The sequence below is a fragment of the Amblyomma americanum genome, chromosome 3, assembly GCF_052857255.1.
Source record: "Amblyomma americanum isolate KBUSLIRL-KWMA chromosome 3, ASM5285725v1, whole genome shotgun sequence".
Classification (NCBI taxonomy): domain Eukaryota; kingdom Metazoa; phylum Arthropoda; class Arachnida; order Ixodida; family Ixodidae; genus Amblyomma; species Amblyomma americanum.
In genome coordinates this window covers 120,320,283-120,381,230 of record NC_135499.1, presented here as the reverse complement: position 1 = coordinate 120,381,230, position 60,948 = coordinate 120,320,283, and the positions used below count along the sequence as shown (strand labels likewise).

At 46.0% G+C, this 60,948-nt stretch overlaps 1 protein-coding gene, 1 non-coding gene and 1 pseudogene across 2 annotated transcripts; 2 read left to right on the top strand and 1 right to left on the bottom strand.

Moving 5' to 3' along the window:
* Window positions 1–733: 733 nt before the first annotated feature.
* Window positions 734–36,340, bottom strand: LOC144124057 (uncharacterized). Its single transcript, XM_077656728.1, has 2 exons — window positions 36,269–36,340; window positions 734–1,471 (listed from the first exon to the last, which is right to left on the bottom strand). Exons 1-2 carry the CDS (start codon window positions 36,338–36,340, stop codon window positions 734–736), a joined length of 810 nt encoding a protein of 269 aa, XP_077512854.1.
* Window positions 34,116–34,187, top strand: TRNAM-CAU (transfer RNA methionine (anticodon CAU)). Its single transcript has one exon. It is a non-coding gene; the product is annotated as a tRNA-Met (tRNA).
* A 9,775-nt stretch (window positions 36,341–46,115) lies between the features above and the next one.
* LOC144124056 (uncharacterized) lies at window positions 46,116–47,172 on the top strand (annotated as a pseudogene).
* Window positions 47,173–60,948: the final 13,776 nt, after the last annotated feature.

The following is a 60,948-nucleotide window of genomic DNA, read 5'->3' as shown; positions in this document are numbered from 1 at the left end:
CGCGCGATACATTTTATTTCGCCGTATCGCGAAACTCCGATCCGCAATCCTGCTTTGCCGTCTTGAAAAACTACCACCTAAGTTGCAGCCTGAATTTGTGAACTCTAGACACTTCGCCCAAGCCACCACTTTCTTTACACTCTCATGTAAGATTACTACAGCCTTTGACGAGTGCCGGAGGGGCCAGACGATAATGAGTGCCAGAGGGCGATAGCTATAGCAGCCAATAATGGTTTACTGTTTCCCGGCAGCTTTTCGGGTTAGATATTGAAAGCGTTCATGTATCCTTCTACAGTTCAGAATAAATAACTTCGAGATATAACATAGAAAATGGGGAGAAATTAGGTGGCGCTAAGAAACATCAAGACAAGCAGCATATTACGTGTGTACGTGTCGCAACATTCTGTATGCATACTGCATTTGTTTCCACAAATACCGCATTCACAATCAAAACACTCGATCATCCGCTTGTCCTCGTGTGGCACATCCATGGATCTCACACAACTTTATCAGGTGACAGCGACGACTTTGGTTTCGATGCCTGCTACAACAACCGCAACTCCTGATCCAGGCGTTGTCTACTCCTCACCTTTGAAAGAGCTTTCGAATCTGTCGAAATGGCCGAGTATCCAGCCGTGCAACAAAATAATTAACCACGCTATGCATGTTCTTTCACTTATGTGGCTTTTCGCCACAATGCATCTGGTCGTCTTGGCCCCAAAGTCGGAACTTGTCAAGTCGACAGCACCCCACGTTTCACTGACTCCGGTACCACAGCTTCTTCAAAATCGCCGTACTTGCTGATTGCCCGCAACAATACCTCTTCTAGGTTCCGCAGTTCTTCGGCCGAGGGCGCTAGCTGCCGCAAGCTCCTGCGCCTTCGCCTACCCTGGATGGCCGCAGACGTGGCCCCGTTGACGAGGAAGAACGTGTTGGTCATGAGCGACGCTGTGATGGGCAGCAGGAAAGCGGAAACCGCCAGCGGAGCCATGATGAGAATCAACAAGGGAAAAACGATGTCGTACTCGTGCTTGTAGTCGTGCTTACCGCCGTAGTAGTCGTACGAGTCGTAGTCACCGACAAAGTCGTCGTAGCGCCTCCGACCTTGGCGATGACGATGGTGATAGTGGTGACCACCCTTGCCGTCCTTCCGTTTATCCGTGGCTGTAGCGGGAGGCCAGTAGCTGTGGTACGGCGGGTAATCGAAGTCACCGCCATCGTAGTCTGGGGCGGCTGCATCACTTCGGCGACTTTCTTCGGCACGGGCTGACCGTAAAGGAAGCGGCGGGGAGCCCGGGTCGAGTCGGCGACCACGGCGATAATGTCTGTCCGCAGCCCGGTGAGACAGGCCACGGCCGGTTCCCACTACGCCAGCGTTGACCGGAGGTGGCTCGGAGGACGTCTGGTCTGCCCCGTCACAGTGCAGCGCCAGGAGAGTGAACACAAGGAGACCAGTCCAGGTCAGCGAGTCCTGCTTATGGTTTAAAGGGGCGAGACATAACAAAAAACGTGTTAAGAAAGGTTCAGTATCAGTAAGCATTTTCAAGAGACACAACCCAAAAAGTTATATGACATTATATCACTTAACCGTGTGGAAAGCGCGGACGATGGGGTCATTGCTATAAGGATGCCAGAAATCCTGACCGAAAATTATGCAAGGAAGAACTAGAGTTGGTGCGTAATACATGGCACGCTTATATGCAAGAAGCCTGGCTAGCCTTGTCACCAAATCGAGAATACGCTGAATAGGTGAGTGTGGCAGAGCCTCGGTCGACCAGCACGTGTAGGCGGAAAATCAACCTTAGAATACAAGAATGCCCGCAGTAGTGACAGTAAAAATTATCATCACACTTTCCCCTCTCTGTTGTAACGTAGAAGTGGAAATGACAACTGTATAGCGCATGCTCCCGTCTCTAAATAAGCCCTCGTCCGCTTCCATAGCATAGCCCAACAGCATCACATAACCGCGAAAAAGACACATCTTCGAAAGTGCATACTTCCCGGTCCACGCATCCCTTACGATTCGCACTCCCCAGTCCACATGTTTCTTATGGTTCTTCCATAGCATAGCCCAACAGCATCACATAACCGAGAAAAAAACACATCTTCCAAAGTTCATACTTTCCGGTCCACGCATCCCTCATGATTCGCACTCCCCAGTCCACATGTTTCTTATGGTTCACACTCTCCAACTTAGTCTCCCCGCACCGTTCACACTCCTCTGCCCACACGTTATTTATGGCCCACACTCTCTAATCCAGTCGTCTCTCATGGTTCAAACTTCCATGTTTACACATCCTATGTGGCTCACACTAGCTGATCCACGCATCCCTAAGGGTCACGCTTTAGTCCACGCGTCTGCTATGGTTCACACAGCTTGTGCACACTCCCTTGTTCACGCTCTCTGCTCCACGAGTCCTTAATGACTCACACTCCCAGATCTACATGTCACTAATAGTTCACTATCCTGGGTACGCACATCCCTTATGGTTCACACTCACTGGTCCGCACGTACCTAGATTCAGTTCACTCTACCGCGCCCACATGCTCCTTATGGTCCCCACCCAGGCCACCACGTCCCTTATGATTAACGCTGTCTAATGCACACAACATTTGTCGTTCACACACCCCGGTACACCATTCAATTGCAGTTCACATTCTCCTGTCCACGCCTCCCTTATAGTTATTGCCTGTCTGAGCAATATGTGAACACTAGTTTTGATTTGCAACACACGACGCCGTGTGCCTTACAGGAAGCTTCTTATACACCCTTTAGCTGCTGTATGATTTTTAAATGCAATACACCTTTAGCTGCATTGCAAGAACACCTATGCCCAAGGCCAGTGGAGGACGTTCTCTAAACATTTCTTTGGCAGTTACGGCGCCAAAGTTTCAAAACTTTTACACCTCACTCACTGGTGGCTCCAACCGCCTGCAGCCACCAGCAAGAAACGGCGCCGAAATATCTTTCTCTCTTTATCCAGAAGGTCTACATAGTCTTCATGACCTTCGGTTACCTCGATCATATTACCGAAGTCCAGAATCATCATTTGCTAGCACTCGCATTGACGAGCCACGGAACTAGATAAAATTAATTACCTGATGGTATCCAACGTGGAGTCTGCCATTTATGTTACGATGATCTAACACCGTGCAGCCTACAAAGTGTCCATCAGATATCGCAGCAAAATGATATAAGTGGAGATCTCCTTGTTCGTCTCTAATTGGCGCACTGCAAAAAGAGTACACTAGAACGCGTTCACCGTCACCGTCATCATCAGCCTGACGACACCCAGTGCAGGGCAAAAGCCTGTCCCATGTGTCTCCAATTACCCTCGTCTTTTGCCAGCTGCAGCCAACCTATGCCTGCGAACTTATTAATTTCACCAACCCCTGCTACGCTTGCCTTCTCTTGGAATTCACTCCGTTACCCTTAAGGACCAGTGTTGTTTTGCCTTCTCATCACATTCCCTGCCCAAGCCCATTTCTTCCTCTTCATTTCGACTAAGATGTCATTAACCCGCGTTTGTTCCCTCACCCACTCTGTCCGCTTCCGGTCTCTTAACGTTACACCTATCATTTTTCTTTCCATGGCTCGCTGTGTTGTCCTTAGCTTAAGCTGAACCACGTTCGTTAGCCTCCACGTTTCTGCCCCGTAGGTGAGTACCGGCAAGATAACGCTGTTGTACACTTTTCTCTTGAGGGATATCATGATCTGAGAGAAGCAGCCATATGCGCTCCACCCCATTATTATCCTTCTAGTTATTTCCCTCTCATGATCTGGATCCGCTGTCACTGCCTGCCCTAAGTAGTTCTTTACTACTTCCAGCACCTCGCTTCCAATTGTGAACTTGCTTCCCTTGCTAGACTGTTAAACATGACTTTGGTTTTCTGCATGCTAATTTTTAGACCCACAGTTTTGCTCGGCCTGTCTAAATCATTGATCATGCTTTGCAATTCATCGCGTGAGTGACTCAGCAAGGCAATGTTATCTGCGAATCGCAGATTATTTACGAATTCTCCATTAATTCTTATACCCAACTTTTCCCAATGCAGGTCTCTTAACGTTACACCTATCATTTTTCTTTCCATGGCTCGCTGTGTTGTCCTTAGCTTAAGCTGAACCACTTTCGTTAGCCTCCACGTTTCTGCCCCGTAGGTGAGTACCGGCAAGATAACGCTGTTGTACACTTTTCTCTTGAGGGATATCATGATCTGAGAGAAGCAGCCATATGCGCTCCACCCCATTATTATCCTTCTAGTTATTTCCCTCTCATGATCTGGATCCGCTGTCACTGCCTGCCCTAAGTAGTTCTTTACTACTTCCAGCACCTCGCTTCCAATTGTGAACTTGCTTCCCTTGCTAGACTGTTAAACATGACTTTGGTTTTCTGCATGCTAATTTTTAGACCCACAGTTTTGCTCGGCCTGTCTAAATCAGTGATCATGCTTTGCAATTCATCGCGTGAGTGACTCAGCAAGGCAATGTTATCTGCGAATCGCAGATTATTTACGAATTCTCCATTAATTCTTATACCCAACTTTTCCCAATGCAGGCCTCGAAATACCTCCTGTAGACAGGCGGTGAATAGCATTGGCGAGATCATATCTCCTCGCCTGACGCCCTTCCTTATTGGAATTTTATTGCTGACTTTATGGAGTACTATGGTAGCTTTGCAGTTGCTATATATATCTTCCAGTATTTTGACATAAGGCTCTTCTACCCCCTGATTACGCAGTGCCTGTATGACTGGTGAGGTTTCCACTGAGTCGAATGCTTTCTCGTAATCAATGAAAGCTATATATAGAGGTTGGTTATATTCTGCGCATTTCTCTATCACCTGATTGATAGTGTGAATATGATCTATTGTGGAATATCCTTTACGAAAGCCTGCCTGATCATTTGGTTGATTAAAGTCTAACGTTGCCCTGACTCTATTAGCGATTACCTTAGTAAATACTTTGTAGGCAACGGATAGTAAGCTGATCGGCCTGTAATTTTTCAAGTCCTTGGCGTCTCCTTTCTTATGAATTAAGATAATGCTCGTGTTTTTCCAAGATTCTGGTACAGCCGACGTCGTAAGGCATTGCGTATACAGGGCGGCTAGTTTTTCTAGCACAATTTCCCCTCCGTCCTTCAAAAGATCTGCTGTTACCTGATTTTCACCAGCTGCTTTTCCTCTTTGCATTGCTCCTAAGGCTTTCTTTACTTCCTCTTTCGTAACTGGCGGGATGACGCATTGCTGTGGACTGCTGCCTCTCTCATTAACGCTCTGATTACATTCACTACTGTAAAGATTTTTGCAGAACTCTTCAGATACTTTAACTACCTAATCCATATTGCTGATGACATTGCCCTCCTTGTCTCTTAACGCAAGCATCTGATTTTTACCACTGTCTAGTTTCCTCTTCACCGCTTTCAGGCTACCTCCTTTCTTTACAGCATGCTCGATTCTCTCCATATTGAACTTCCTTATGTCGGCTACCTTGCGCTTATTTATTGATAGCTCTGTTAGTTCTATCCTGTCTGTAGGGTTAGACGCCCTCATTCTTTGGCGTTTTTTAATCAGATCTTTCGTCTCCTGAGATAACTTGCCGGTATCCTGTCGAATCGTCCTACCGCCTACTTCTTCTGCGCACTCCGAAATGATAGCTATCAGATTATCGTTCATTGTATGGAAATTAAGATCGTCTTCATCAATTAAGGCTGAATATCTGTTCTGCAGCGATATCCTGATTTTCTCTAATTTCCCTCTTATCGCTGACTAGGTAATGGGTTTCTTCACTAGCTTGTTTCATTCCGTGCTCAATTCTAAGCTAATTTGAGACTTTACCATTCTGTGGTCACTACAGCGCACATTTCCGAGGACGTCCACATCCTGAACGATGCCAGGCTTAGCGCATAGTAGGAAGTCGATTTCATTCTTACTCTCACCACTGGGGCTCTTCCAGGTCCACTTCCTGTTCTCTCGTTTGTAGAAGTTATTCATGATCCGTAAATTATTTCTATCTGCGAATTCTACTAATAACTCTCTCTTGCTATTCCTAGAACCTGTCCGATTGTCGCCTACCGCCTGCTCGCCAGCCTACTTCTTTCCCACCTCGCGACGTGTTCTCAGGGCCCTAATTCATAAGCTCTTTCATAGGCGCATTTTCAATGACGCTGCGCTACTCAGTACGTATCTGGGTGACACCACAAGTTCGGTAAGGTTGCCGTTACACTCTACATACCCTGAACGGAAGAGGCTCCGGTGCCTTCTTCTGCAGCCTCGACGAGACACCCCAAATTCAAAAATAAGAAAAAGAAAGGCGCCCCTCTCGCTGCATTTATTAAATAAACGTCCACGGCGTCGTTGCATGACGGCTGCTTCCCGTGTGCCCCACTGATCTCGTCACCGCCCGTATTGTGTGCGCTTAGCGTGCACCGTTGGCTCGTATACGTGCATTCAATTTTTGGCGAAGCGCGTCGAGCGCCTCCGAGCGGCCGTCGCGGTTTCTTTTCTTAGGCAGCCAACCGTGTGCGTGCGACCGTCAGGCGCGACGCGCCATGCTTTTCGAAGCAAGCGACAGAGGGGGGCGTGCGCCCCCACTTGCCACGGTCACACACCGGTGAATCCGTACTTCCGACGGAAGACGACTGCTGCCGCCACCGTTGTGCCCCGTCGCCAGTAGCTCCTGGCCGGGGTAACCTGGTACAGTCGACTGTCAAGTCACGTAGCGCAGACGGTATTAGCTGCACGACCGAGATGACAGGACTGGCAGGAAGAACCAAAGAGAAAATGACGCTAGCCATACAGCGCAAGACTGTGAAATGGGGCTCGGGTGAGACCCCAGTTTTGTGCGAAGGGTTCACCCTCCCGCTCTCTGACTAGTAGCTCAATACTACTATTAGAATGGAACTCTGCAGCTTCTCCCTCAAATTTTCAGCAATTATCCAAGATTTGTGCGCTGATTTTGTAATTCGTTTGTCTTAAAAAATAAAGTAGTAATAATGTAGGCTTAAAATCTCCTTCTTATTTTTTTTCCTCAAACTACTGCACATTGCGCCTCGTTTTCTGCACGGTAAATAGACCCCGTTTTCTTTCTCTCTGTTTTTTTATTTCATTCATAAAAACCCCACATCGAAGGTTGTGAGGTCTGGGATGAAATCTGTCAATAAAACACAAGCCACTATATGTGATCAAAACAGACAAGCGCACAAGACGTGGGCGAATGAAGGGACTTTAGACGCTTTCTGCCTGCCAGTAGCTGGTTTGCCTAAGTGTGCGGTGTGTCATGTTTTAAATAAGCTTCCCCCAGGGCAAAAGATTGGATCCGACCCTAGGTGAGTATCATGCAATACTTTGTTACTCAGGTTCCGTTGTTGGCATAGAAACACGTAGACCTATTGTGTAATGTAAGCAGTGAAGAAGTAAGGCTAAATATTGTAAGTAAAATTTGTACGAAGCAAAAGGGATGCAGGTAAGACTTCGCAGTTTAGGTATTCCAGCAATCTTCGGAGGACAATGACAGTCGTTGGATTAATACTGGCACGCGGCACGTTACTAACTTATAATACTGAAGTTGTAAGCAAATAGGTCAGGTTATTTCAATAATGAAGAGCGCACTTTAAAGACGCCACATATCTCGAGTCCTCCTTATTTGCCTCTAAAACCAAACACGTGAAAAATTATGGCTGTCATACTCGGCCTAAGAATATTTGACCAATGCCTTGGCGGATTCTGAAGATTTAAAATAAAAGTAACAACTGATTCTATCGCCCCTGCGGCACATTTGTTATGAGACGCATATTTAAAATTGGTATTTCTCAAGAACAGAAAAAAAAATACTGTGAAGCCGCCTAAATAAATGTCAGCTACAACTTCTCCCAAACTACTGGCCGCTCTGTGCACATTGTTAAGTTAAATAACCGAAATCAATTTACGAACAATCTTTAAAGTTACTTTAGAAATTTAATCTGTTACATCTTAGCGATATGATTTTAACCCCGGATAATGAATACAGATTGTTTTGATGGTACAATAAGCCGCACCATACTTTTCCTTAACTATAAGCCCTAGGACTCCTCTGAACAACTCTCGCCTTAGGTGAACATTATCTAACAGGTTTCTAGCTGTACATCTCCGGGAAACATTTTTGCAAACCCAATTTGTTACAAAACTTGATCGGTTGCTTTTCTTTACTAATCGCATTTTGCATGGAAATGACAACATTACTTTCACTGACAATTAAATTAGACAATTTTGTCACCACTTCCTTAAAGATGCATAAGAATGGTCATTATGAAGTTCTCACAATTAGGTAAATAATAATGCTACAAGATTAGAGTTAATGCTGTTATGAGCAGTGATTTTTTTTCTACATACTCCTTACTCCTGCCAGACGCCGCTCTACATTTCTAGCCGCACACAAAAATTCCTTATCGGCTGGCCGTCCGACAACATCGCCATGAACCCATTTCTGCTTTTTACGCATGTCAGTAACAAATATGGCTCTATTCGAACCAGTGATCGTTGCCTCGTCCAGCTGATGTGCCCTCACATTGTGTGTACTTTATGTTCGCGCATTCGGAATGTTTTTGTTGATCTTCTCATGCTTTGCGGAGATGTCGCGTATAACCCTGGGCCTGGTAATACAGCAGAGCTGCTCCAACAGTTACTTGAAGGGCAAAAAGCTATTCATAACCGCTTTGATGGCATAGAAGCAAAGTTAAAGCAGGTAGATGAATACGTGTCAACTATAAAGGAATTAGGCAGTAAAATTACTGACATGGAAAGCACTATTCAGAGCCCGGAAAAAAAACTGGTCGATCTTGAAGACAGGAGTCGCCGCAACAATGTTATCATATATGGCATGACTGAAATGGTCGATGAGACTTCTGAATCACTTTCGGAGGCAGTAGTAAACTTATTTCAAGAAAAATTAGGTGTAGAGGTGTCTTCGATAGAGAAAATTCACCGATTAGGGCGCAAACAAACAAACAAATCGCGACCAGTAATCATTAAACTAATCGACCACCGTGAAAAAATAAACATATTCAAGAATTGCCACAAGTTGAAAGGAAGGAGCATTTCTGTATCTAACGACTTTTCCACTTCCACAAGAACTATTCGAAAGTACCTCTGGGATAGTACAGCTGAGGAGAGAAAAGAAGGAAAGAAAGTAAATCTAGTATACGATAAGATTAAAATAAACGACGAAGTGTTTCAGTGGGACAGCACTCTGAAGAAAAGAGTTCCTATAATCGAAGAACGCCGCAGTTCAAAGCGGTCACCATGAATAGATGATTGCTCTAATAAGACCTTCCGTTGTATCAAGGTCAATTCCCGAAGCATTTTGAATAAAGTAACTGACATAGAGAGCATTGTCCTGGCACATAATCCTCACGTTGTAGTCGTGACAGAAACGTGGCTGCATCCTGATATTTATGATTGTGAAATAACACCTTGTGGTTATAACATTTTCCGGAGCGACAGAGATGGCCGTGGTGGTGGCGTTGCCATAATATACAAAGAGTCCCTTCGGATCTCAAGGTTGCCAAACATAGAGGGGTTAGAAAGTGTTATACTCAAAGTATTCCTTGAGGAATGTCATCTAATTATTGGAGGATTCTACCGTCCCCCGAATTTGAATAACATATTTCTAGAAAAGCTTAATGAATTCCTATGCCGAAGTGAAATCCGCTCAGCCAATTTGTTATTGACGGGTGATTTCAACTTTCCGTCAATAAATTGGTTGCCCGATACTCCGGTGGCTCTCACTGGTGCCTCCCAACTATTTCTCGACGTAGTGTTCTTTCATAACTTGACACAACTAGTCACTGAGCCCACCCGTGTACAAAACGACTCTCAATCAGTTCTGGACCTGTTTCTTGTTTTTGACAACCTGCTACGCCGAACACCACGTGTGTCTGTCTAAGAGAGAATATCAGACCATAAAATGTCAAGTTTATCTTTGCAGTTGCGCCCTATATCAAAGCTTCAGAAGAGAGAGACAACTATCCCGATCTTCTCACGTGCAAGTGATGTCGATATCTTAGATGCACTAGACACTTCATTTTCTTCCTTTTCCTGTTTGCACGAAACACAGAGTACCTCTGTTGAGCACATGTGGTGCTTCTTCAAAAACTTAGTTCACGGATGTATAAGCGATTTTGTGCCAAGAAAACGGAAAATTTTGCGCACTAGCAATCCTTGGATGACAAAAGATATTGCGCGTCTGGGACGTAAGCTTAAGAAAGCGAGACAACAACACTCAGAGCATCCTTCATCGGCCACTGCAGATAAGATTTCCATGCTACGCCTGTCGTTGCGGAACGCTATCAATACAGCCAAACACCAATTCCACACTGTACGTATGAAAAATTTCCTTTTTTCTTCTCCAAGCATGTTCTGGCATCATCTCGCGCCACGCAAGAAATTGATTCTTGGACTTTCTGCAGATAGTGCGGGTATGCACGACAAGTTAGAAACAGCGCAGGCGCTCAACCAGTACTTCAGCTCGATATTCACTCACGATGACGGCTGCAAGCCACATTTTTCTTCCTTTGATGATCTGGCACCAATCAGTGGCATTTGCATAACTGAGGAAGGTGTGCTAGCTCTTCTGCTTAATTTGGACACAAAGAAGTCGCCAGGGATTGACGAAATACCTAACGCCTTTCTGGTACGGTACGCTGAATGGTCCGCCAAATATTTAACTTTAATATTTAGGAAATCACTAAACTGCTCTGAATTGCCAAGTGACTGGAAACACGCAAAAATCACCCCGATTCCCTAAGACCAACACAAATCAGCACCTTCTTCCTACCGGCCAATTTCTCTTTTGTGCACTTCAGTAAAATTGCTTGAACACATCATCTGTAAACACTTGACTAACTTTCTCGAGAAGAACCACGTCCTTGATAATCGCCAGCACGGGTTCCGTCGCGGTCTCTCCACAGTAACACAGCTTATTGCAACTGTCCACGATTTAGCGGCAGCACTAGATAGGCATAATCAAGTTGATATTGCTTTTCTTGATTTCGAGAAAGCATTCGATCGTGTGTCTTATCAAAAATTACTGCAGAAGTTAAAACCTATACTGAAACACGAGTGCCTACTCTCATGGATCGAAGCCTATCTTTCGCATAGACGTCAAAGTGTGGTGGTTGATGGTGTCCTCTCTGATGCTGTCCCAGTAGAATCCGGTATTCCGCAGGGCTCAGTCTTGGGTCCCCTTTTCTTTCTAGTATTTTTTAATGACATAGTTCACAACGTACATGTTAAAATACGGCTTTTCGCAGACGATTGCATACTATATCAAGAAATATCTAGCCCTGAAGATCAACTCCTTTTAAGCGATTCACTGTCTGCAGTAGAAAAATGGTGCTCCACGTGGCAAATGACTTTGAATTCCAACAAGACAGTAGCGATGACTGTGACACGTAAAAAGAATCCTTTTAGTTTTACATACCGCTTAGCCAATGAGCCCCTCTTAGTTGTCAACGCTTTTAAATACTTAGGAATTCAGATAGTCTCAGACCTTCGATGGAACGAGCACATATCGTATATAGAAAAAAAAAGCTCTAAGACAACTGCACTACTTGAGAAGAACGCTAGCACAATCCACAAAAGAAATAAAGCTTTTAGCTTACAAAACATTTGTTCGGCCAATGTTGGAATATGCTGCGGCAGTGTGGGATCCCTGGACCGAAAGTAACAAACTTAAAATAGAAAATGTCCAACGCAAAGCTGCTAGATTTATCTTTAATTGTTACAGTTGCGTTTTCATGCAAAACTAATGTATTTAAGTATTCGTTCTTTCCCCATACTATCATTAAGTGGAATGGTTTACCTGCTGATGTTGTCAATTGCGAATTGGTGAATTTATTTTTACAAGCTCTGAAGGTTGTATAGGGCTCTTATGTATCCTTGTTTTGGGCCAAGTCCGATGCCTTCGTTTGCTGCCAGGATCGATGTCATCATATGTTCTATGTCTTTGTAATCGATTTTATGTTGTATGTACTGGTTTTTTCTCTGTTCGCTATCTGATTCTTTTGCAATGTACTTGTCATATTTATCAATATGTTTGTACCCCACTCCTGCCTAAGGCCTGTAACACAAGCTGGCAGTATTTACTAAATAAATAAATAAATAAATAAATAAATAAATAAATAAATAAATAAATAAATAAATAAATAAATAAATAAATAAATAAATAAATAAATAAATAAATAAATAAACAGTCCCAGACAAAGCATATTCGTATAATATAACGACGCGAAAGACGACAATGCAAATTCAAAGCAACTCGAACAGTCGTCATTACGCGAAATACCAACTTTTAGTTTTCTACTGACGTGTATGATGTTTAATGCGTTAGAATTAGAGGGGTCTGTGTAGGCGGAAATGGAGACCACCGTCTGTCAGTAGCCAGTGGCAGGTGGACCATATGTCGGGCAACGAATTTAGTGCATTGGGTCAGCTATAACGAACCATAGTATGCCACCTCCAATATAACAAACTTTTGTGTCTATACCTCGGATGCAACAAACTCAGTGTGTTGAGATCAGATATAACGCCACCTCGGATACAACAAACTTTAGTGTGTCAGTCTCGGATATAACGAACGCATGGCAACTAAAGTGTTGAAACGATGCACCGAGGATCGCCTAAGAGATTCTATATGAAGGATCACAATAGCTGAAAATTACAACATAAACGCATTCAAAGAACACCGGAGAGGTCGTAACACAACAAATCATATTTGAAAGATGCACAAGACGATAGAAGCTGAAATGAAAATGACACTCTTACTGGGGACAAAATTTGTCTACATGACCAATGTTGCAGGACAGGTTGCCAAGCTCACTAGTCTCAGTGACAATATTTACTGTGTTCGCTAGACAAAATGAAAAGCATGTCCATTGCTGTGTGAAAAGAGCTAAATTCATCTGAAGCCAACAAATCACCGCTAGTCGAAGAGCACTCTCTGTAAAAGCCAGCAATTCGCTTTGCACACAATTGAGCCCACCAGTGTAAAAAGTCTGTAGAAGGCGACTTTGGAGATGGAATTTAATATATTTCCACACAGGATTCAGACCTTGATAATTAGTGGTGCACTCGCCAATTTGATATCATGCCGGGTGTTTCACCTAAGATTTTCCCCAATTTTCCAAAATATACTATGTGAGTCAGAAGGTGGCTTTTTTCGGCATAGCATCGTCAGCGGTGTAGCGCATCAGAATACAGCTAAGAGGTGCTTACTGGTAGGCTGTTTGAGTAATAATGAATCGTTAGTCCATCACTGTTAGTGTTAATCTGTTAACTATAAGTGTTAAATATTACTGTTAATTTGGTTATTAACTGACAAGTGTGTACCCCATCGCAAGTAATATCCAAACAGCTTTGAGAATTTGTAAAACGCAGTTATCATCAGCGCTGTGGCCGAATATAGATGCGCTTTTGAAAACATTCCAGGCAAAACAACCCCTGCAAAGTATGGTTTGATTTGGTTTGGTTTATGGGGGTTTAACGTCCCAAAGCGACTCAGTCTATGAAGGACTCCGTAGTGAAGGGCTACGGGAATTTCGACCACCTGGGGTTCTTTAACGTGCACTGTGCAAAGTATGTAATTCGTCGAAATAGCTAACGTCTGTTGGACCAAAGCGCCTAGGGCAACGGCGTTCTCGAAGTTCAAGAACTTTATGGATATTACTTACAGTGAGCCACACGCCTCTCAATAAATAAGGACACTAAGAGTAATAGTTAAAAAGGTTACAATTCAATATCAGTTAACCAACCTGCTAGTTATGACTTCTCAGTTGTATTCTGATGCGCTACACCGTTGTCAGTGTAATGCCAACAAGAGCGCTCTTCTAACGCAAAAAGCCTATTTTTTAAAGTTGCTGAATATCTCAGGTGAAACAATCGGTATATCTATTCTAGGCTGCCTGCAAAGGTGGCAATGCAACCAAGTTTTTACACTAATACTGCATTCAGTGATGTTTTGACTGCGTGTATATTTAGCGTCTGGAGAGGTTGCGCTACAAACCGAGGTCCTCTCGCCCTGGGGTAGAGCCGCATTTGTCGAAATAATAATGGGCGCTAACATGAAGTTAGTCTTATCTACCAAAATGCTGGATTTGGTTAGAATGAATATGGAGCTGCTTGCTAAGCAAATATTTGATTTGATAAAAAATACCAGTTAAAAGGCACTGGTACCTGCCATAAGAGTTCTTCTGACGCTTAATTCATTCATTTATTCTACTTTTTATTCATCTTGTTCACCCCTTCAGTATCTTCAGCAATTGCAAAATCGCACACTAAAACTAACTGACTTTGAGTTGTCAAGGGCAAGTGCGGTTTCTATTTAAGCTTCCTGAAAAAAAAAATGCCTTATATCTACCTCTTTCACCGGAGGCCTAATTTATAAGGCATGGTAATCTGGAGCACCAACTGATGTTAACGTAACTATTTCTACCTTATTATAATTATTTAACTCTAGATAACCTGGATCATCCTTTGTACCTCACTCGAACCACAGCCCATAGCTCCCACTCGGCGCTCATCAACGACGAATTTGGCTGTCGTGCCTGCAGTGCGAGCGGTGCAATATAATGCGCCATTTCGAGACCTAACTCTGTCCGGGCCGGTGCATCGCTCCGTAGCTCCGACAAACAATTTCTCTTTAAAGTAGAATTAATTATATAAAATAAAGAGTACATTTTGTCGACCATTGCGACTTTCTCACTCTATAAAAAGAGTCTTCACACTGCTGCTACACAAAAACGTTGTAAAACGGCATCTGTTTTGTACATTTTTAAATAGATATCTAACCATATTTTTTTAATTCTCAATAGATGCATACATTTTTAAAGTGGCAGCAGTTTATGGGACATCTTCCGCCCTTGGAAATGCTTGCCCCCTTTACGCGACCACTTCACCACCCTGTGCACATGCCTCGTGCTGCCTTCGTCGCCGCCTCAAAACGCTTCGAAACAGCTCTCGAGCGCTGCCCGCAGCCTAAAAATGTGAGCCCAAAAAGAAGAGGCAAGTTGCACACAAGAACTACGTACTAGGAATGCTTCCCGCTAACGCACTGCCTGAAAACGTTCGCAACTGTATGCCCGTACGTTACTGTAGACAACTGATGACGTTTACGCTCGCTCTCACTGAATGTCGCCATTTAGGCAACAAGGGCAAGTACTTATTATGTGACCAAGTTTGTTCTATGCTCTTCTAAATTAGGAAGTAGCAAATCTACATAACAATTACCAATGATTATGTTGCTTACTTTCTGTCGTCACTGTAACCTAACTTGGAACCTCAATTTATGTTAAAATATTTTATTAAAAATTTTGACGTAGCATTTGTGGCCTCCTTGGGCCCCAGCTACAAATCCCGTTGTATGCACATTGTTTTTGTGCAGTTTAGTATTGATTTCTGTCATGTCTTTCATATGAGTGCAGTGTCTCTTCAAGCAGACAAGTGGATCCATACTTCACTTTTTCCTCATCATTGTGTGTCCGGCTTTCTTTACTTCTCCAGTAAGGGGATTTTTTTTTTCCGGAGCTACTTATTCTACATTAAAACCATAGTGGTACATATCAAAATAAAATTTCCCAAGTACCTTAAATATTTTAATGAAACACCTACTCGCTATGATGTATTACCCTTCAGCTGCGTATATCTGACTTCTATCAATGTCTAAATCTGGCATCCATCAGGCTTCCTCGATCTTCACTACATTGTTCTTCAGCATATTGCTTTCCATCCACTTTCTGGTTTATTTTGGCAGTTTTAGGTAGTCTGCGGCATTTGGGGGGAGGAAAGATCTATTACCCAAGCGCTTAAAAAAGTCACTGTTCCAGTCAGTAGTTTACTCAAGAATAAGCTATGGTGTCCCTATTTGGGGAACGCCAGCAAGCTCTAATTACTACAAATTTAATGTATTACAAAAGCAAATATAAAGCATACTAGAAGATAATTAAGGAAATAAGCAGTCTTTGAAAACGCAACCATTATTTGTAAATACCTTACGTTAAAGGCTGAACAAGTGTGCTGCTTTAAATTTTTCCTGTGGATTCATAAATACAGACTACTTATTTTGGCCGCACACAGTTCAAATTTATGCATCATTCTAAACCCAAACGAAAAATTCCGCAAGTCAGAACTAGCTACGAAAGACAATCATTAGCTTTTCTAATAACTAACGCTTTGAACAGAAAAGATGCAGATAGACCTTTATAATGTTCTCTGAACTTTTCAGAAGTACTGTAGAGAGTTTCTTGTGTATAGCAGTATTAAATTTCCACTACACTAATTATTCCAGAAAATATAACATACGTTCTCTCTTGCCTCGCTCTTAACTGTCATTTCCTGCAAACTATGATTTGATCTACTGTGTCTTTGCTGCGCCTGGTGGTTGCGCCTTATGGTGCATAAAATGCTGATTCAAAACTGGCGTGTGGTGCATGCATTGGTTTAATGTTGTTGACACGTACGCAATGTGTAATTCAATTATTGTTTTATTTTGTGCCTTTCATCCTAGCGTATAGAAAGTAAAAATGTTTTTAATGACATGTTTTTATGACAGTAGCTAGTCTTCTTTGTACTAATTCCCATTGCCTGATCCTAAGACGACTGCCTGACCAAACTTTGTTATGCTATTTTTGTTTTATGTATATTGTGCAAGGGAGCCGGGGCCCTTTTCAAATGCTCTGTCGCCTTTAGGCTTGGCGCCCTCTTGGACTGTCTAAGCAAGAAAGAAAGAAAGAAGAAAAGAAAGAGAGAAAGAAAGAAAAAAGTTAGAAAGAAAGAAAGGAAGGAAGAAAGAGAGAAAGAAGGAAAGAAAGAAAGAAAGAAAGAAAGAGAGAAAAAAGAAAGAAAGGAAGAAAGAAGAAAAGAAAGAAAGGAAGGAAGAAAGAAAGAAAGAAAGAAAGAAGGAAAGAAAGAAAGAAAGGACGAAAGAAAGAAAGAAAGAAAGAAAGAAAGAAAGAAAGAAAGAAAGAAAGAAAGAAAGAAAGAAAGAAAGAAAGAAAGAAAGAAAGAAAGAAAGAAAGGAGAATCTACATTATACCAATGTTCTTGGCTTAAAGCAATACATCTGCTCTCTAGCGAGACCCTGAATGAATGCATAGTTCCCTTTTGTAGCAATTTTTCCTGTGCTTCTTCCTAACGACTGTTTTTGTCTCTGCCAGAATTTAGGATCATGCTGCAATTCACTAGCCGCTGCCGACCACAGCGGCCGCGTTTCGATGAAGGCGAAACGGAAAGGCACTTATGTGCTGTGCGGTGTCAGTGCGCATTAAAGATCGCCAGGTGGTCGAAATTATTCCAGAGCCCTCCACTGCGGCACCTCTCTCTCTGTCTTACCTCTTTCACTCCCACCTTCTTCCCTTCCTTCACAGCGCGGTTGAGGTGTCCACCGAGAAGTGAGACTTTTACTGCGCCATTTCTCTTCCTCAAAAAGCACTACTAGTGATGGCTGTTTTATGCTTAGCTTCCATTTTCGGTTCCTTTATTGCAGACTTTTTGCTCTTGCCGGTTCAGATGAGCACTGCATTCATGATTCTGCAGGTTTATTCTTCCTGCAAGATCCTCCGTGTTCGATATTTAGCATGCATGTATATGTTTCGCCCGTCCTAACTTCCTGACATCTAATTTAAACCGTGACAGCACTTCTAACAGCGCTCAATAGATGAGGTTTTTCTGTTGTTAAACCTCACACGGTTCAGTTCCCATTGGTGGCATATTCAGTTTGGAATTCTCTCAATGCTGCACCGCCCCGCTATTCTTAACACATTGGTCATTTGCTTCCGACTGAAGCGGAGCATTAATTGAAAGCTCCGTACGTAATCTGGCACCCAAGTGTTGTACCAAAGCGGATAAGTCCAATTCTGGACAGGAAGCAGTCTGTCAAACATATCACCCTTCCTCGCGGAGTTGATTCCTGAGCAACACGGCCTCATTAGTACTCATAATTGTTCACCGGATGGTTCGAGAACCTCACGCGACCGAGCATAACCCAGACACCACTGAAAAGGCGTCCCTTTAATCCGGGAACAGTCCTTATCTACAGCGCTTGCGTCGTGAATGAAGCATCGTAGGTACTTGACGACAGTATTTGAGTCGTTTGTTGGCCTTCCGCAACAGCACATCAATAGTACCCTCCCTCGTTTTGTCAGTAGCGTAAAGAGAGACCGGGAAGGACCTCGATCCCGTAACGCATGACACGCTCGGCTGAACGACGTCACCGCACACACAAATAAAGACGTTCTCTCCCCGAGTGCTCACTCTACTAAAGTGGACCTTACGACCATGGCTTACCAGCCAGCGGAAAAGAGCAGCCTTTCGTCGCAGAAAATCCAGCCTCATTTATCCCAGCAAAAGTGCACTGTATAAATGTCGCTTTTGAATTCTGTAGCACCTTTATGCTATTACGGTCATAAGCTGTGCTGGCTACTTGCTCAAAACTGGAAGGAAATTGCGGCTCATATAAATGCCGTCCAGCCATAAATTCACTCATTTATCAGCAAAAAAAAAGAACTTACACGTGCGTCAAGAGTAACTTACATCCCCGCGGCACTGCGACAGCAACAAATACTGCTTCGCCTACGAGTTCCTTACTCACCGTTACGAGTCCTATCCTCCGATGTCTCATGGCGGCGGAGCTGCAGGCCACCCGCTGCCTGTCCTACTGCTTGTGGAACGCAACTATAAAAACAGCTTCAGCCAGGCACTCTGTGTACCAGCCACGAGACGGCGAACAGCCGCAGCTACCACATGTAAGATCTTGCCTTGGCTTTCCTGCGACGTTCCAGCCTCCGAGCGCGACACACAAGAAAGCGGGCCATTCCGCCACTCCGCATCTTTATAGCGTTGCGAATTCATCTCCACACCCTCTCCGCGGTAAAGATGCACCTCTGCCAAACAATAAGCCGCATCCAGATGAGCGCACGCGGTACGCATGGTGCCCGCCGAGCGAGAACCAAAAGCCGAGGCAGAACGCCCAGGAGAGAAGGCAGTGGATTGGCGAGGGATGGGGGGTAGACGAGGCATCGCACAGCGTCAAGACCTCGGCAAACATACTCCTGTACACGAGGAAGAGCGGACAAACCGACGACGGCACCCTCCTCTGTCTCTTCAGACAGACCGCCCTCCGCGTAACGGGGCTACCGTGCACGCGACAAACCAAATCAAGATGCCACGTGCACGCCTGCTGAGCTCTGCAATCACGGACCGAAACCAGAGCATCAACAAAGGCACGAGTGACAGAAAGAAGACACGAAGGGAAGCAGCGGCGGAGTGGTTCAAAAGTGAAAGTCCCCTTCATTCGAGATTTTTTCAGGCATCGTGGCCGCCTTGCCGAGTCCGCATGAGCAGGGCACGGAAGGCGCACCCAAGCGTGACTTTGAGGGCTGCATGAGACCAGGTGGCTCTGCCGCAGTGCACTATACGTCGCTCGCCTTGCCGCCGCATAGGTGCCAGCGGACCGTGGCAGCCAGCTTTGTCCTGTACCGGTAGCGACAATGGCGTCGCAATCGTGGGATGTACGGTGGCAGAGGGAGGGGCGCTGGCAGCAGCTCGAGGAGGCCTCGGAGTGCACTCTTCCCAGAACACACAAATCATCATACGACGTCACGCAACTGGCTTGGCCGACGCACTAGATCGAACTTCTCGGGTTTCAGAACGTTTGACATCATTCCGGATTTATTTTACCCACGGATTACAATTGATTGTAGCCCGAGGTCTCTCACTGGGTTGTTGCCCCTCAAGACACATCAATGTGATAACCACGAACTAGCCTGATAATTTTCAAGGTTTATGGGTCTTTAATGTCCCAAAGCGACTCAGGCTATGAGGGACGCCGTAGTGAAGTTCTCCAGAAATTAGGCCACCTGTGGTTCTTTAACGTGCACTGACATCGCACTATGCAAGGGCCTCTAGAATTTTGCCTCCATCGAAATTCAACGGAAGCGACCGGGATCGAACGCGCGTCTTTCGGGCCAGCAGCCGAGCGCCATAACCACTATGCCGCTGCGGCGGCGCCTAATAAGTTTCAGGGTAAAAATTTTTTTGCACACGACGCAAAAATATAATTTCGGAGCGTACCGAAAAGGAACAAAAATAAAATGCCGAAAGATAACGCTCATTAACTGAAAAAATATCAGTTAGTTATCACCAATAAAGTAACGCCAGAAGAGATAACAAAGTCAGCAAAAGCGTTATTATCACTTTATTTTGCAAAATCTGAATAATAATTGGTTTTTTGGGGAAAGGAAATGGCGCAGTATCTGTCTCATATATCGTTGGACACCTGAACCGCGCCGTAAGGGAAGGGTAAAGGAGGGAGTGAAAGAAGAAAGGAAGAAATAGGTGCCGTAGTGTAGTTCTCCGGAATAATTTAGACCACCTGCGGATCTTTAACGTGCACTGACATCGCACAACACATGGGCGCCTTAGCGTTTTGCCTCCATAAAAACGCAGCCGCCGCGGTCTGGTTCGAACCTGGGAGCTCCGGATCAGTAGCCGAGCGCCCTAACCACTGAGCCACCGCGGCGGGTCGAAATCTGAAACTAAGATCAAATTAAACCGATGGTGAGAAAAAGATGATTACAATGCTACCATGAAAGACGTTGCGAATTTCAGGGGTATAGCTGGTGGCTTATCTCCGCCTCACTATGTTTTTACTGATGAATGACGCTGTTAAGCATGCAGCTGGCAATGAAACTCACCGCAATCTTGTGAATCTGTCGACTTCCAAGTGCGCATCCGAACGAGTTGACGCTCAAATGTCCGAGCGGCACCACAATCACGGTTCGTTTGTTGACTTTGGCGGCTACAGCTTGCGCGCGCTCACTTGTTTATCTTGTTTATCCCCCCCCCCCCCCCCCCCCCCTGCCATGGTTAGGAAAAATATTTTGTTGTAATACAAAAATAACGTCTAATGTAAAAAAAAATATTACTACCTAAAGGACAACGCACAGCGCTGCCATACTGCTGAGTTGCCGTCGAGGAAGCTTGAAGCTTGCCCCTTGCGCAACACACACTCAGTTAATATATGCGTTTTAATGCGATCCCGGATAACTGGTTCATCTTTTTGAATTTCATCTTCAGGCTACTCATTCATCTGTAAAATTCATCAATAATCAAAACATTCTAAACAGCGCACGTATAGCCCGTTCCCATTTTCAGTCACCTATCTCCCAGTTTTCGATTTGTTGTTAATTTAAATCACTGAAACGGCATCTCGTTTCTTTCTTTGCGTTCTTACTTGAAAATCCTTTTTGAGCACCTGTCAGTAGCCGCCTGTTTCATGGCCAATCTCTCGCAGTGGGTACGCGCCATTAACTTAATGAGGACAAGAACTGATTCATGCAGAATATTTGTATAGCTTTCAATGTTCGAAATGCATTACATACCTAAGCTTGCAAATCGAATGCTAATAAATTTGCAATGTTCGATTAGTATTGTATATTTTCGAATCTTTCCACATTCCTAGAAACACTATGATGCATCTCTTGCACATCCGGAATGGTTACACCAAGACCATAGCAAGCAATCCTTAAGGCCTCGCAAGGGGGTATGGCCATTGCGTAAGCTATTTTAGTACCCAAGGTTGCGTCTTTTGTCGTGTTGATACAAATATTCCTAGTCTGAGACTGGTCGCTTCAGAACGGAAACATGATGGTATCGTTGTGAGCTTCAACTACACCTGGAGCTCTGTGGAAGTACACCAGCTTATGACCTATGCCGTCCAAAGGTTCGGCTCAAATGTAAAGATAGATTTCTCCACAGAGTCCGATCTAACAAAGAGCGGACTCTGGCGCAAGGCAACGGATTCCCTTTGGCATCGAACACTGCTCTCTAGTGAAGCAGGCTGGACCAATACGGTAAGTGCAGGGGACGAGTTGGAGATATAAGACTGGAAGGAGAGCCCGTATTGGCCAGAGCCGAAAGGACGTGCCACGAAAGGTTATTTAACGGGGACAGTTGAACAGCATACGGCAGCGCTGCTCAACAGCAACTACAAGAGACTTTTCTCAGGGGCGGCATCGCCCTATATTGGCCGGCCCGGGCGTCTCCTCGCAATGATTCTTGCTCTCGACAGTTCCGTGAAACGTCCCTTATCTCTCCGCAGCTGTAGCTATGCCTTCCGGAAGACCCCCGCCATCGGCACTCCTCTCCTGGTGGGACGCGTTAAGAGCCTGCGGAGTCGGTCGCGGGAATCGGGGCTTCTATCTCGAGAACGCTGATTAAACAGCCGTAGCGCTCACCGGACGTGCTAGCATCCAACCGCACGGGTGAAGGAAGGCACGGAAATCATTTCTACGCTCACTACGGCGCACTAGGAAAGGCATTCCTGATGTCAGCGGCAAGGTCGGCCAGGCTTCTGATGTACCCTGCTGACTTGCATGAAGCTGGGAGTGTGCTGCAGACGGGTACACAAACGTGAATAAAACGCCGTCATTATGACGCAAATTCAGCCATGGTTCCCATGCGAAGCTATTGCTGACGTACAAAGCTCTGAAGTGCATGTGAGCAACGAGCGCGTTCAGTTGCGGCGAGCCGTCCTAGTTAATGGCTTGGCTGATTACAGTAAAATGGGCGAGGTAACAGCCGAAATTCGTTTAACCACTGAACTCAGATGCTGGTGACACTGACTGCGGGTTACGGCGGAAACTTGGGCTCATTGCAAATGGTCTTTTGCATTCAAACGGTCATTTTCAAGTAGGTCGAGTCCTTTTTGATAACTCTCCTTTCGTGTACAATTCGCTCTGTCCTTCTAGAGAGCCAGGTCCTTAGTGCATGTGTTTTGCTTTGTGTTTTTTTTTCTAAGGCACAAGACGTTATGAACTAGCTGCCGGGTCTACTTAGCACAGATGAAGGGTCTGCAACTAGCACCGACTCATCTGTCTCTTCCTTAACATGATTAGCACGATGAAGCCACGCATGACCACCACTGCCACTGATCAGAAAGAAACAGGTGCATTACCGTACGAAGTACTGGGTGGAGGAGCACGGACTGTTGGGCTAGTTGGTGCATTGCAAACACGTACAAGCGCACAAAAGCACACGATGCGCTCGTGGTGTCTCAGTCTCTTTCTTCGTGTGTTTGTGTTTTTGTGCGTTTGTACATGGTTACTGGGTGGAGTCAAGAATGAGAGGAAGTTTATACAGGGTTTTTTATTTATTTATTTATTTATGCACAGCGCCACAGTGGCATTAGAGTGTGTGTGTGTGTGTGGGGGGGGGGGGGGGGGGGGGTTGTAGGTTGTACAAAGCAAAAAAAAATATTACAAGGGAAGTCACAATGACAATGCAAGCACTTCATTGTCAGTAATATTAACAAGAAACGAAGATAAAGCATTCCATTCTCAGGCAGGGTGAGGAAAAAACGACATCTTGAACAAATCGGTTCTTGATCTGAATTCGCGCACTTTATGGTTATGATCAACCCGCTCGGATTTCTAGTGTGGATGAGAAATGTACTTCGCTCCGGGAATAGCAATCCTGTTGTAATATATATTATGAGAAAATTTAAGCCTTAGCTTTCTCCTTCTTACTTCAAAGGGCTCCCATTCTAATTCCTGTTTTATGCCATACACACTAATGTATTTACTGTAATTCCCAGAAGCATAGCGGGCTGCTAAGTTCTGGACTCTTTCTAATTTTTGTCTGTCGTTCTTTGTAGGCGGGTCCCTTACAGTACAAGCATATTAAAGCGCAGACCTAATATGCGTTTTAAATAGTAAATTCCTAGAGTCTTGCGGAAACATTCTCGTGTTACGGCGCAAAAAAAAAACCAACATTTTGCAAGCTTCCCCAGCAACATAATCAACATGACGATGCCAACATAGTTTTGAGGTGATATACACACCTAAATACTTATATTCGAGAACAGTTTCCAGTAAGTTTCAACCTCAGACTTTACACAAATTTTAAATATAGGTTTTTTGAGTTAGAAGACCGCCTTGTTCGGCATCGCATTGTGAACGGTGTAGTAGTACACCAGAAGACAGATAAGACGTGCTGACTAGCGGGCTGTACTGATTGGTTAATTTTTCAACTATTACTTTTAGGCTCCTTAATTATTGAGAGAAGTGCAGCCCACCGTAGTTAATATCTAAGTCAGTTTCTAGAATTTCGAAGACGCAGTTGCCCTAGGCGCTGAGGCCCAATAAATTCTGACGATTTCGACGAGTTACATGCACTGAGAGGTTCCCTCGTCTGCAAGCTTCTCGAAAGTGCGTGTATTTTGGCGCTATGCTGTCAGAATTCGTTGGACCACAGCGCCGAAGTTAACCGGGTTTTCGAACTTCTAAAAACTGATATGGATATTTCTTACGATGGGCTACACGCTCGTGAATAATTAGAGCGCCTAAAAGTGCTAGTTAAAAAGTTTAATTATTCAGTGTTAGTAAACCAGCCTGCTAGTTAACACGTCTTATTTGTATTCTGATATACTACACCGCCGAAAGTGATATGCCGAAAAAAGCGCTCTTCTAAATCAAAAAGCCTATTTTGAAAAATTGTGTAAACATTTAGGCGAAGCTCCCTGTATAATCTGCATCTCGTTCCGCGTTGCGGTTATAGCCGCCGGTTCGAATTCGGTGGCACAAGTTGGCCTCCCTCGGAGGGTGCCTCAGAGCAGGCAGCTTTGTACAGGGTCATTTACTCTTAGGTGAACACACGAGCACCTGACAGCGCTCAGCGGATCGCCAGACGACGCGAAGCAACACTTTGAGGCACCTGCGCCACTTTGATTCGATGCGCGGCCGCGTCGGACGCACTGGCGTGCTCACTTTGTGGACGACTTTTGAAATTCTAAAAACGGGTACAGCTTTTACTAACGTTCGGCTAAAAATCCTCAATTGCAACCAGGCGATTAACTGTGGTTGTTAGAAAGTTAACTATAACGCAGCCTCAATCACTTCGCCAAAAAAACTCCGGATAGTCCCAGTATAGCATTTTTTTTTGGTCTTCCCACAGTTCCAGTAGACAGAAACTTGCTGACCCACCTTTTCAGAGACGCGCGATGCGGCGGTCAGCGATGAAACATCGCACAGAACTCCTTCCGCACGAAGCGCATTGAAGTGTATGCGCACTGCACGGCCATGGCCTTCTCTTCATTAGTGTCCGGTCACATTTCCCGCTCATAAGTTCTCCTACTTAAGAAAAGAAAGCAAGACTGAAAGCATAGACTCAGCAGCTGCCGTCGATGGCGAACCGACGAAGGCTGACTACACCTGAAAAGATTTATTGTGAAAGGCAAAAGAAAGTCTTTAAATTTAGTGCAGTTATGACCAAGCTAACTTTTCTATGTTCACTGATAAAGCAGTTGAAAGAGCGTCTTCAAACCGCCCGCAAAATATTCACCGGTCGCCGCAGACGATGCGAATATACGACTTCTGAACGAATCAGGCATGTCGCCCCAAGAAAATATGGTACAAAACAATCTTTTGACCAAATGCCATTTCTATGCGAAATTCGAGCTCGAAACGTTCACTCGCGTTAGTTGAGAGAAGCATGCTACGGCGCACTATAATTGCAGAACAGTCTGTATATCGAAAAAACTGAGGAAATAAGGTATTTCTGGGTCGCTCCATAATTTGGCACTAGAATTTTCTCCCGAAACGAAATATCATAAATGTATTTTTTAGTTATTTTACTCGTTCAAATTAAGAAAACATGAAAACGTTCTCGTTTACTACGTGAAGTGGTGAGAAACACGGTTGAAGTCGCGTTCGCCTATTGAGCCCCAGGGTATTTCTTTTTTTTCATTTCGCGCACTTGCCATAAAGGCATAATTTGGGTTCGCTGCGTACAAATTAAAGAAAATCATCTAAAACGTTTTCATGCAGGAACCGGAGAAGGCTCCTTTTCTCATTTTTGTCGGTCAGCCGCTTGGAGAAACCCTTCTCACTTGTTGTCATTAGTCCCACTTCCTGTAAAATCCGTGCCGCCCGTGTGGGACACCTCGGGCAGGTGATCGGTCGTGCGTCTACTTCAGAGCCTCATCGGCACGTGACCGACGTGGTATGCACCGGCCAGGCCCTGATCCTTCTGAGGGATGCCTCCTCCAATCTCGAGGGAGGGGGAAGTGCAATTCTAAACCGTGGCTAAAGTTCGCTGGGTCACTTTGCATATATCTCGAAAAGCTACCTATCTTCCAAAATCGAGAGACTGGCTTCGCTGAAACTTCCTATATCGTCGCCTACCTTTTTTGTTGCAAGTCGGCGCACGGGGACGGGGCGCCGACGACACCGACGTCAAGGCGAAATCATGGTGAGATAAGCTATTAAATCTAGAGCTGTGAAAAAATTCCTCCCAAACAGTAAGCCCGCCTAAAGAAGGTCATTTTTTGTTTGAAAATGTGAAATATCCACTGAATGATTTTCTGCAGGTATGCAGACTATAATGAAAAAGCTACACATTGGTTGATAAATTTTAACATGCTTCACACAACTGGAGAAAATAGGCACTCATTGGAACAGGGAATCGTACTTTCCAAGCTTTAATTAATGCTAGAAACACAGAATAAAATAACATGAGATCGACATATGTGACAATGTCAAAACGCGTGCTGTCAACCTCACTGTTTTGAAAATGCGTGCCTCAATTCATTCGCTACAGGCCATGCAAAAAGTAGGAAAGGAACACTTCTTGCAACATGAATAATGGTGCCGACTTCGTCTGAAAGAATTGAACCACCGCTAGGCATAGCACACTCTTAGAAAAAGCTGCCATTTGTTAATACGCAAAATTCTTTACAAAGCTTAGATCAGAAAGAGTTACGAGAGCAAGCTTTACACTCTAAACACGCATAAGCCTAAATGGAAGCAAAACGAGAGTAAGCTGCCCTCTACTTAAATTTACTCCTTCCTGTTTAATGTGTACGGAATGACCGAGGTCCCAGTCCCGGAATATTTAGGAACATCCTTTCGAGAAAAGGCGGAGTACTTGAACCACAATTAGCTCGCGTTAAATTGATGGACAGTTTTTTGCGACGCAGACAGAACATGCCAATAAAAAAAAACGAAGGGATGGCACAATGTGGCTACTTACAAATGAGCCAGACTAAACTGCGTAACAGAGAACACAGAATAACGCATGAACTTTCCAATCCCAATTAGGAAAAGGTACTGTGCATCGCGGACAGTATTCACAGATATGTTCAACATTCTTGAAAAAAATTATCAACATTGAAATATTTACGGTATTATTACGGAAATATTGAAGGCAATGGTCAAGCCTTCCGATGTGTAGGAAAACCTTTCCTTAGATTGAATCCATTTCTCGCATCTAGCAGTTAAGAAAGGCAAAGAAAACCAATGGGAATCGCTTTTGACGGCAGCAAAAACGTTAAGAGCGAAAAAATTCAAGCCTGCGCTCACCGACCTCCAGTTTTCTTGTATACATGTTGGACGGAGTATCGTTTGCTGGCTGTGCGGATTTTGTTCTACCCGTAAAAGAAGCTTTCACGAACATGCATATGCAATGCGTGTGCAGGGAACCGTGTGCCAAAGCGTCGGCTGAGTGGTGACCACAGTCCGTTCGACCTGGAATTTCTGGCAAGCTATCGTCCTGCAAACACAACAGTGGCTAGCCTCCGACGTGCGTGCTTGCCACAGACTTTTAGCACGGCTAATCGCGGTCCGTCGCTGCCGCCATTGTTGTAGCTGTTCATTTCAGCACACTTATATAGCGCTGCAACTTGAAAATTGGTTTTTGAGCAATGGAAATGGCGCACTGACTGTCTCACATATCTCGGAGGACACCCGAACCGCGCCATGAGGGAAGGGATACAGGCGGGAGTGAAAGAAGAAAGGAAGAAAGGGGTTCCGAAGTGGAGGTCTCCGGAATAATGCCGACCACCTGGGGATCTTTAACGTGCACTGACATCGAACAGCACACGGACGCCTTTTGCGTTTCGCCTCCATCGAAACACGGCCGCCACCGTCGGGTTCGAACCCTGGTACTCCGGCTCAGTAGACGAGCGTATTAACCACTGAGCCACCGCGGCGGGTCATATAGCGCCGGAAAATATTAAGTCACCGGCAACCTGAATATTTTGCAGCCCACCGTGTGGCGAGATAATGTTAATGTGCGCGTCGCTTTTCACCCGCATTACGAGAGAACGGTGAATCGTATAGCGGGAGCTGCAGGCTCCAGAGGCACGGTGCGTTGTAAAGTGCAAGCATCTGTGCTGTACGCATCAATGGCTTTCCCGGTGCCTCAGGGTACGTGATCCGGCATTGCCGAGCAAGCGGGAGGTTTCGCTCGCACCGTCTAAGCGATATTCGCGATCGGCGTACAAGTACGGCTTCTCAAGCATGTTTCCAATTACAGCTCCCAGTTCGGTTCCAACCGCCATACACTGTTCGCTTTCTGGGGAGTGGTGGTGATAGTGGTTTTTTTATTAAAATAATAGTAAAAAGGAAGGAAAATATGTTTGTTAGCCCCGGCATCTGCCATCGATACTGAAGCACTTGAGCTGGGGCAGCGGAAATAAAGGATAGAAGGCAGAATAGAGAAATGAAATGAAAGAGGTGAGGGGACAGGAAGAGAGGATAGGGGGAGAAGTAATATGTACAAACTGTTTACACAATAAGAAATGTGTCCAGGTTGTGTGCGTGATTAGTTCATTTTAGAGGAATTAAATCACACAAGCGCACAGCACTGTGTTGGTTACAACTGGAGTGGGCGTCCAGTTATTAATCGTTCAAGGTAGAACTCGCGGAGCGTTCGGTCACTGCGTGTAACAGACGGGACGTCAAGCCCGTGTGTTCGAGGAACGCACAGAGGCTCACCAAATTTCGTTAACGAGTGCGCGCACTGCCCTGCGGCCACAATAGCGTCTTGATGGAGTCTGGTAGAATGCCCTGCGCCCTATAGGCCGCAAGCATATCGCGACGAGCATCGGCGAACGCGGTACAGTGAAGGAGCAGGTGTTCTAGTGTTTCCACTGCACCGCATCCGTCACACACATCACTCGTCGCGATTCCGTGACGCTCCCGTCGTTCCTCGGGTCACACGCAGCCAATGCGCGCGTGGAGGATCATTGCACGTTGTGACCGTGTAAGTGCGCGACAGCCGGTGACACTGTCGATGCGTGGGTCGGGGTGCTGCTTTCTGAGATGGTCGTGGATGGCCGCACGCACGTCTTCCAGCGCAAGGGGCAGATCGCTGGCAGGTAGTTGGTGTGCAGCGGTCGCGAGGTCGTTTCTGGGGAGTCCATTTTCCGATTGCCGTCACAGTGGCTCCGTGGTTGTCGTGCTCAGCTGCTGACCTGAAACACACAGGATTAATCGCGGCCACGCAGGTCGCATTTCGATGGAGGCGAAAAGCTAGAGGCCCGTGTAGTGTGGGATCTAAGTGCATGTTAAAGAACCCCAGGTGGTCGAAATTATCCATAGCCGTCCACTACGGCATCCCTCATAACCTGAGTCACTTTGGGACGTTAAACCCCCATAAACTATAAACCCATTTCACTACATTCCAGCTTCGCCGCTGGCCTCTCAGCAGGCGAGAGAAATCGCACACAAATTCTTAATAGAAATTCTTTACACCATTCATCGCAGTTTTTCGCGCAGTTCTGAAACCCCAACGCTACATGCGCGCAAGCGTTTCCGGCAGTTTTTCTCTGTCGCTTTCGTCATGCAGCTGGCAAAAGATATTTTACTAAGCTGCGACACGCTCAGGTTCTTTGTGAAGGTACTTCAGATGGGACAACGTGACAAAATGCGCATTTAAATAGACAGCGCCGCGCCGTTTTGCGGCCAACTTTTCGTCTTAATCTCTTCTTCGTATGCCGTTCACGCTTCCTCGGGGGACAGGGGTTGGAAGAATGTTTCTCAAAAAACGCCTCGCCTAAGGAAGCTCGGAGAGGCGTCCTTCAATCCTAACTGTCCATCCAAAGAAGGAGCGGTTGTAGCCTCCAGAGTGGAGGCGGAGTGGTGTGGTGTCGAGGCCACTTTCTGAATTCGGGTGTCAGCCTGTCATAGGCAGCAGAGACGCGCAATTAACTTTTATTTGCCTATTTTTTTAGTCTCTTAGACAAATACTCAAACCTCCTCATCAGTGCACACTGCCCCTGTAATGAACTTCGTCACACCATTCGTCACGACTTCGATGCATACCACTCTAAATTCAGGGGCCGCATAATGTTTGAAAATATGTTTATATTGCTCATTAAATCATCATTATCATCATTAGCCTGACTACACCCACTGCAGGGCAAAGGCCCTCCCATGTCACACCAATTAACCCTGCCCTTTGCAAGCTGCGGGCACCCTATGCCTGCAAACCTCCTAATCTCATTCGCCCACCTAACCTTCTGCCGACCCCTGCTGCGCTTGCCTTCTCTTGGAATTCACTCCGTTACCCTTAAAGTAACTTAAATAAGTCATTAAATAAGTTTTTTTTTAAACCTTTAAAACTTTCCACACCTTTCGCATTCCGTTCTTCCCCAAGTCCCAAACCCACGGAGAGTGAAATTTTCTGTTACTCATTAAAGGCCTTCTCTCTCTCTGTGTTGCGTTGCTAGGTGTATCTGAAGTATAGTATTATGCACCAGTGTGTGAAGCTTTTTTCCGAGAGTTATTGGCCTGAGATAGTATTTTTTATATTCAACCACACCGACATTAGTTATATTACCCTATCTCTCTAGATTCCTTCTGGCACTACTTGAAGCTGAAGGGTTGCTCGGCTGAGGAGTTCCAAAAGCCCCGCAAGAAGGGGGCACGGCACCTGGCACAAAAGTGCTGTGACCTGCGGCGGTAAATATCTGTTCAAGGCAATTTATTCTCTGTTATGTGCATGAATAAACGGGGTAAGCTCATGCGCTCTCAAAGCTCGTAAACGTGCCTGCATTTCCTAACCACCTGCATGGGACATTTCTGCACTGAAGTACCCTGTGAATCTTCACTGGAATTCTCCTTCTATAGTGAGATACTTCTTTACCCAAGTTCTGCTTGAGGGAAAGCGCACTCTACTCAAACGAACGCACGGCAGCTTATTTTTCTAGAACCAAACTATTAGCAAATCATTTATGGATTCTTTTAGCAAACAAAGATAAAAGCAAGGACGGGAATGTTTTGTAGTGTCCACTGGGAATTCTGGAATGTCTAGCATCCATGTGATTCTTTTCTTTTAATCCAAAGTAAATCGTCTTCCCTCTGCACTCGTGTTTTGAGTATTAGTTCCGAGACCACTCGCAGCCACGATTTTAAGCGTCGAATACGCTGTTTAAGACGAGGCGTGCGAGTGCACCGTCCCTGCGCTTTAAGTAGACGTCGCATGCGTCACGAAAACAATGATATGAACAACTTGCCAGGAGTATGGCTGCTCCGACCCTTCGAAGGCGTCGTGCGGCACTGCGCAGAAGCAGGCAGCAGTGTCTGTACTAAGAATTCGCATCTTAAAGGGAAAAATAAAACTCGATGTTAGCCGGCGGAGCGCTTTGTGCTCCGAAGTGCGGCCCGCCGCGTGGCAGCGCGCCGCTCGCTCTGTGTCGTAGAACTAACCTGCTGCGCATTGAAGCCGCAGCGGAAAGCGCTTTCGAACTGCCCGCCGATTACCATAGATTTGTCTAGTCTTGTTACCGCCTATACAACAACTTCATGCTACTATGAGCGTACAGTTTATTTCCCCAACGCATTCGCCAGCGAAGCTCCTCGCACTGACGGCTGCGGGTCGCACGCGCGGACTCCAAGCACGAGCCGTCGGCAGAACCATCATTACAGGACGTCGTGTGCGCGGCCGCACGTTGCGCGCACGTCTCCGTCTTTATTCCTAACTGGAATCAACTTGTTTGACGACGCGTCTGCCAATACAGTGCCCTGCCAATCTCTTTCTCATTCCGAACGGTTCCCGCCGGCCATCGTACGAATCTGGGCGTGCAAATTTTCCTCTCGTATAATCGAGGCTTTTAATGCATTATCCCTACGGGATATTCGCCGGGCCCGGCTAATTCATCGTAAAATGCGGGTCGTCGCATGAAAGGGGAACGCATAAACGGGGTTCCACTGTATGGCTTATGAATACTGTAAGATATTCTATAGAAATATTGAAGGTAATGTTCCCTTATTCCGACGCGTAGAGAAATCTTTCTTTTGAAGCTTTTCCACCTCTCGAATTGAGCAGTTAAGACTGCCGTAGAAAACGAGAGTGGAACATTTTTGACGACAGCAAAAATTTTAGCAGCAAAAAAAACTCAAGCCTTCCGACAGCAGATCTGCGGATATACTGATCTTTAGAGTTAGATCATATTATATGAAAAAATTGCACTCATATGTTATTACCCATAAAAAATGGTTTTGTTCAGAATTGTTGGCTATGGGGTTTCGAAAAAAAGTTTTTTGGGCGCACCTGCACCCACAAACAACCGACTGACTCGACCGCTGGGACAGCAACAAGCGTGCTCGGCGGTCGTCGGAAATCTGGATGCCGCCCTCGGCCGCGCCTAATTTATAGCCGGTAACAAACCATCGAAATAACGCGCCAAAGCAACTACAACAATCATGAACTATGTGGATGCAGTTGTGCGTGGCTGCAGTCATCCGAGGTAAGTCTTGTCGCATTTCGCGCAACAAAGTGATAAAGCCCAGTGCCGGCGGCTCTGAGCGTGCAAAACCAGAACAAAGTGTCGTGGCAGTATCATGAAAAGTCCTCCTCGTCAGGAAGCGCTCGGCAGATTTGTCTGTTGTCCCGTTTTATATGTCTTCACTGGCAGCGCGTTAGAACAGTGACTGTTTCGGCCGCTTTTGCGCGTTGCGCCTGTCTTGAAAAACAGCAATGCCAACGAAAAATCGTCGATCTAACATTACTAGGCAGGCACCTTGTAACTTTTTCATCTGTTATGTGAGGGCTCTAAAGGCCTCCACAAGGAGAGAAAGTGATGTACTTTCGGATTAGTAAGATATCGAACACTCTTAGCTTAATGACCAATACATAAAAACGTAATTTAAGATCCAGTTTTAAGGTTCCAAACTAAAACCAGCGATTTTGGCGGGTTCCACCGCTTCCACTGGCGTGGCTTCCCATAGAAGTATTACTTGATGCCCGAGCGACAAGCCATTTTTGATGCATATCACAGAAAGAAGAAAGCGGCGCGTCGAGGGCACCTCGTCTGAAAAACTTGAGCGGTACGGGCAGGCGATGCACTCCCTCGGTAACACGCGTCGTGTGTGAAGATATGCATACTCTGACGCGCCTTGGCCAGCCCGCCAACGCCGCCTTTCAAAGAGACCTAGCTCCGAATGCGTAATTCCGGGAAATAAAAAAGGAAATAAACTAAACAACCGGCACGCAGACGTGTGTGGATGCTACGTCACTAATGAGTGAAGTGTTTGCATGCTCAGTTTTTACAAAAGTGCTCTCCCATTGTGTGCGCTACGGCTATGCTACGGCTGTTGTTTTGACAGGCACTGCAGCGGTGTCCTAGGGGTCTGAGCATCTGCCTCGCATGCGGGAGGTGTGGGGTTCGATCCAAGTGCCGGCGGGCACCCACTAGTGATACAAAGGGTACAAGCTTTCCCCTGCTCTGGCGATCGGCTTATTTAAGGCAAGATGTTAAAATACCTTGTGCCATGGCGCTCTTTCGCCACAGAGGCCCTTCCGCCATCAAAATAAATCGTCATCATGTTTTGACAGGCACCGCCATGTTCTACGCCGCGAAAGGACATACTGGAGCTTGGGACAAGGCTTAGGAGCAATCTGCGACTTGTTTGTCCTTTTACTTCAGGAGACAGTTTATCCCAAGAGTAAACCGTTAGTGCCACCGGCGTCCTAGTTCTGACAGACGGCCACGTGACATGTGCGCCGAAGAATCACACGTGCTTGCGGGCGGGCTGCACGTACACGGACAGCCTGAATTCGTTTCGTCACTGTGCTGAACACAACTGCGTTTTACTTTGCCAAATAATGGGTTCCTGCTTCTGTTTTATCCTCAATATCTTTAAAAAATCTCCAGGTTGACGATATAAATCCGCAACAATGCAGTCTACGGTGTGCCATGTCTCACTGTTGCACTGGCTCTGAGTATCTTTCCCCCTCCAAACTCCCTCCACCGATCCAGACGATATCAAGACTTCTTGACCTGGACATTAGCAAACCGCTCCTCAATTGAGCAGAGTGGCGCAGTGGAAGCGTGCTGGGCCCATAACCCAGAGGTCCGTGGATCGAAACCACGCTCTGCTACAATTTTTTTCTTTTTTTTCTGAACAAGCGTCACGAGGTTTTATGAACTGGAGTTCGCTAAGCATTGTGCAGCGCCAACTTCCGTCGTTTCCATTGCTTTTGGACTTCTCGAAGGTCTTCAATGAAGTGCCACATGAAAAGTTATTGTACAATGGAGTGTATCGGTCTTCTCTCCTGTATTTTGCAGCGGATTAGTGCGTACATCCTCCATTCAGCAGAGTGGCGCAGTCATTCTACTTCCGGCCGAGAGTGAGTTGACGGGCTAGTTGGTATTGCATGGTGTAGGAACAGCGCTAAGAACAGGACAGAAGTCAAACATGGAAGCACAGGGACGGGCGTTGACTATCAACTGAATCTTTATTTCGGAGCACAAACATCTATAAGGTGGCAGCAAGGGGGTACAATCAGGTATGCGCGGTCACATGGAAACAGTGAATAGTCATGTCAAATAATGAATTTTGACATCTGAGGCTGAGAGGGACGGAAGGGAAGAGGCGATATAACAGAAAAAAAACGATAAAAACTGCACGGTGTAGAGGGCCGTCGCGCGAACTAAGAAAGACTAGATGAAGGATTAAACAAGATGCAAAAGTATGGCGAAAAAATGGGTTTATAAATGTTTAAAACTCGTGGAAACGATATTGAAAGAATAAAACCATTAAAAACAATAAAACTTGCTGTGTGCGGCTAAAAACATGTAAAGAGGGCATACAACATTTCTCAAGTTTAACAGGGGCCAAAAATTAAAAAGACTAAAAAGTTTTTGAAGACAGTCAACGAAAAAACGCCAAAAACCAAAGCACCATGAACCCCAAAGAACGAGAGGGGAAAATTTGACTGCTAGAACATCAATACCCTGAGTTAAGTCACCTCTCAAAAGGTATGCCCAACTGCCTTTAAGAACATCAATTCTTTCTCAGAAAGGCAGATGGACGGAGTGCTCACACAGCAGTTCTTGGCACGCCGGATTTCGATGGCTTCGATTATTTCTCTAGATAAGCGATCCCGTCCTTTGCCAATGATCGCGCACCCGTCGTAAACAGGGGTGCAGGTGTCGTAATTACACGTTTTGCAATGTTTTGCAAGGTTCCCGGTGATAGCTACCCTGCTCATATTATTGTGGTGTTCTTGTAGCCTGGTGTTTATACATCTCCCCGTTTGGCCTATGTATTGCTTTCCGCAGGACAGGGGAACTGAATATACAACACCTGTGGCGCATGAAACGTGGGGATTGCCATGCGTCTGCCCACAGCCACGAGGAACTCTACTACTGTTAACTCTCTTGCAGAGTGAGGAGAGCTTATGGGGTGCCGAAAACACCACGTCCGCGCCTGCTCGTTTGCCAAGTTTTTTCAAGCTATGGCTGACGTTGTGCTGATAGGGTATAACGACAACTTTTTTGCGGTCGTTTCCATTGGGTGCTGGTGGACGTTGTTCCAGTCGTTTCTTATTGAGGCATTCTGCTACTGCTATAATGAGCTGCAAGGGGTAGCACGCAGCACGCCACCGAGCGTGACGGACGCAGGATCATGAGCTCCGGCGGAGCGGCGACAGCGGCCCTTGCTGGCCGCGGAAACAGGATCGAGGGAAATGAAGATACGGACTATCAGGTGATCTTGCCACAGCTGCCAACCGGACGTGTGGTTTTAAACACACCTTTTCTTCACGGTGATGTTCGTGTTAGGCCCTTTCGGGTCGAGGATTTTCCTGATGCGCTGGCCCAGGCTGGTACGCTCCCGGACGTGGTGGCTTTGGGGGCGTACCAAATCAACCACGTTTGGGCTGTGACTTTCAAGACCACTGCAGGAGCCAAGAGGCTTCTCTCCTTCAAGGAACTGAAAGTGAAAGGACGGCGATGTCTTATCATCGATCCGGAAGACCAACAAGTCAAGCTACGGCTCCACTGGATGCTGGAAGGCGTGGCCGACGAAGACATCCGGACGGCTTTTGCTGCGTTCGGGAAGGTAACCGAAGTTACATGGGAACGGTGGCGCGTCCAAGGCGTCCACGACAAGGGATCTACAACACGAACTGTGCTCCTAAAACTGAAACCTGGTTTGAAGGTCGACGATCTGCCTCACCAGATACGTGTCGCCGGGGAGTTGGCCCTTGTTGTGGCGCCGGGGCGACCGATGCAGTGCTTGCGCTGTCATGGAACGGGCCACGTTCGGCGAGAGTGTAAAGTGCCACGGTGTTCGAAATGCAGACGTTACGGCCACGCCGGCAGCGACTGCGTCCGCACATACGCAGTGGCAACCGGGCTGGCAATGGGAGTCGACACGACGGAGCACATTATGGACGTCGCCGAGACAGAAGATACGGCAAAAGGAATCGACGTGACGACGAAACCGACGGTGACGACGGAGTCTTCGGGGCACCCGAGCGGCGACGTAAACACGGCCAGCGGCGGTGGGAAGGAACCGGGGACGGTAATTCCTGCTGGGACAAATGGTCATCCAGCGACGGGACCAGTCATCCGGCTAAAAACGTCGACCAACCACCGACCAGCGAGGAACAGATGGACAAGAGCGGCGCCCGTCGCCGCCCCAGCCAAGCGACCTCACGACCTGACCGACAACGAAGGGGACAAGCCCGCAGCTGGAGGAGTTGAGGAGCCGCCAGCAAAAACAGCCCAGTCCAGGCGATCAACACTCAGGCCAACGCCCAATCTTGCGGCAGGCAAGCGGGTCGCCGAGAAGGCGCCTCCTCTGTCCTCGCAGCAAAACCAAGCATCCGCTCCTGACGGCTCCGGTGGTGGCAACGGCGTCCAGCTTCGTGCTAGACGTGAAATGTGAGCACGGTGCTCTCGGCGTCTTCACACGTTTTTAAATATTGCTTCTGCAACCTCCTTGACTTTTGCAACGCTCAATGTCAGAGGTGTTGCCGCTAAGAGGAAGCAGAGCCAAGTGCACCGCATGTTAACAGATCATAATATCGATCTGCTTGCTATTCAGGAAACGAAAGTGGAAGGGGGACAAGACACCGAGAGCATTGTGCACCGTTTTACGTCAAGATTATATGCTGTCGTGAGCCATGCCGTCGGCACATCTGCCGGATGCATTGTGTTTATAAAAAAGCAGCCTAGCCTCGAGGTGCAGGCGTACACATCGTGCCCTTCGGGTCGTTGTGTAGTAGTGGATTTTGCTTTCGCCTGCTCTGAATGGCGACTAATTTGCGTTTACGCACCTAACGTGGGCGAGGATAGGGTAGCTTTTTTTGAGAGCATTCAGCGTTTCTTACGCGCAGAAAAACACCTGATATTGTTGGGAGATTTTAATTGCGTCTTGAGCGCGGCTGACAAAACCAGCACGCGGTCCCACCGCGATGAAAGCACCGAACTTCTCCGTCACTTGATCGATAAGTTTGCATTGGAGGACGTGACTGAATGCGTGGTATACAAGCGTGGAAGGATGTTCACGCACTTCCAACGATGTAGCCATGCCAGCCTTGATAGAATATATGTATCGGTCGACCTGTCGCCAAAGTGTCACAGCTACGATGTTGTTCCTGCAACTTTCTCGGACCACTGCTTGGTGAAATGCAGTATATGCGCGGTAAAACGTAAAAACTCTTTCCAGTGGGACCTCTGGAAATTCAACAATAAGATTCTGAAAGACGAAATTTTCACCGGGTTTGCAGCACAGGAAATTAATAAAATAACCATTAATGGCAATCTGACGGCTGGAGAAGAATGGGAATTGCAAACAGCAGATAAAAGTGTATGCAATAGAAAGGGCCAGCTGCGTACGTTTTCAAGAAAGGTTAAGCGAGGCGCATTTGAAGTCCTTAATGGAGAAGTTATTAGTTCAGGAATGCAAGGCACCGGGTGTTTTCAGTGAAGACGTCCGAAAAACCAAACAAAAGCTAGAAACGATAGAGGAAGAGCGATATCGCGGCGCACTTGTGCGCGCGAGAGCTGTGCAATTCGCCGCGAGCGAAACACCCACAGAACGGGCGTTAGGAATGGAAAGGGCGCACGCTCGGCGAAACCATGTCGCGGAAATTCAATGGGACGGTGCCACTGCATCTGACGATGACAGCATTGCAAATGCTTTTTTCTGATTACTATCAAGCGCTTTTCGCTTCGAGGCATGTTGACATGGGAAGATTTAAGGAGATATTTTTAGGGGCCAAGCCAAGTATTGATGACGCAGACAGAATAAGATTACAGCTGCCAATTCGGCTGAGGCCGTCAAGCGACAATGTGTCTTCACCAGACCTTAGCTTGTGAGGCTCCTAAGTAGGGCTCCCTTAGGCCTGCGTGCCGGGGGGTCCAAAAAAGAGTTTCATTTCGGTACAAATAAACGTATTGATGTTGATGATGATGAGCTGCCAATTAGCGAACAAAAAGTGGAACAGGCTATTGATAAATTAAACTCAGGAAAGTCGCCGGTGCCTGACGGCCTGAGCGCGGCTATTTATATAGCTTTCAAGAAGGAATTAGCACCGCTCCTCTCAGTGGTATTTAATGCAGCGTATGAGTTGCATTCTCTGCCTACATCATATGCATAATCGCATACTGTGCTCATACCAAAAACCGATCAAACAGAAAAACTCAGACACGTAACATCTTACAGGCCCATCGCCCTCACAAATGTAGACTACAAAATTTATATGAAGGTTCTTGCAGGCAGGCTACAGACCGTAATGCATAAACTAGTCGGACCTCACCCAACGTGTGGGATCAAGGGGCGTTCCATTGTTGAGAATATTCACAAGGCTAGGTGCGTGTTTGAGTGTTGTGACGCAATATATGCTCGGGTCGCAGTTCTTCAGATTGACCTTGAGAAGGCGTTTGACTGTGTGGCGCACGAATTGCTGCTTTGCATTCTACATTGCAATAACGTTGGTTCTGTGATCAGAGAGGGTGTGGCCATGGCTTACCGTAACTGCACTACGAGGTTAATAGTAAACAAGACCTTGGGGGCCCCCACTAGTGTGCAGAGATCGGTACGCCAGGGCTGTCCCCTCAGCCCCCTGCTGTTTTGTATTTATATAGAAACCCTCTGCCTAAACATTATAGGAAATGAGGCTATTCATGGTTTTCGTTTACAGGCATCAGAAGTGAAGTTCTTAACATACGCAGATGACGTTGCTGTTTTCTGCTTTAACCAAGATAGCATAAGTAGGACAATTGAAGCAGTAAAGGGTTTCAGTGAGGTCACCGGAAGTTTGGTGAATTGGGGCATGTGCCTGGGATTCTGGCTCGGAGAATGGCCGTAAACTCCAGCTGTTTTCACCAGCGTTTCTTGGGTGACAACACCCGTGAAATACCTAGGTGTTCCACTCGAGTTTTACAGGGACACTGAGCCATTTTGGAAAACATAGGTTGAAGAAACGCGTGAGAAAGCCGCAAAATGGAAAAGTGCTCATTTGTCTGTATTTGCTAGAGCAACTGTGTGCAATTTGTTTTTGATAAGCAAGGTCTGGTACGTGATGCAAGTACTCCACTGGTCACGGTTAAATGTGCAAAAGCTGCACCGTATTCTCGCTGTCTTTATATGGGCCTCAAAATGGGAGAGGTGCAGCCGGACAAATTTGTTCAGGAGCGTCAAAGTAGAGGGACTTGGTGTGGGGCACTTGTTCAAACGGCAGATAGTAAACAGATTTTTGTTTCTCCGAGACGTTAAAGATCCCTTTCTACGTACCGTATGCCAAGTCAGGCTCGGGCGTGCTGTGCCAGATTTCATTGTTGGAACGGAGACTATGACTGGAGGTATTTTTGCTTTTCTTAAAAAGGTTGTGTTTAGCGTCAGGTTTTTGACGGCGAGATTTTCAAAAATTATCTAAGTGGTGTTCAGCGGAAAACATTGTACAAGGATGTATGTGACGTGTTATTTCCGGAACCAATGTACAGGGCAATATGCTCCGTAGGCCCAGGCACAGATCTACTGAAACGGGCGAAAAAAATGCACGTACCACCGGGAACAAAAAATTACTTCTTCAAGCTTCACACCGGGACTCTGTCTGTAAAATCTTTCGAAGAAAAAAAAGTGGTCTTACCTACCTTGGGGATATCCCACTGCCTTATATGTAAACAACCAGAAACCATCGACGACGTTTTCTTACACTGTTGGGAAGGGGTATATTTTTGGGACGTCCTTCAAACGACCATCAAAAAAGAATTACCATTGGATCCATATGGAATCCGATTCCTGCCTACAGCAAGAGAAGATGGAATGCCATTTGATTTAGTATGCTCGCGGGCCTCCCTAGCATATGGCGCTCCCGAATGGCAGGCTTTCATTGTGACCCGGATGCGCGGCTTTCGCGATTGTATTTCCGTGAGACAATGCACAAGTTCATCGAGGTGCTGAAAACACAAGCATCTCCCCCTGAGTGGCTTTCAAAGCTCGAACCTTTGACGGAACTCAGGAAATTTTAAACTGACAAGGCCTGCCCCTCTGGGGGCTGTAGGCTACCGTTTTGTAGTTTGGGTGTCTACCCGTGTATTTTTTTTGTATTCTGTCGAAGCCCGGCAATAAAAAAAAAGCAGAGTGGCGCAGTGGAAATGTGCTGCGCCCATAACCCAGAGGTCCGTAGATCGAAACCACGCTCTGCTACAATTTTTTTCTTTTTTTTTCTGCCCAAGCATCACCAGGTTTCATGTACTGGAGATGGCTAAGCATTGTGCAGCGCCCACTTCCGTCGTTTCCATTGCTTTTGGACTTCTCGAAGGTCTTCGATGAAGTGCCACATAAAAATATATTGTACAGTGGAGTGTACCGGGTTTCCCTCCTGTATTTTCCAGTGGATTAGTGCGTACGGCCTGCATTCAGCAGAGTGGCGCAGTGGAAGCGTGCTGGACCCATAACCCAGAGGTCCGTGGATCGAAACCACGCACTGCTACAATTTATTTTTCTGCCCAAGCATCACGAGGTTTTATGAACTGGTGATGGCTGAGCATTGTGCAGCGCCAAATTCCGTCGTTTTGATTGCTTTTGGACTTCTCGATGGCCTTCGATAAAGTGCCACATGAAGAGGTATTGTACAATGGAGTGTATCGGCCTTTCCTCCTGTATTTTGCAGTGGATTAGTGCGTATATCTTAGAAATACGCAACAGTTTATTGAAATTATGAACTCCTCCTCAAAAACACCCTTACAAAAATTTCTTTAGACAGTCCATAGACTGTCTATGGACTTTAGTCTAAGAAGTCTATAGACACTCTATAAATAAATCCTTTAGACCAGTCTATAGACAGTCTATAGATTTATGGCCATACACATTTAGTAGACCTTTGTCTATAGACAGTCCATAGACAAATGTCTACTGAAAGTAGGTAGGTCCATAGGCAGTCTATAGACACAGGTCCATAGACAGTCTATAGAAGATTTATAGATTTACGTCCATAGACTTCCTATAAACTTCTGCCCATAGACCGTCTAAAGACAAATGTTTACTGATAATAGACACAGGTCTATAGGCAGTCTATAGATGATCTATAGACTTAGGCCATACACTTCCAGGTTCTGTCTATAGACAAAAGTCTACTGCTCCAGTAGACATAGGTCTATAGACTGTCTATAGACATTCGACAGTTATGTGGCCTGGCACTGCTGTAGACATTTGTCTACATGCAGTCTATAGAGCTCTGTATAAAAAACCTTAATAGACCATTGTATGTAGACTGCCTATAGACAGTCTAAAACTGTTGAAAAAGGTCACCACACGGTCTTCACAAATGACATGACGATTAATATACTTACAATTTAGTTTACTTCCAAGCTATGCAGGCAAGGAATATGCAATACATGCACCATAAGAATGCACCACATAAAAATAAATGTTGAAAGTAATGGTCCGACTATAGTTTCCTCAGAAGGTATTTTGCGACCTGTTGTCTGCAGTCAGTCATCCGGGCATGTTGACCTGTACAGTGCAAGAAAAAAGCAAGAGGAACTGAAAAAAATTCCCACATCATCTCTACAAATGTGCTTACAACACAAGGGATATATATCCTGGCTATCCCATTCAAGGAAGCTAGTCGATGTTTTGGTTTGGTTTTATGTGGTCCAAAAACCCAAAGTGACTCAGGCTATGAGAGGCGCCGTAGTGAAAGGTTGCGGAGTAATTTCGGCCACCTGCGGTTTCTTACCGTGCATTGACATTGCATAGAGCACAGGCCACTAGCATTTTGCCTCTATTGAAACGCGACCGGCTAGACCAGGATGCAACCTGCATCATTCAGGTTGTAGTAGTAGTACACTTTATTTGGGACAAAAAATATAGAAAATTTATCCTGGGTCAGAAGGCTAATGGCATTTCTGCCTGATGAGGCCATCCCACCCCTGACAGCAGTGGCAACCACTATAGGCATATTCGAACACATTTGCAGTACAGTACATCGTACAACAACCAATATGTATTCAAGCACAAAAAACTAAACAAATGGACAACCCTGATTACTGTGTGCATGCTTTTGCATATGAAAAAAAAGGTTTACAGATTCCCAAATACTATTTAAACGTACAACACACCGAAATATCATCCATGACACAAAAGAAATTCTTTGACTTATTATTCCATTAGGTACATATGTCTTAATGTTTTCTATAGGTAGTGATGGGTAGATTGGTAATAATTCAAAGATGGCCGGATATTGATTCAATAAATTTGCTATTTGCATACATAATCTCACATCATCATAGTTGGTGCGAGGTCGGGGCACCTGTATTTTATCTTCCCAAAAGAGATGTGGAGTGTTTCACTTTGTATTGAACCTCAATATTTGAACGGTATAACATATACTGGTGCACGATTTCCAGAAATAACTTATATTTGAATAGCTTACTGACCTCTAGTATGTCATAGATCTTAAACTATGGCAAGCAATGTTCTATATTTGGAATTTTCGAATACCACATTTTGAGCGCTTTTGCAGAGGGTGAAGCTAATCAAGGTTTCTTTGCGTTGTGTCTGACGATACCAGGGAGCAGTATGTTAAACGTGAATGAAAAGTTTAGCCAAAGCTAAACCACAGCCAATTTTTATTCGAAGTCAACTATTGTAAAACTTACCTTATTCGCCCTGCATGAGGTCAAACTTTTCTTATTCTCCCTGATTGAGGTCACTCTTCATCACTCTAGACAGTATTGAACGTGACAATCAATCGCGCATCAAATTCCTCCTAGTCCAGTATGACCACTCGGCCTCCCCGCCCGCCAAGTCGAAATGGACGGGTCAATCGTCTCCCTCCTGCGAGAGTCACTGACGTTCAATATGGCTGCTCGACCTCCTCAACCTTCCAAACAGTCAACTTCCAATAGGCTCTGTACAGTCAAGTTTGGTCACTAGCCCCGCGCAACCTGTAGCAGCTTTCGCGAAACTGCGTGTAGGCGGGAGCGGAAGCGCCGCGTGCTGCAGCACGCTTTCAGGTGCTTTCACAGCACTGAAATGACGGCGAGTACTAGAGAAAATGGCGTAAGAAATTCCCGGAAGCATAATACACAACTGCCAGTTATGTTGCGTCCAGAATTATCACTGCTAGGCGGGAAGCTTGGCATCAAAATGTGCAAATTTTCGAGTAGGCTGCACGACACAGAAGTAGGTTGTAGCAGGCCGGACTGTCAAGTCGACAACCTCTGTCCCGTTCAACGGCAGTCGTAGTGCCATGCATTTAAAGCTACATTTTCAGATTGCCTACACGTTAGAAGTCCATGGAGTGGCGTGCATTTATAATTTCGGTAGCGCGATAGCTACTTTCGAATTGCGAGCGTCTAACCGCACTTTTGGCGTTTGTGGGACTTCTGACTGCTGTTTAGTTTCTTTGACGTTTGTGATCATCTGAAACACGTACGTACTGCGGGAATCAGAAGTTAACGGAAGGCGAGGAGAGGGGGGGGGGGTGAGGTTATTTCGACAGTGTCACTCAAGCATATCGCCCGAAATGTACGAATGTAGGACGGGGCGTGTGCTTCTAGCGACTGGGTAAGCTTGCTGCCAACAGCACGTACTGACGCCCACAAAAGTTTTCTGAGCATCTAAATCACAAATAAGCTGGCTTTTCTCGCCTGCTGGAGGCGCGGCCAGGCATTGAGGGGTACACTGTGCAGTACGAGTAGGGAAGTGCAAAGAACATGCTCCAGTATGTGGCTGCATGCTTAGAGTGCCAGACAAGCTTTTTTTATGATATTCATTTTCGATAAACTTTTGCGTTCGCCTGTGCTGCGCAGCGTGCGCATACCTCGCCATAGTGCAGATTACCTCTTTTTGATTTATTTATCCTATTTTATAATCATTACAATGGCTGCAAATTTGTGAAGAATTAGTGAACAAGCATCTATACTAAGCACTTCGAGAACGTATGCAAAAAAGTGCTATAGAAACGCATGACAATTACTATATTTAGCGGTGTCTATGCAACCGAGAGGCCTTCAATAGATGAAAGGTATCTGACGTGTTTCATACACCATAATCATACCATAACAACGATGGTATGTACTACTCATTGGACTCCTCCGTTCCACTGATGCCAAAGAGTGAATTTCCGCAATAAAATAAAACTCAACTTAAATAAGCCCTTCAGAGCAGCTGGAACAACGTATTGCTATAGGCACCCTGCAGATGTAACTCCGGCGCCGACGGCGGCGCCTCTAGCGGCGGCCTGAGCGTCCGCTGGGGGCTGCAGCCGAGCAAGCTTGAGCAAGTCCCGCCGACCGAGTAGCATCGCGCCGCTGTTTCTTCGAGAAGCCTTGTTTTTGCGCTTGCGTTTCCATAGGTCCGCGTCCCAACAACAAAAATTGCTGTGTAGTAGGGTGTAACAGCAAGTACAGCAACTCACCAGGCATCAAGTTTTTCTCCTTCCCATCGAGACCCTGGGAGAGAGAACGGAGCCAGCGTTGGATGCAGCTAGTTCGTCGTCAGAAGTAAGACTTCGGTTCTTATTATTGTCATTGAAATATACTTAGGAAATCGGCGCTCAGGGGTGTTTTTATATATCATTTTGAAGCCACTGCATGAAGAAAGAAGATCAGATTGCTATCGTCGTGCCGTGAACGAGCTCTAACGTAAGTGTAGAAGCGCCCGCACGAGTAGACCAAGGCGGTCGAATACGATCTTCACGTCTGTCCTAGCATCGTTTACACGAAACCGCGGCGCTCTCACAACGACGCTGCGTGTTACCACTCCACTGCGCTTGTGACCTTCTAAAGCGTTTATCCTTAAAATGCTGTTGATCTTGTTTTATCGTAGATTCCAAACCTCGCTAAACGTTTGAGGAGGTCGTGTTAAACGCTTCGGCGGCAGCCTTTGCGTGTTACTCGGGTTCTTACTGTACTTGTTTGTAGGTTATATTACGGGCTCTGGGAACAGTGTTTATAGCTTTTTAGGCACTGTCAGCGTGCTTCTGTGCTAGCATAAAGTCCTTTATTGCGCCTTTCTACCCAGCTTTTTTTTTTCATTTGTACTGCGCAGTGAAGACGGGACGGGTTGGCTTCCAACGAAAAACTCAAGGATATGCAGTAAGTATTTTGTCGGCAATGTCAAGGCCAACGAAGGAGGTCATCCTTCATATCATCCAAGCATCTTCCCGTCTGTTTACAAGAAGAAACAAACTCCTGGCTCAAGCAGACGATTTGAAAGGTACACGTGTGTTCCTCTAAAACGTAATGTGTTAAATGCGTTCCAGTTAAAGACAGGCATGGATGGTCATTGTGATTTTTATTGTTTGATGTTTGTGAGCAAATGGAAAGGGAAAAGAAGAAAGCTGCAGGAAAGTATCAGGATCCTGCCCCAAACCCGGATTCACCTGTCCCTGCCATTGATTACTCCGCAGAACAGGCTAATGAAATTGCACCTGTGGAATGTAGCCTAGTTGATGTAAGAGTTTTCTTTTCCTCGAGTGATGAATTATACATATTGGACTCCGACACAAATGAAAATGTGTTATGTGGTGTTTATCGGTATTTCTGTAATGCAGGCATCTACAATGACAGAAAATCAACCGGAGTGCGTTACTGGAGAGCTCATCTTTCTCTCGGTGACTTCTAATTGCACTGCAAGCTGCTTTGTATCCCACAAGTCAGCATCTACAGTGGAGCAAGGAACTGTGTGTGATATCGATTTTTGTGACAAGGCCATTGGCCCAGTACATAAGCAGCCCTACTTCGGCGGGTTTAAAGCGCTGTGTAATGATGAATCTACACTGCAGTCATTACCAGCAGTGTCTTTTCAAATTTTTGCCCTTCTGCTTAGTGTTCTTCCCTCCTCAACACAACGGGTGAATGAACTTTCCCTTGAAGATAAACTCCTTTTGTTTTTGATGAAGTTAAAACATAGCCTTCCGTTTTCCTTTCTAGCAACATTATTTACCATTCACAGCACGACAGCTTCTCGAATTTTCAAATCAATTCTTGCAACCTCAAGACAGCTACAAAGACCTGGATATTCTGGCCGTCGCGGTTAGTTGTACAACGAACAATGCCAGCTAGCTTTCGTGAGCACTACCCCATGTGTAGAGTTATTATTGAGTGCACAGAACTTGAAAGAGAAATGCCACCAGGCATTGAGAAGCGTAACCTGTGGTATTCTAACTACAAAGGACGGTACACACTGAAATATCTAATTGGCATAGCTCCTAACGGGTTGATAACATTCATTTCTAAGGGCTTTGGAGGCAGGACCACAGATGCAGTAATCACCACTAAGAGCAAATTATTGTCTCTTCTGGAACCGGTGACGTTATATTGGCCGACAAGGGCTTTCCAGCCATTAGAACTGAGGTTGGTGCACAGCAATCAACTTTGGTAATGCCACCTTTTGCAACAAGTTGTCAGTTTACCGAGTCAGAAGTGGATGCTACTTATGAAACAGCATCGGTACGCATCCATGTAGAGCGAGTGATACAACGACTGAAGATATTTCAAATTTTAACTAACAGAATTCCACATGAATTGGCTAGGTATGTTGACGACATCTTCCACATGGTTGCTGTTATTACTAATGTTAAGCCTGGAATCTTCGCAAAGAATTACTGCAGTGACTGATGCGTTGAACCAATATTGAAGTGCCCTAACACATATTCAGAAAAACAAAAAATAGGACGACCTATGGCACAATTTTACCATCATGGCAAGTCCCTTAGCTTTTAAACGCCATACTTCATTAATTGAAATAATTGAACGGTATCCCAGCTTGTCTGTGCTTCAAAAACAGTTATTTTTTCTGTCTCAGCAGTGACTGCATTTTCGTTGCCTTTTATGCACAGCGAAACCCAATCCGTTCTTTTGTTTGTTTCATTACTACACTGTCAGCGTGTTTTGTGATCAATGCATTATTTTTCTATTTTTTCTCGTTTTCTTTCTTTTTTCAAAGTAGAACTGTTATGTTATGTGTTTGCTGTTGCAATGAGCAAAACAGCTTGTGATGTTGCTTGCGATGTGACACCAATGTGGTGCTAGGGGCCTAGAAAAATGATCTATGTCTTTATCTTTGCCGTGGCACCGTGGCAATGCTGCACTTTATTGTCAAATGCTGCAATGAACTCAAACTGTTAGCTTCAGCTTGCTGGAAAGGCTGGAAGACGGACAGTAAACACAACGCAGGATTGCACTTGATTTCAACTGTTTATTGCACTGACAGACTATTACAGTGGGGAATGTACTACACATGCGACTGTCTAAAATGACTGCAGTGGAGCCATTGTAAATAGTATAAACAAAATGTACTGCATCCACATGTAATAAACGACTGCTCAGCCTTATGGCCAGTGAAAGGGCTGCTTGGTGGGGAATATCGCATTTTTCTGCTTTCAGATATTGCCTTCAAAAAAAGTTGAAAATAAAACTGATGCAGCTTTGGGACTGCCGAAGGCAAGAATATATTGTCCCTCACAACAGGAATTGTGAGGGAGTCCAGACTTGAATATACATAGAAGCAGCACTTTTCGAAGCCAAGAGCATGCAAGCTAACTTGTATCTGTGTGTAATATGGGCGACTGCATCTTAAATGCAAGTCTTTGTCGCCACATAGGTACTTTAGCGAGGGCCTTTCTGTCAACTTCTGGTTTCTCCTGGTGTAGGGAAATTTTACTTTAAGCAGAACTGTTTCACCATCTTGATCCCTGAAATCACATTTTCTTTAGTGAACGACAAAACATGTTTATGCAACTGCTTACTTGAAAATCCCGTCCGGAGAGCACGCCAATCATGGATCATCTGAGCATACCACAAGGCCAAATTGAGAGACCCTTGTACCATGTTCAGCGTCAATTTTTTTCTCGCCTCTGGCTCCTTTGCCAAACCATATTGTAACGCAGGACCAGTGAACTGTGTTTCTGACACAGTGCGTTGAGCACGGTCATAGAGGAGCTCTTCACTGCAGGCCGCACATGAACACCAGAAGAGGTTCTGTGCTGCACAAAAGAGAAGTTAAACACTACTGATGTACCTTTGTGGCTGTGATTCTCCAGAATCTTTCATTCCTCCAAAGGCATCTGTCTGCCTGTTCTGGAGCATGTCTTTGATGTCCTTTGCATCCACCATAATGGACTGGTGATATATTCTTTGCTCAACGCCTAAGAGCCTGCATGATTTAAACAGTATCGTGATACAAGATCATTAAACATTAATTTGGTCTTTGAAAAAATGTTTCCTTAATTCCTAAATAATGACACGCTGAATAAAGAATTAAATTACACAAACCTCTCAGGAGAGTTCAGTCGTTTAAAAATCATTCTCCCTCTGCTTTCTTGTAATTAATAACAGTGAAAGCTTTCTCCTTTTCTGGGCCATTCTAAAAGTTCTGGTTCCTTTTCAGAGCATTCGGAAGCGGCGGGGGCAACTTCGTCGTTGGGTAGTGCCTCTGCGCGAAGCATGTCGGTCAACGGACATATGATGTCCGCGAAAAACCTTATCACATGGCCGACATCAACGTTTTTCTCACGCAATTAAACGTAAAATAAGATTACATTAATGTACATTCGCAAATATCAAGGAATCTTGCTTTCAGAACGAGTGGGGGGATTGCATTTGAGAGCGTGACCAAAACAAGTTACCGTTTTCTTTCCTCGGCCAATGAATTTTGGACAGTTTCGGGTAAGCTTTCCGCGATGACGGAATGGCCCCAAGGTCGCGGTTGGCTTTTGCAGGAGCTACATTTGTACTGTTGAGTGTAGAGAGCAACGGCCGCCGTGTGCTGACATTTTCCCGCTACGCCACCGCGGAAGTCACAGCTAGCTCTGCGGATTCTTTGGCTTCCGTCGATCTAAAACACCAGTACAGCGATAAAAATATGTAAGTCGGCATCTGGAATCTCACATTTGTTTAGAGCACTTGTACAGTGCTTTCGAAGAAACGAAACTTACCTCATGCGTCGCGGATTTTGTCGCTGCGTTTATTCTTGTCTGCGGTATGCATTTTCCCGCAATTTCGGAGCCATGCGCAAGCACAGCTTCACTGACGTCACAGACAGGGCCCTCTCGCAGTAGTAGTGTACCCCTTTTTTTAGGTTTGCACCGCTGAAAACAAGCGTCAACGTCTTGAGCTTCTAGGAAACCCGTCGATAAAACTACGGGCACGCCGTTTACCGCCATCCCGCTGCACCGCGTGAGGCGCGTCGTCTGCTGCAGCTATCCCCCAGCGAACGCAAAAGCGGCTTCGCGGTGGCGCTTCACGACAACCGAAGGTGGCGGCGCCGGGCGGATGCAGGGTCCCTATAAGCCTTTAATAGGCATAAAACTAGCAAAGGTCACTTGCAAGATTGGAAAGCATAGCGCATGATACAACGCAAGAACACGGCTGGCGGCGTATACAAAAGACAGCTTGGACTTGAGAGCGAGTAGTGCGGCGAGCGCGTTAGCCTGCCTAGTATCATTATGCCTGCCAAGGCGGCGCTGAAAGCGGTGCTGCTCCGCAGCGTTCTCTGGCCATTGTACGGAGCCTGTATGGCTGCTCGACCTCCCCGAGCTTCAAGCCGCAATGAAGCCCAAGCATCTCCCTCCCAAGTATACGATGTAGGGCATGACACAGAAGGGCACAACTGCGCATTCAAGCAGATAATGTCAACGCTTTTCTGCTTCCGCAATGGATGCCGTAATTTCTCTTCCAAAGAAGAATAAAAAACTTTCCGTTGTCGCTTTGAAAAAAGCTTGATCACACAATCCTGTTTGCTGTTTGGTTCTGTTGCTGCCATGTACGAAGCGTTTATGGAGACATCAATGTTCTTTAAAGTTATATAGGAAAATCTCGTCGAAACAGTTCCTGTCACTTGTTTGCAATGTGTCCATCGAAATACGATGACATTAAAGTGGATGTAAACTCAACCCCAGTACCCGCCAGAAACTCCAGGACCAGCGATTTATTCAGGAGTGGCCTGTGCCAATATGAAACGACGTTGAAAAGCTAAAATCGGCCTCGCACGAAACATTCCGCTAACTGCTAATGTCCGAAGCCAATTTCAAACTACGGAAAGAGCCGATTTCACTTTGGACAGCTGATTTTGTCCGATTACGTTCGGCACTCGAGCGGCGTTTGACCTATACCATCCTGGTGGCCAATGCAGTGTCTGATGTTTTCGGCTGACGGCACTCGTGTAGTTTTCTGCGCACTCGTGCGGTGCTCCACGTTCGGCTGGGAAGAGCATGAATGTCACACGTGTGCGCCACCATGAAGACTGGAGACCGACGGTGGAGGCGGTGGACAACGGTGCAATCCCATCGTGCAGCGCGTGCTAGCAGTCGACGGTGTTGACGCAGAAAACTTCTCTATACAGTGGCTGATAGGATGCATCGACGAAGAGGAAAAACAGACGAAGCACCCAAATTGGGCATATTTTAAAGAAATGATGAACATTATAGCTGCTTCAATGCATTTATTTGAGCTGCAATCACGGAGCCACCGGCCTTCCAGCCACGTGCTTTGTCCTTAGGAGAAATTAAAAAGGTTTGTCAATACTTTTAATCGCGCTAGTTCTGCCTTAGCTCATGCAGCGAACGGCAGATACTGTTAATCCGGCGTGCCTGCACTTTATATCATAGTACTTTTTGTCAACGTGAGCATAGGTTAAAGGATATATCAGTAAAGGAACAATGTGGGGAGCTGAGATTGGATTGAGAATGGCGGGCAGATTTTTTCGGAAGTTACTCTAGCTGCTATAAAGCGTACGCATCGAAACTGGCAAGAATAAGGCCGTGGTGCTGCGTCTAACGAAACTGCACCAGCACAATCGCAGTATTTCACAAGCATGCTCGTGGTTCTCACGTTTCTATGAACGCCGGTACCGAGCGCAGTTTCTGAAGTGGTGGTTGCTAACTGTACATATTGGCAGTGTTGTAGGCGTTACGGAAAAAAAATAACCAAACACGTCACTCGTTACGTTTAAAAAAAGAACGCGTTACCGTCCTACGTTGGCTACAAAAAAAAAGTTACGCATTCTCGTTACCGAAAAAAGTACAGCACGCTACTTTGCCATTTCCACATGGCCATAAATTTTAAGCAGTGCATCTTCCCTGAGAGAACTCATCACAGTTTTATAAAGCTCATATTTCTTTGAAAATCTATCCCAAACATTTATTTTAGCCGAAACCGTGATTTAACGAAAATATGTTGCACAAATCTGTAGGAGGTTAGCAATGCTATAGTGGCCTAAACTTGCCTGTACAGTTACGTGTGATGTCTTCTAAATCTGTGGCACATGGTGAAGCCATTTTCTTAATGTGACATTAAACGCAAAATGACACTTCATCATAAAGTCTAACTTCACAAATAAAAAAAATCACCGAAATCTCAACAAATTTATAGTAATTCTGAAAAATGTGATGTTCCAAAATGCTCGTCAGGCTTTCATTCTTCAGAGAGTTGTGTGTGTGCGTGCTTTTTGAAGGGGAAAAAGGTGAAGGCAAATGTGTGAATGGGTTTTAGTGCACGTGTTTCGTGTTTTATGGGTTATCATCAACATCAGCCTGACTACACCCACTGCAGGGCAATGGCATCTCCCATGTCTCTCCAATTAACCCTATCCTTTGCCAGCTGCATCCACCCCATGCCTGCAAACCTCTTAATCTTATCCGCCCAACTAACCTTCTGCCCTCCCCCCTTCTACGCTTACTTTCTTTTGCAATCCACTCCGTTGCCCTTGAGGACCAGCGGTAATCTTGCCTTCGCATTACATGCCCTGCCCAAGCCCATTTCTTCCTTTTGTTTTCGACAAGGATCTCATTAACCCGCGTTTGTTCCTTTACCCACTCTGCTCGCTTCCGGTCTCTTAAACCTGCACCCATAATTTTTCTTTCCATGGTTCGCTGCCTTGTTCTCAACTTAATCCGATCCCTTTTAGTTAGCCTCCACGTTTCTGCCCCGTAGGCGAGTACCGGTAAGATGCAGCCGTTGTGTACTTTTCTCTTGGGGGATATTGGTTAACTGCCATTCTTGATCTGAGAGAGCCTGCCATATGCACTCCACCTTGTTCTTATCCTTCTAGTTATTTCCATCTCATGAACCGAATCAGCTGTCACTGGATACCCTAAGTAGACGTATTCTTTTAGTACTTGCAGTCAAGACTGAAAACGGCGCGAAAAACGAGACAACATAGAAAGAAGCAACACACACAGCACCGAACTTACAACTGAGTGTATTTAATGCGAAAGCGCAATAAATAAAGGAAGTACATATAAAAACTAAAAGAACACAATCTCTCTCTCTCTCTCTCTCTCTCTCTCTCTCTATATATATATATATATATATATATATATATATATATATATATATATATATATATATATATATATATATATATATATATATATATATATATATATATATATATATATATATATATATATACGGTCGCGCGGCCGCCCAAGCCGGTCCCGAGTTCCAGCCAAACGGCACCAATGGCAAAGGCCCTTGGGAAGCCGAGGCGGAGCTGCGACCGAATGACAGTGATTAGTCACCCAGCCGCCTCTGTTGCCTGAGGCGGGATAAAGAGGAAGAGAACAGTGCGGGATGCCGGCAAAAGCCTGGCAAAGGCAACGGCGGGAAGCCCGGATTCCCACAAAACTTAAAACTGGATACTGACTACTTGCTGTAGAACGATACCAGGGTAAAACAATGTTAAGGTATGCGACTGTAACTAAGATATCGCAAGCACGGAGGAATGCACTAAATGTGAAATGACTTCTGGACCAGGCCGGTCATTGCCTGAACTGCGACCTCGTTTCCTTTGCGCGACATCATGCGTGCGAACCAAGACTAGAAACAAACGGCCACGGAAAACGACCTCAGAGCAGCGCGTGAAATATCTTTTGACATAACACACGTTATACATCTAATACATTCAACTGTAAAATCTGTTCCCATTTAAAACAAAAAAGAAAGCTATACAGCATACAACTCGTCGCTGCATCCCGTTGTCAGTCATGCTTCCTCAGACCCAGCAGAGGTCTCTCGACACTCGCGAAGCCCATCTTCTATTCTTCTATATGAGTTTGAACTGATCGAACCTGCGCAAGTTGATGAGGGCGTGTGGGCCAGAACATCGATGGCAAAGCTTCTCGCATGAGACGAGCTCTGATAGAAGGCTACCTGCCTTCCATAGCAAGTGTACGGGCTGTACTTGTGCACAGAGGTCTTCCATGAAGCATTCCACAGGTGGCACAGATTATTGGCTGTCAGGAAGGTGGAAGCCACTTCACGAGCTACACTCTGCGATTTCAATGGATCGCAGTGCTCACCAAGTCTCAGAGATGCGGCCGCCGGCGGCGCGAGAAGGTAACACACGAAACTGTGGCTTTTCGAGTCTGTCTCGTTCACCGTGGTCTCGTTCGAGGAGCGAACGTGGGCTTCCTGCGGTAGCGGCCACCTGGCGGCAGCGGCAGTCTTCCAGAACACCGAAAAATCTAGGTAGAACAGCACGCTGTGTCGGGTGTTCAGGATCTTCTTCAGCTGAGTTGTGAAGCGATCGGGTTCCGACAGCCCCTGCGGCAGGAAGAAGCCGAAGCTATAGTTTTTCTTCTGAAGCCGTGCGGCCACATCTGCAGCCAGGCCTACGACAAAGTCGTATAAGCCGCGTGCAGAGCGTTCGCGCCATGGTGCCAGCACACCAACGCCGTCGAACTTGCTGGCTTGCACGGCGCGGATCACAGCTCGAGCGAATTTGATTCTGTCGCTGCGCGTGGCAAGGCGCCGACAGGCCGCGTCGTCCTCCAGAACCCCGAGGAGTTGGCTCGCCGCGCGGCGGCCTTCCGACGTGGAGCGCGCTTGTGTGGCGTTCTCTGCTACGGCTCGCACTCGGTTGCCGTTTTGAAGTTTTTTATCCTTGCCAAGTGCGTAGCAGCAGTGAACGACGGGGTCACACAGACGGCAGCGCGAACATTCTCGTTGCCTGCTGTTCTCGATGCAGTCCATTTCTTCCAGCTGCGGTGGTTCGCCCGATACGAGACAGATGAGGTTCACAATTTCCGTGTCACGGGAGACGCTGTACTCAAAGGCAGCGTTCTGGTACAGACTCGCGGCCGTGGTGACAGGATCGTCGACAACATCGCCCATGAAGCGGCCTTCAGTTCGGGCTCTATACAGAGAGACCGCGGGAGACGACGGCGTGTCGCCTCCGAAGAATGGTTGGAGGATCGGGCCAGGCGGGGTAACGAGCTCCCCCTCGAATATCGAGCTGCTAGTGGTGCGGCGTGATGTTTCGTCCGTGGAGCCCTCTAGGCGGAAGAGGACAGCGGCCGCCATTTCCACCAAAAGGGAGACAGTAACGTACAGGATGCGCCACAACCAGCTGAAGACCAACCGCCTCCTCCTGGTTGGGTCTCTCACTCCGGCAGATCCAGCCTTTGTGTCCAAATCCGGCACTTCCAGGGCACTCCACGAAATCCGGCGTCCCTTGCTAGGTCGTTCGCGCTGGCCCTGCGTCCATGTTCGCATGCACTAGTTAGACAACTAAATGGAGCATCAACGTCTTCTATATACGTGAAGAGAAGACCATCATAGCGAGAGAGCTGAAGGCACCGACAAGCTTTATGAAAAGCGAAAAGCGCAAACCGCAGGTGACTGGTATCTTTGACCAGTTTTCTGGTGTCAATAAAAGCGGAAGAATAAGAGTAGCAAACCACCTTCATCCAACTTTCGTAGGTTAAATGAAAAGTGTGACCGATAAAAATAAATCCAAAAAATCCCCATACGCTATGCACGGGTCACTTTACATTCATAACTAAATACCACCCTTAATATCTCATAAGAACTGAAGTTATGTGCTCACGTCTTGAAACATCATACATGGGATCTATGTTTTGCAGTACTAATAATAGGACAGTATAAAGCGATATACAAAAGTAGAACACAGCTTGGATATGTATCCAACCACTGGCGGTCAGATATACTTGTGAGGTGCCTGTTCACAGGCGCTGTAATTTCATGAAGTATACGCCATCTTTCGTTGGGCGTAGACACAAAGCAAATTACTTCGTCCCATTATTTGTGGAGCGGAACATAGATGCGATGTACGATGTTTCAAGAAGTGTGAGTGAGTGAGTAAACATACTATAAAAGTCTGCTGACTCTTCTTGAAACATCGTACATTGTATCTATGTTCTGCAGTACTAATTATGGGCCAGAGTAATTTGTTTTGTGTGCTATGAATTTTGCGGCTGCCCAAATAATCGTGGACAGAGCCCAGCAGAAAGGACGAGACAAAGCGCAAACTTGAACTGGGGACAATCTGCCCCACGGACAACGTGTGCACTTCATTGGAGAGCGTGGTGGGTACGTCTCTTGTCCGGTCCGTTTCTTCCCGCCTTTTTTTTGCGCGGTCAGTCACCAACTATAGCCCACATGCCCGTGTTAACAACATTCAGCACATTGTTTTCAACAGTAAAATAACTCCAAGGTCTATTACCATATTCGGCGGTGCCAAATTCAGCGCATTGGGCGAGGGGTGTTTTCTGACATGCTCACACAAGGGCCGTGCCCATTACTCGCGGCAAAATGTCCTCGCGGCGGCGGCGCACAGCAGAGTGGACAGGCACCAAAGCGGTATGCTGCCCCGCGGTGGAGCACGGATCACGCGAAGACTCCACCCGTCCCGCCACAAGGACGCTTTTTGAGGAAGACACCCGGGATCCTGTTAACGGCCCGTTTTCGGGTTGAGCATCGGTGGCGGTGATGATGTAACCGTGCGAGAACGAGGAGGAAGGCATCACCGCCGCTTATCCGCCAAACAGGCCATTAACAGCCGCGCTGTAAAAACTAAAGCACAGCCCCGTACATACGCGTTCGTCACGCTCGATGATGATGGACCGCGATGAAGGCGCAGAGGAGGGCGCTGCGCCCTCTGCTTGCACCAGCTGCACAACGGACCACGTATGGATGTCAGTGGGGCGGGTGATGGGGGCGCCTTTGGAATCGTACAGCTGTCCAGTTGGAGGCGTCATGACTACCTCGTAGAAGTAGCGGTGGCACCAAGGGTCCCGGTAAACACACAGAGGGCGTCGTCGGCTTAGTCGGGGCAGCTGCCATCAGGATGCCGAACTTCAAGTCGAACGAAGACCAAGATAAACCACCGGCTGCATCAAGGAAGGCGTGCAAAAGGGCCTTGGTGACCGTTTAGGTACGGCGCGTGTACGTGCCTCGCGTCGCGCTCGTCTTCATCTTCCTTTCGGCACTGCCTGTTGCACCTGTCGCTTTCAAATACTGATGATGGACGGTACATCACTCCGAATAGAATATCATATACCTGGCGCGTATCGCGTTTGCCGCATTCGCATTCCATCATCATATCTAATTCGTGGGTTACACGTATACCTATAGTTGTATTGGACTGCCCATATAATGCAGAATAAACATTTTCTGCGCTTCAGCGCCTAAATGTGGTCTTTCATAGGTGCCGTTCCAACGCTCATTGTTTCCACTCTGTCAAAATACCAAGAAGGCTATTTCAAAAATGATTTTCGCAATTTCGTTTGCTGTAGCCCTTGTGGATATGGTGGGCAGGCGTTGCCAGCGTCGGTTCCTAGCTATCCGCAGTGTACTCTAGCTTTAATGTGAGTCTTTTATTTTTAATTTTTACTGAAAGCGCACTAAAGTCGGGAAGAAAGACGAAAGTATGACACGATCAAGCGGTGACAACAAGCGCTGAACAAGCTATGTGGCGCATGAGTGATTCTCACGTTCACGTTTGCCTAAGGTAAAACAGCATATCTATGAGGTAAAACAAGGTGCTGAAACAATGGACGACTTTGGCGAAGCGAAGAGTATATACGCAGAACCTCGGACTTCCCGGAAAAGCCACAAAAGGTGACAACATCAAGTCCCTATTGCGATATCAGCGCGGCGCGCTTAGAGCAACGTGTCCAGCATCGAAGCAGCATTGACTTAAATTTTGTTTTTCCTGCGAACTGTGTGACAGGAAACGAGTACTTCCAGTTCACGTACCAGCAGACCCTTAATTGGCGTGAACTTCAGCTTCAGTTCTATTCTCTGCGATTCACAGATGAAACTTTCGGATTTCTTCCGACAAAGACAGGCTGTGCACACTTTAATGCGGGGGCTAGCTAGCTTTGAAATGCCTCCGTGCATATCCAAATGCAGCCTATACGGGCTATGCCCCGGAAATCGTATCGCGCGTGCGCGCGCGCGCGCGCGCGCGTGTGTGTGTGTGTGTGTGTGTGTGTGTGTGTGTGTGTGCGTGTGCGTGTGCGTGTGCGTGTGCGTGTGCGTGTGCGTGCGCGCGTGTGTGTGTGTGTGTGTGTGTGTGTGTGTGTGTGTGTGTGTGTGTGTGTGTGTGTGTGTGTGTGTGTGTGTGTGTGTGTGTGTGTGTGTGTGTGTGTGTGTGTGTGTGTGTGTGTGTGTGTGTGTGTGTGTGTGTGTGTGTGTGTGTGTGTGTGTGTGTGTGTGTGTGTGTGTGTGTGTGTGTGTGTGTGTGTGTGTGTGTGTGTGTGTGTGTGTGTGTGTGTGTGTGTGTGTGTGTGTGTGTGTGTGTGTGTGTGTGTAGGATTCCAACAGTCACCGTAATAAAGGTGCATCGGGGAATGTTTCTGTCTTTAATATTATTATTTGCAGTGCTGAGAATAACACTTCGATAAATCTGTCGCTTAAAGAAAATTACTTACAAAGCAGCAGAAAGAAAAACATGCCGCCAGTGGGATCTGAATTGCATTAAAAAGCAACGCGATACCTCACGTTAGTGAAAAATGTTAATGTGAGTGTGTTAGCCATTACAGTTCCAATGTGCTTTGGAAGTCAGGAATGTCAGTTTGAATGTCAGCGTCGGCTGCGGCCTGTCGCGACCTCGTGGCGCATTTTATCAGTTCAGCATGGGCTCCTACTGTTATCTGCCCTGTCAGTCCAGAAAGATGGAAAATCACATTCCAGGCGCCCTTGACCGGCTATCAACGCAGCTCCGCCACGGCCTTCGTCAAACAGTGCCAGTCCAGAAGCGACACCAGATCCTTTGTGAAGTGAATATTTATTCTGCTACACATATGCCCAAAACCGATACAGCAACCATCGCCAGTGCACATCGCTAAGCTCATTACGCGTTTCTTGCACGTCACACGGCACACAGCAGTGGCTGTCGCAACCACCGTGCACCGTCAGCTGAAATATGTAATTTACGAGCAGGTGCCATTCTGATAAACCTTAAACAAAAACTGTGCGAACACGCGAAAGCGGCGAAATTAGAAACGAGGAAAACAAGCGTTTACGAACCTGGCATGCGGAACATTTATGCACCACACACAATAATATTATACAATATATCTCCCAATGATTTACAAGCATCCCTTCGTTCCCCGACATTACTCTCTGTCCCACAGTAGCTCTAAGTCCTAATCCACGGCCAACTGCGCGTCCTGTTCGAAAAATGTTCGGCACCGTTTCGGCAGAACGCGGGCTCCCAACCAGTCCCTCACAGTGTTGGAGCACTGAGAAAAAATGCGCTGATGCAATTTGGATGTCTTCAGAAGCGTAGAAGACAACTTATGGCGCACCAGGTCCTTGTTTTCTTACCAGTTTACTTGTTTCCTCTAGTCGTATTATACAACGCGGTTGTAATGTGCGTTTTCACTGGGACATATGACGGAGTCTTGAAAGCAGAAGTTATATTTTTTGTTTTTGCTGGTTGACTTATTTTTCCGGCAGTCTTCATAATTACGCGCACGTAATAATAACGCGAGAACGCTCGTTTCTGACGTCTGCCGACCATCAAAAAATGTCACTTAAAAGAAGTTGTGTATTGTTAGGCGCCACAAAAAACTTCGCGTCCCGTAAAACTCAACGCACAACCATGCGAAACTAACCGCTAGGCACAGTGCATAGGGGACATAGGGGCGCACCCTTTGATAACTGCGCACCGACTGACGCCATGGCTTGCGCCATTGCGAGAGCAGTGTGAGGTAGGCGTGCTTTTCACCACCGCCATATTGTGCCGGCCGGCGTGCTCAGCGAAACTGCTTGAAATGCAGCGTAGTTTGGTAAAAAGTAAACGTTTCTCACCTTGGCACTGTCGCAGACTACAGGAGTGCCACGAACCACGCCAGAACAGCCGACAGGCCATAAAGCATGCGCGCCTCTTCACGTCTGCTCCGAAGCCACTCGCTCGTGCACGCGCGCTAACACTGGTGGCGCCACTGAAGAGAGGGGATATCGACTAATTTTCGACATGTTTCGTAGGGCTGTATTTGGCCGAATGTCTGCTCTTCGAGAATGTATTATCTGCCGAGGCGGCCGTACGAAGAGACACGAACTATACATTCGGACCAAAGACGCAATTTATTGGACGAGCACAAGTATTTATAAACAACAAACACGTGACATAAACAGCCGATCAACAAGTGCACGTAAACACAAGCAAGCAAATAGGCAATCCATCAATTCGAAACCAAAACTAATGGATGTAAGTTTGCGGGAGTCTGCTTCTTCTACGTCCGTGTCTCGTTCGCACAGTTTTCTTCAACAAACTTTTGCCTGGCGCGCACAGATCTGACACAATCTTTTTGTTGTGTTGTTCATCAGTCCATGCGTCAAGATCTGTGTTGAGGCATGCCGTGCTGGAGTGCAGTGGGGCCTTTTTTTGTCAGGATAGGGGGAATGAGCTCACACTGTCGCGCTGTGTAGACAACTCTTCTCACATACAATACATTATTAATAGCACCGAATTAACCTCTTTTAGGCTTAGCACCTGCTCCTCTGCCCTTATCATTCAATTCTGAATTGAAGCTTGTCTATATTTTTGGTTTCTTCAACAGGTCAGCTCAAAGAAGAGCAGCCTCAGCAGCCTCAAAACAAGCTGGACGTTCTGTTCCGAAGTGAAGCTTGTCTATATTGTTGCTTTCTTCAACAAGAAAGCTCAAGTACTCGTAAATTAAGCGTAAATAAATTTATAAAGCGTGTTCAAAATTAGGCTTTACGGACATTTTTTTTTAAATGTGAATCGCCGTAAGCTAATGCTGTTTTTGCACGTTGGCAATGTCACCAGGCGGACACAAATTGTGGTAATAATTGCCTCTGTATATTAAGTTATTAAATAAAATTATTTAATTTGTTATTGGCCCCAAAAAGCAACTGCTCCAAGTTCTCGGTATAGGTTTCTACGCTAACTTCAGCCAATAAAAAGTTATTTAATGAATTTTAGTTAGTTACTGAATTTACAGGAACAATTATTAGGCCAATTTGTGTCCGCCAGGCCACATTACCAACATGCAAAAGCGGCTAATGCCGCACGGCATTTCACTGTAGTCATTTCACAGTTAGTGTGTTGATTTTTTTGGTGTGAATAAATAATTGCCTGTGTGATGTTCAATTTCATTTCGGCTTGGGCATAATTGG

Bases quoted from the DNA above. Each gene is read 5' to 3' on its own strand.
- LOC144124057 (XM_077656728.1), bottom strand. From the start codon at position 36,340: ATGACAGCGCAAGCACTGCATCGGTCGCCCCGGCGCCACAACAAGGGC. The intron at 1,472-36,268 runs GTGAGGCAGATC...AACCATAAGCAG, and splicing joins TCCCCGGCGACACGTATCTG to GACTCGCTGACCTGGACTGG.